We start from the raw sequence: 60,948 nt of genomic DNA, 5'->3' as shown, positions 1-60,948 counted from the left end.
TTTCATATGATTTTGGGGGATGGATTTTTTTTATTTCTGCAAAAAAACATCATTGGGATTTTGATAGGGATTGCACTGACCCTGTAGATTGCTTTCGGTAGTATTAAGACTTCTAATCCATGAACGTGGGATGTCTTTTCATTTATTCGTGTCTTCTTTAATTTCTTTCAGCAATGTTTTGTAGTTTTAAATGCGCAAGTCTTGTGCCTCCTTGGTTAAGTTTACTCCTAAGTATTTTATTCTTTTTATTGCTATTGTAAATGGAATTGTTTCTTAATTTCCTTTTTGAGTTATTCATTGGTAGTATATAGAAATACCACTTGTTTTGTGTGCTGATTTCTTGTCTTACAACTTTGCTGAATTTTTAAATTAGTTCTAACAGGTGCGTGTGTGTGTGTGTGTGTGATCCAAGTTGTTTTTGTTTTTGCTTTTGTTTTTACCCGGAAACCTGAGCAGAGACAAGTTTTCTTGCCGCTTTCCAAAGCCAGAAAGCCAGTGAGTAGGCTTTTTCTAGGTCCCCATTCCCTGAGAGTGCAGGCTTTAAGGATCCCAGCCCAACCCAAGAGTACTGGTTTCCAAATTCCTGCCTCATGAAGGCCAAGACCTTGGTCCCTGCCTTGCATGGTCATTACAGTGTAAGTGCTTGGCCACTGGGCCTGCTTCCTTTCTAATGCCCTCCCCTCAGAACTCCTGCTGCATCAGCTCACTCATCCCTCTGCTTTTCTGCTCTCTCTTGATTTCAAAAACAGACACATTCTATTTTCTAGATGTTCAGAGCAGGAAAGATCCCAGCATCCCACTTCCAAACGAGCACCTCAAGCATATGCATTCATAAAGGGTATGAAGAAGCCAACATTTTATCCGTATCGAAAAGCCCTATTCCAGGATACAACGAGAGTGGGAACCACCTCAGTGTCTTTTCCCGTGGCCAGGAGTCCTGCCCCCCCCCTGGGGCTGGGAGCTGGCCAAGGCCACGCCATGTGGGTAGTTGTTGTCCACTGTTCTGAGTGGCAGGTGCTGTCCTGGGTCCTTACATACATTTGATCTCACTTAATCCTCCTTCCAGCCCTATGAGGTGGGTACTATTACTGCCACTGATCTGATTAAGAAAACTGCCAAAAACACAGCGAGCAAAGGAGCAAAACCAGGATTCAGGTTTTGGTTGGCCCGTCTTTTTTTTTTTTTTTTTTTTTTTTTTTTACCAAATACATCTTGTGTTCCTGCGTCCTTCCATAAGCCAAGTACATCTTCCTCATCTTGCCCAATCCTCAGGGGTAGGGTCCACGTGGTTTCCATCCTCCTACTTGTCCTCAGCACCCAGTGGGTGCGACCTGGGTTACTATATTTTTGCCCCTGAGGACCTGTCCACCACACAGGAGGGGCAGTGGAATGCACACAGCACTTGGCCTGAGCCCCTGTTACCCAGAGAAAGGAGGCTCTTGCCAAGGACTCTGAGGGGAGATCAATGCTGGGAGTGGACTCAACTCTGGTCAGGACCCAAGCACCCAGCCCTCCTGGAGACACTGTGTGAGCTGGGCCAGGCCTGCAGACGGCCCCTCCCGCCGCCCCAGCCAGGGTGGTGCTTGTGTGGGAAGGACTTTAAATCCAGCTGCCAGACCCCTGGCCGGGAGAGGCTGAGAGGACTGGCCACCATGCACGGCCCCTGCAGTCCGCTGTTCCTGCTGCTGCTGGCAGCCACTGGGGGCCCTGCCGGCGCCCTCACTGATGATGAGAAGCGCGTGATGGTGGAGCTTCACAACCTCTACCGGGCCCAGGTGGCTCCCCCTGCCGCGGACATGCTGCAGATGGTGAGTGCGGCCAGGGGCCACTCACCTGCCGGGACTGAAGGGGTGCTGGGCGGGCCCCCCCTTCCCTCCCACCCTCGAGCTGAAGCTACCTCAGAGACTCATCTCTCTGGTCAGTGACAGAGACATTATGTAATTCACAGGTCCCCAGAAGCAGCCCCATTCTACAGATCGGGAAACTGAGGCTCCGAGGGACTTGCCGGTCCCTCAGGGGCTTTCAAGTCACACAGCTGGTAGAGCCAGGCCTGGGAGCCCCAGCTTCCCACTCCAATGGCCCCTTCCCAGCACTTCCTAAAATGCAGGTGCCCCTCATAGGGGGAACGTAGGAAGTTCCCAAACACCTTGGTGAAGACGGTCTTTCAGATGCCTTCCAAGGCAATGAGGAGAGGACAGGGGGACAGGAGGATGGGTCCCAGCACTGGGGGAGGAGGGATGTATGAGGAGGTGGGCGAGAACAGGAGCCAGAAGCAGAGAGGGCTCTGCATCACACAGTTCACATTCTGTCTCGGTCCCACAACAAGACCTGCGATTTGGGGTGGGTCCCTTAACCTAGTAAGGACCATCAGTTTCGCATCTGTAAAATGGGGTCACCATTAGAGCTACATATGGGCTACATCAACATGGGCTGAATCTCCCAGATAGAACACTGGCGGGGGCGGGGGATGAAATCTCAAAAAATATATATACAGGAGGGCATATTTACATGAGGTTTAAAAACATGTAAAAACTACTACACAAGTATACTTGTGGGGAGACATGCAAATGTAGTAAACGTACAGAGACATGCTTATAGATGACGGAAGCCAGATTTGGGGTGGCAATTTACCTCTGTCAAGAGGGAGAGTTACTTGATGGTAGGGTTAGGGGCAGGATGTTTATGCTCAAGATGAAAAGAGGGAAAATCAGGGCTCCTGGCTCAGTCAGTTAAGCGTCTGCCTTCAGCTCAGGTCATGATCCCAGGGTCCTGAGATCGAACCCAGCGTTGGGCTCCCTGCTCAGCGGGAGCCTGCTTCTCCCTCTCCCTCTGCCCCTCACGCCACTCGTGTGCTCTCGCTCTCTCTCAAATAAATAAATAAAATCTTTAAAAAGAGAGAGAGCAAGAGAGAGAAAATCAGTAATTCACCTCGTTCCTACCCCCCCCCCCCCCCGGAAGGCTGATCAGGCCCATCCTCTCTGGCCACCCTCAGGTGCCCTGGGAGGTTCAGGAGCAGCATCCAGGAACCCCATAGCTAGTGCCCGTCACATCTGGGGAACACAGCAGCGAGCCTGAGGGTCCAGGACTGGAGTTCCAGTAGCTCTGCTCAATCTGGCAAAGGGACTCTGGGTACGTCCCTTTACCTTCAAAGGCTTCCATTTCCTGATCTATCACTTGGGACAGGCAATCCCTACCCTGAGGGTCAGACGGGAAGACGTGTGACAAAGATCAAGGAAGGCCTCTAGAAATGCACACAGCACCACCATTCAAGCCCTGTCGGCCTGGCAACCAGGAACTGCAGATGATAGGTCAGGAGCACTGGATGCTGGTTCCAGCTCTGTCAATAGCTCCCTGATTGAGGCCTGGAATGCATTATTGAGCCTCAGTTTCCCCATTTGTAGACCCCTGATGCCCTACAGTCTTGTTGGCTGAAGCTGGGGGCTACCCATCCAGGAGCTGCTTTGTGGACAGAGGTGGACCTTGGGCTGGGGCAACATTCTGGGAAGCAGTTTGGATACTCAGGGGATATGATGCCGTCTGGTGGGAGGTGATGGGAGGAGGGGACGGACTGGGACACCAGGACAAATTTGGAACAAGGCTCAGGCTCAACCTCAGGAGTGGGAAATACAGAAACTGTGGAGCCAGGTGGCCTCATTCAAATCTTGATTCTGCCATTCATTAGCTACATGACCTTGGCTAAGTTACTTAACCTCTCTGTGCCTCAGCTTCCTCATCTGTAAACTGAAGATGATGACAACATAGTAACTCCCTTGTAGGATGGTTGTGAGGGTTAAATGAGTGAACATTTAGAAAGCACTTAGAACAGTGTGTGGCATACAGTAAGTGCTCAATAAGTGTGTGATTAACAAAAGAGGGAATGGGTCCAGGGTGAGGCAGGTGGCAGTTATCACGAGCTCTTTTCTCTCCCTTAGCTTCCACATCTAATCGTTACTACCTTTACCTCCCAGAAGGTTTGATTTTCCTTGAACCCTACTCCCCCATCCTCGTCCCTTGGTACAACCGTGGTCCAGTCTTTCATTACTTCTCCCAAGGACTCCTAGAAGAGCTTCTACCTGCTTCCTCAGCCTCTGGCCTCCGCTGCCAAAATGAATAATCCCACACACGGGCCTGACCTTGCTCAACACCGTTCAATGGCTCTCACTGGCTCCTGACTGCCTCAGGATAAAGCTCCATCTCCCGAGAAGGTTCTTTCTGTGTGTCTGGCCCCTGCTGAGCCTCCAGCTTCCTCTCCTGCTCAGTTTCTCCCTCAGTATCCTCAACAGTTTGTCCTTCCCCAGCCAAAACGCTGTTTCTCACCTCCATGCCTTTGCTCACGCTGTGCCTCCTGTTCTCTCCACCTGACCAATGCCTCGGTTTCAACACTTAGCTTAGTGCCCCTTCTCCACCCTCACCTTGGGCTAAATGGCCCTCCTCGGTGCCTCTACACTGCCTATTGCAAATCTGTCATGTACCACATGGTGGCCCAATCAGCAGTTTATGTACGACAATGTGAACTTGGGCTTCTCGGTCCTTGCTCTCAGCTCCGGGCTGGCACGGTGCCTCGGACTGTTGAACGAGTGAGTGATGAGTGAATGGATGAATGGACTTGTTTGCAGATGGTGACCATGTGGCCAATGTGGGTGGGTGCCGTGACTCTCAAAAAATCCACAGGGGTCTCTGGAAGACTGAGAAGCCTTGAGACCCACAGGACTCTACTGGTGGGACTCCATGCATCCAGTCGGAATAGGAATCCCAGCTGGGCTCTGTAGGGAGCTGACAAATGTCTACTGAGCTGATGAATGTCTATTGAGCACCTGCTCTGTGCCAGACACTGGGGCCACATCACCATCTTACCCTGAAGGAGCTCACAGTCCAGTCTGGAGCCCTGCAGGTCCTCCCAGACCCCCTGCTCCTGGTCCCCCGCACCCTGCCACATTCCCACTCCCAATCTCCCCTTACCTGCCAGAGTCTGAGAGAACCTCAGGGAGCAGTGACAAAACACCCAGGGAGGGAGAGGCTGTCCCAGGCCTGTGTTCCCATGCCCACCCCAGGCAGCCGCTCCTGAGAACTGTGTGTGGGTGAGGAGCCACACAATCCCCTCCTCTCAGGGTCCCCCAAGCTCTTGGCACTTTGTAGGCTGTCTGGCTCCCACAGTTGGCTGGGCCGCCGGAGGGTGGGGCAAGAGTTGCCGCCAGGCCTCCCATTGCTAGGAGAGGCCAAGGACAAAGTTTAATGGGATCCAGGCCTTTCTCGTCAATCCTTCATTAATCCCTCTTCCCACCCACACTGGGCCTGTCCTCCCAGCCAGGGACACAGAGAACCTCAGAGGTCCCTTCACTTCACATGCCCTCACCTGAGGTTCCCCCGGAGAACACTGCCTTTGGGATCTGACAGCCCCTTGAGACACCAAGCCTCTGAAAATAGGCCTCTCGGTGAGGGTCACCCAGAGACACTTAATCTTCTGGGGGAAAGGGGCTGTCAGTTGACAAGAGTTGAGAGCACTTGGGAGGGAAGCCTGGAAATGGTAAAGCCGTGGAGGCTGGGCGACCACAAGGGGAGAGTGGGACCTGAGAGGGGAGTGCTGTCCCCCCCACCCAAGTCATATTTATGGTGTGTGGGGAAAGGGGTGGAGGATGGCAGAATAAACAACGCAGCCCTTGACCATCTCGCAGGAAATTCTGTGGTCTTCAGAGCAGTCAGGTGGCCCCGGGAGGTAGTCAGGGCACATTGGCCCTCCTTTTATTAATATTAATTAATAATAACACCGTCACAAACATCATCTCATTTATTGTTCCCAAAGCCCCATGAGAGTTCAGAAAGGTTAGGCAATCTAAAATCACGCAGCTGGTAAATGGTCCCAAGCTTAGCCAACTCCATGGCCTGGCGTGCAGCCCTCCCACCTCGCCCCAGAAGCCCACCGGGAGCACAGCCCTGTTCCTGAGCATGGCCAAGAGTCACCCCGCAGGAAGGGAGGGTCTCCGGGCTCCAGAGGCCCCCAGGACACCTTCAACCTTCTTCTCTGAGCCCCACCGCCCTCTCCCACCCCCCTCTCCCCGTTTCCACGAGCCCAAGGCGTTCCTCACCTCCCTCCCCGACCTGCCGCGCAGAGGTGGGACGAGGAGCTGGCCGCCTTCGCCAAGGCCTACGCGCGCCAGTGCGTGTGGGGCCACAACAAGGAGCGCGGGCGGCGCGGCGAGAACCTGTTCGCCATCACGGAAGAGGGCTTGGACGTGCCGCTGGCCATGGAGGAGTGGCACCACGAGCGCGAGCACTACAACCTCAGCACCGCCACCTGCGACCAGGGCCAGATGTGCGGCCACTACACGCAGGTGCGAGGCCCCTGGGCGGGCGGATGGGGCGGTGCAAGAGCAGTGGGCGGGGCTACACGGCGAGTGGGCGGGGCCTCGTGCGCAGTGGGCGGGGCAGGGGCCGCCTCTCCCTTTCCAGCCTCGGAGCCCAGGGAGCCCCCACTCTAAGCCCCCGAGACCCTTGGTAGAAGTCGTGTTTCCACCGGAGCTCATGTGTTGTCCAGGCCTCTGACGAAGTCTGCTCCTCAAACTGCCTAAACCATTTTCAGGTGACTTTTTTTTTTTTCCAAAGATTTTATTTATTTATTTGACAGAGATAGAGAGAGAACACAAGTAGGCAGAGTGGCAGGCAGAGGGAGAGGGAGAAGCAGGCTCTCTGCCGAGCAGGGATCCAGACGTGGGGCTCGATCCCAAGACCCCGGGATCATGACCCGAGCCAAAGGCAGCTGCTTAACCGACTGAGCCACCCAGGTGCCCCTTTTTTCAGGTGACTCTTGAAGAAACACAATCGTTTGAAAATCTAGGTGGCCCCTCTCGGCCTCCTCCTACTGAAGGGACCTAAGTTAGGTGTCGCAGAGCCAGTGTCGTGGACGGTAATTGTTGTACTAGGCCGTTCTGACCGACCTCTAAGCGATCCTGTCCTCCGGCCTGTTAGGCAGGGCTGTTTGCCCTGCGGTAACTGCCCCCGACTTCTGGCTTCTCTCGCTGTCCCTCTTTTGTCATTTCTCATGGTGTCTGCTTCTAACCTGCCAGGGACCGATAAAGCAAATAGACAATTGTGTGTGTTTAACTTTTCTTCTACTTTTAAAAGCCATGTGTAAAATAAGAGCAAATTGTCACTGAGTGAATGTTTCAGGGAGCCTTTGAGATCATTTCCTGCCCCAGGCAGTCACTTCTTGCTTGTGTCAGGGTTCTCACTGCATTTTGAAAGTTTGAGTTTCCAGGTAAGAGATGTTGGGTGAGGGTGCTGTAGGGGTGTGTGTATATGGGTGTGTAGGGGAATTAACACTGGTGTTATTGAATTCTTGTTCTTCTCCACCCAATGCTTATTGTTCAAACAGTAACATGACAAATTTTTTAAAAAGAAAAAGGAAGAACAAACTTCTTGCCAGCCATTTCCACCAATTCCACTTTCCAGTGCTCCTTTTGAGTGATATTTTTAGTGCTAATCTTTGGGGAAGGAAATCCTGACATCACCCATCCAGATGAAGAAGTTATGAGGGCCCAGCAGCCCTCCCTGTCTCCTCCCCTCCATACCCTGCCACCTCTCACACTCCCCCCCACCCCCAACACACACACACACACACACACACACACACACACACACACACCCCTCCTGCTAGGATTGCTGTCAGAGCCCAGCAGGAGTGGGCCTGCCCTACCACCACCCCAACGTTCTCCAGGGCTGACTGCACATGCACTCTGGGGTCATTTCTGCCTGGGAGATGCTCAGCAGTGGTATCCTCAGCTAACTTAAGCAGGAAAAAACAGTCCGGGGTGCCTGGGTGGCTCAGTCGTTAGGCGTCTGCCTTCGGCTCAGGTCATGGTCCCAGGGTCCTGGGATCGAGCCCCGCATTGGGCTCCCTGCTCAGGGGGAAGCCTGCTTCTCCCTCTCCCACTCCCCCTGCTTGTGTTCCCTCTCTCGCTGTGTCTCTCTCTGTCAAATAAATAAATAAAATCTTAAAAAAAAAAAAAGAAAAAAAACAGTCCGGGGGAATGTATGCAGAATTAATAGCTGGAGCCAGATCTCACAACAAAAACTGGCCTCCATTTAAGTGACTCCTGAGCAGACAAGGCCTACAAATAGCAAGGAGAGGCTGCTGGTCTCAGTCCATGGTGGTGCGCAAAGGCTGTTTTGACTTTTAAAATGTTATACTTAAGACAGAACTCCTTCTAGCAGCTAGGAGACCCAGACTTAGAAACAGCAGAGCAGATCCCTGCCCACTTGTGATGTGGGGGGAAGTTCTACATTCAAAATGGTTCCTTTTGTTCTCTTCCTTGGATTTTGTTTGTTGTTGATTTCTAAGATTCTCCCATTTGAGATTCATTCCTTTGGATATACCCCTTGTTTAAAATGCACAGGAAGTTGCAAAAACAAAACACAAACAACACGCAGGAGGAATTCATGAGGGTATGTACAAAGGGAAGGTTTTCAGAGAAAGGCCTGGTGAAATAGTGTGTATGGTTCAGGACAAATTCTTCCCAAACCCCCTGTTCAGAGTTTTGTCCTGAAGCTGCGTGTCCTCAGACACTTGGATCTGACAGGTTGTAGGAATCCTCCTCTCCCTAGAAGACTGGTGTAGAGAGACGCTAGCTACTGGTGTCTCACCCCGGCTAAACTCTTGGGTTTCCCCTTCTTCAGGTGGTCTGGGCCAAGACAGAGAGGATTGGCTGTGGCTCCCACTTCTGTGAGAAGCTCCAGGGTGTTGAGGAGATCAATATCCAACTGCTGGTTTGCAACTATGAGCCCCCGTGAGTGCCCAGGGATCCCTGGGGGTAGAGGATGGGCAGAGCCAAGGGGAGGGTTGAGTTAGGCAGTCTAGGAATGTGGGGGGTGGGGGGGCCTGGGTGGCTCAGTTGGTTGGGAGCCTGCCTCCGGCTCAGGTCATGATCCTGGAGTCAGAATCGAGTCCTGCATCTGCTCCCTGCTCCGCGGGGAGTCTGCTTCTGCCACTGACCCTCCCCCCTCTCATGTTCTCTCTCTCTCTCTCTCTCTCTCTTTCAAATAAATAAATAAAATCTTAAAAAAAAAAAAAAAGAATGTGGGAGGGGGCCACTCCGGGGCCTATACCCCATACCGGTGGGGGAGCTGCGAGGGCACCTATGGGAGTCTGCTCTCATTGGCCCAGCAAGCTAGTTGGGAGCAAGTTAAGACCCAGGGGTACTTCCGGCCTAGGTATGTGTATGAGGGATAGGGACAGGGGTCTCTAGGGACCGCCCCCGCCCCCAGCATCGTCCTCGCCTCCCGCAGGGGGAACGTGAAGGGAAAGAGACCCTACCAGGAAGGGACTCCGTGCTCCCTGTGTCCCTCCGGCCACCGCTGCGAGAAGTCCCTCTGTGGTGAGTTGGGGGTGGGGTGGGGAGGAGAAGGAAGGGGCGACAGGGGATGCCGACAGAATGGTCCTTAGAGCCTCCCCGGACTCCCGAGCCGTGCCCGGGCAGGGGGAGGGGTCTGGCGGGACGCGACCTCCCGCGCCCTTGGCGGGCCCACCCTATCCGGGTTCCCAAGCCCACTTCGCTTTCCTTGCGCACTTTGGCGCCCTGTCATTCAAAGTGACCGGATTTTAACCCTCCGAGCGGACGGGAGGGGACAGGGTGTGCCGGCCCCCGAGCGTAGGGCGAGGTGAGCGTGGCCAGAGGAAAGGGCCCCCGGTGGGGCGGGGCCTAGTGGTGGGCGTGGCCAGGCGGACTTGAAAGGGACGGGCCTGCGACGCGGTGACGCGTTAGGCAAGATTCCAGCCAGCACCAGGGGAGGCAGCAGCAGCAGTCCCAGACTCTCGGCTCGAGAGTCCCTGCGATAGTGGTCGTGTGAGTGCGGAGAGGAAGATTTGGACAAGGAGGTGGATAGAGGAGACACTGTTATCATGTTATAATAAAATAACATTTGTTATCAACGAAGGACGTAGTCGCTGGAGGGGATGTGTGTTTCTGTGTCATCATAGGACATTTGGTCGCCTCGCCTTGATTGTGGTGGGCTGAGGGATGTGGGGTCCTGCTCTACACTAACGCCAGGCCTTGTTTCTTGTCAGAACCCGTCACAGGCCCGGAAGAGGCTCAGGATTTGCCCTACCTGCTAACTGAGGCCCCATCTTCCCTGGCAACTGAGGCTTCAGGCTCTAGGAAAAGCAGTAGCCCTTCCTCCCTGGCAACGGAAACTCCATCCTCCTTGGTGACAGAGGTCTCAGGCCCTCTGGCAACCACGGCTCTACCTGCTGTAGAAACCGAGGCCCCATCTTCCTTAGCAACGGAAGATCCCCCCTCCATGGCAACAGAGACTCCACCTTCCTTAACAACTGAGGTCCCTTCCTTTTTGGCAACTCACAGCCGGTTCTCCCTGGATGAGGGGCCAGCTACCTTCTCCAAATCAACCCATGATCTCATCTCCAAATTGGCAGACAAAGAGGCCAGCGGGACAAGCGTGCCCTCCAAGAGTCCAGAGAGTTCTCTGCACCCCAAGATATTCTTGGCAGGGACACGGGAGCCGCTGCCCCACTCCCAGAAGGCGGGCAAGGCTGAGGCCGAGTTGTCTCCTTCCAGTGAGGTCTCGGCCTCAGTTTTTCCAGGCCAGGACCAGACAGGTGAGCTGCCGGCCACACTGGACCACATGGGGCACACCTCCTCCAAGTCCCTGTCCAACTCCCCCAATACCTCTGCCACCGCTAAGGCCGTGGGCGGGCGGACCCTGGCTCTGCAGTCATCTTTAGCAGGTAAGTCCTGTAGCGTTCGTCCCACCTTCCCTCCTTGTCTCCAGAATGTCGGCACCCTGCCCCCAGCATGCACCCTCTGAGTGAGAGCTTCCTCCCTGGCTGCTGGCCCCCCACTTGCATGCCTGGCAGGGAGGGTGGGAGGCCAGGCAGAACTGCATCCACGCTGAGACAAAGCCTCTCCCTCCCCACAGGTGCGGAGGGCCCTGAAAAGCCTAGCGTCAAGTCAGGGCTAAACTCGGGCCCCGGTCACATCCGGGGCCCCCTTCTGGGACTGCTGCTGCTGCCTCCCCTGGTGCTGGCTGGAATCTTCTGAAGGGGCCGCCACTCAAAGGCAAGGCCTGGTGGGGAGACCCTGGCCTCATGCCCACTCTGGACTGCCTTTCTCCAAGGAAGAGGCCACAGTTTCCTGGGCAGGTCCTGCTCTGTGGCCCCAGTAGCCCCCGGTGACCCCAGCTCCTGGCCAGACTGCAGGCCGGTGCCCTCGTGCCCTCAGGAGGCCTCTGTAATGCCAACTGCTGGTACCGCCCCGTGCGTTCCTCTGCCTGGGCGGAGGTCCACCCCTCAGCTAGCTGCAGGTTGTTCTGAGCAGTGTCCCTGTGGCCACTTGGGCTCATTCTCCAGTTGTCCTGTGGCTGTGGTTCTGCTCTTCCAGGGACGGATCTCAGTGCTTCCCAGAAACCCCTGGACCCCTCCTAGTCCCCTGGCTTCTTCCTTAAGCCATCTGAGTCTGACGCTGTTCCCGGGAGGACCTCCTGCCTTCCCAGGCTGAAGAGGTCAGCTGTCCTCCTGCCATCTCCCCCACCCTGCCCCCCACCCCCCAGACAAGATGCTTCTTGGCTGAAGGCCCTCCGGACAGGAAAGGCTAGGAAAGGCTGCAGGAAAGGCTGCGGGGCCGTGCCTCATCCACAGATGCCTTGGGGGCATGAGGCCTGCCACCTGGCCCAGACCCCTCCTGCCCCGCCCATCTCAATCCTGGGGCGGGGGGATTCAGGGGAGATCCCTGCCTACCGGGCTTGGGACTGTCTGCCTTGGCAGGTAGGGGGTTCTCCCTGAGTGCCCCCTCCCCCTACTTGCTGGTATAGCTGGGGAGAGGGGTTGTGAGGAGCAGATGAAGGACAAGCCCCACTTGAATGGGGTTCTACACGGGGAGGCGGGGGGCAGGTAAGGACCAGGGAAGGGAAGCAGCCCCTGACTCCTGAATAAAACCTGTGTAAGAGTACCGAGTCTCTGTGCTTATGAGGGGTGGCGGGCGAAGAAGGGCTCTTTGAGAGGCCCTGAAGAGGCTCCCCTTCCAGCCCCAGCACCTGCTCCCCCTCCTACACACCTCCTCTCCCCACACACTCCACCTAGTCCTTTGGGGCACCTTTCTTTTCCTTCCTATAACTGCCCCCCTCCCCAACTCAAATCTTCAGGCAGCCAGCAGGAAGGAGGAAGGGCCAAGGGCTGACTCCCCCATCTCCAGGGGTCACCCTTGGAGGCTTAGTTGGGTTTTAGACCCAGAATCAAGGAGTGGCATACAGCCTCTTTACAGGGTGCTGCTGCCCGGGCCCATCTGGTACACCAGGCCAGAAGGCTTTGCCAGCCCTGGGTGCTTGGAAGAATCCTGAGAAAGGGTTCTGGAGTCCCAGACACACTCCCCCAGGGGAGCATAGCAGGACTGCGCGGAGCGCTGCGGGGCAGGAAAGTGTGTGTGTGTATGTGTGTGTAGATGGACCACGCCAATAGTTATGAAGGATGTTTAAGAGAGGTCAAGTCTTTGGAAAATAAGCCTTTAACTCTTACTTTAATAGGCCCTGTTCTTCATCATAAAAAATTTTAAAGGGGCGCCTGGGTGGCTCAGTTGGTTAAGCGAATGCCTTCAAGCGCTGCAGGGCGGGAAAGTGTGTGTGTGTGTGTGTGCGCGCGCGCGTGTGTGTCATAATGTATTAAGATATAACCTAATGATATAAATTAAGATATAACTCATTTAAAGTGTACCACTCAATGGTTTTTAGTATATTGAGTGGTGCAACCACCAGCACAGTCAATTTTAGAACATTCTCAACACCCCAAAAAGAAACTCCTTCCCCATTAGCAGCCACTCTTCATTCCCCTTCCACCCCAAGCCCTAAGCAACCACTAATCTATTGTCTCTATGGATTTGTCTATTCTGACATTTTGTATAAATGGGATCATACAATAGGTGGCCTTTTCTGTCTGGCTTCTTTCACTTAGCATAATCTTTTCTAGATTTATCCATGTTGTAGCATGTGACGGTATTTTATTCCTTTTTATTACCAAATAATACTCCCTTGTAGAGAATACATTTTATTCATTTGTCAACTGGGGGACATGTGGGTTGTTTGTGCCTGTTGGCTATTATGAACGATGCTGCTATAAACATTCACGTAAAAGTTTGTGTGGATATGTTTTCATTTCTCTTGGGTCTATACCTAGGAGCAGTATCATAGGGTAATGCAGTCGCTCTATGCTTAACTTTTTTTAGGAACTGCCAGACTGCTGCCCCATTGCACATGCGTACCAGCAATGTACGAAGGTTTCCGTTTCTCCACATCTTCACCAGCACCCATTATCGGTCTTTTCAAAATTATAGCCATCCTAGTGAGTGTGAAGTAGTATCTAATTGTGCTTTTGATTTTCATTTCCCTGCTTTCTATGGAGAGAGTTCTTTTGCCCATTTTTAAACTGGGATACTTGTCTTGAGTTATAGGAATTCTTTATGTAGTCTAGATACAAGTCCCTTACCAGATACATAATTTTAAAACATTTTCTCGCATTCTGTGAGTTGTCTTTTCAATTTTTCTTTAGGATGTCCTCTGAACATAGTCTTTTAATTTTGATGATATCCAATTTATTTCTTTTCTTGTTGTATCTAAGAAACCGTTGCCTAATCCGAAGTCAGAGATTTACGCCTATGCTTTTTTCCAAGAGTTTTATAGTTCAATTCTTATATTTAAGCCTTTAATCCATTCTTAGTTGATTTTCATATGTGGTGTAAGGTGGGAGTCCAACTTCATTCTTACGCATGTGAATATCCAGTTGTCCAAGCACTTTTTTGTTGAACGTGATTCTTCCTCCATTCACATGAAGAGAACCCATCCAAGACCAGAAGCAGGGACCTCTTTGGAAGTTCATTTTTGGGGAAACAAGACATGGTGTCCCACACTAGTCAGAAAAGGCTGTGACAAATGGGCAGAGAGGGGATGTGTCAGCACAAGCCCATGAAGATAGGAGGGCATGTTCAGAGGGGAGGGCGGCCGGCACTCTGAGGCCTCAAGGACCAGAGTGGGGAGCACTCTGCTCCAGCACTCTGCTGCGTGGCTCCCAGGCATGTGGGGGCTGGCAAAGCTATAAGGGCTAGAGTAGGACCCGGCAGAGGCCACCACTGCCAGCTGAGGCTTCGTTCACCACAGGGGGCCCCAAAAGGCCGATGAGAGGCCTTCCCAGCTTTGTCCATCAGAACGGGGTTTTCCAGGAGGAGTGGATGGAGACTTACTCCCCACGAGGACATTCCCACTCCTGTCACCCCTCCTTTTGCTGACAGCTCAGCTCCCCTCCTACCCCACTCCAACCCCATCTCCTTTCTCAACTAAAAACCCTATCACTCTAGTTCCCAGACTGACAGGGAAATACCAGGTGCTCCAAAGGTAGGTGAGACTTTAGCCCTCAAACACAGAAGGGTCCTGCAAAGGGGACATTTAACACACACAATATCCACATATGAATACTGAACTGAAAAACATTAGGGGTACAACCTGTACTTTGCTCAACTAAAAACTGAGACAGTATCAGAGGGATTTTCTGGCCGTTTCTGGCTGTGGGAGACAGCCTGGGAAGTGCAGCCCGGACCCTGAAATTCACAAGTCCCCAGGTCCTACCCGGGGGCAGCACTGGCTCTCCTCGGGGTGACCGCCACGCCCACCCACGGCCCACTCTTCACCAGAGGCGGCCTCTCCACATGTCCGAGGGGATGGCTGTCAGAGGGAGGGTCTCCAACGCCAGCTCAGCTCAGGTTCCAGAGTGCCCTACTTCTGGGGGACCACAGGAAGGAATCAGTGAAAAAACTAGGATTTGAGGGCAGAGCAACAGGAAGAAAAGTCGCCCCCCAACAGTGCTAGGTGGGGGAACCACAGTGCGCTGGAGAAAGGTCACAGGCCGCGAGGCAGCCATGCCTCTGAGGGCCTTCCTTCTCTAAAGAAATGGTGCCAGCCAGGCCAGGCCCGCGCCCCTTCCTCACCTGCGCTCCCCTTCCCGGGCGCTCCGGCAGTCTGAAGTGAGTATGGGACCTCAGAGGCCCCAACCAGCGGCCCCTTACAGGACGCCCACACACGCACGCTCCTGCGCTCTCGGGGATCAAGGATACACAAAGTAAACTGCCCTTAAGTCAACGGCTACTAGACTGCTGGGGAAAATCGGTTCTGCCAAAGCACGCCGGGGGGCCTTCCCTGTGAGAAGCAGGACCAAAGTCACCAGACCCCCAACTCTCCGAAACCACTCCCCTAGAACAAGGGCAGAGAAACACTTGGGGAACTCAGCTGGACCCCAACTGGTACTCAGACCCCATCAGATGGAAACCCGTGGTCCCGAGGGGTTCCGTCTGTAAGTTCTGCTGGTTTTACAAACCCGGTGTTGGGAAGAAGCGAATTAAGGGAGCTCTGCCTTCTCCAGAGAAGGCAGAGCTCGGTGCTTTAGCTGGGCCCACTCTACCCCTTCCGCTGTAACCATGCGACCACTATACCAAATGACTTGGCAAAATCCGGGACTGTCATGGGCAAGCGGTGCTGAGCTGACGGGGTGCGGGTGGAACCTTTGCTGAAGCCGGGAGGGCCCCTCCAGGCGCTGCCTTCCTGTTCGTAGGCCCATGCCCTAGCCGTGGCTTCGTGAGCTGGCATCTTGACCTTGTGTAATTCACAAGATCATCCACCGGCCTCCCCCGCCGCTGGTCTACACCAAGGCCCGGCACTTGTCATCCCCAGGCTGAGCCGCCCCTGACCCCTTCTCACACAAACACGGAGGGCTGAGGAGGACCCTGCGGATAGCTGCTACGTCCATAAAAATAACACGCTCCCCACAAAACTCCAAATCACCACCAATACATTTATTTGAGGGAGACAAGGTCAGATCTTATCGGGAACTTTTAAACCGAACAGTACGAGAGACACTGGCCTGCCTAACTTCCGGGTGTTCACAACCGCGCAGGGAACCAGATCCTGCACGTAAAGCCTCACCACGAAACCCACGAGCATGTGATGAGGGAGACACATTCGGAGCAGTCACGTGATTTCGCGTTCAGAAGGTGCCGCCTTTGTGTCTGAGGAGTAGTGTTGAGGAACACGAGGGCAGCACCAGCAAGAGCTTCCTAGCACAGGCCTGCTCATGCCGGTGGCCTCGGGCGAGGGGACCATGCCCTATTTACAAAGCAGGAGAGCAGGCTCCCAGCTGAGCTGCAGGATGACGGCTGGGGCTGACTGCGGTGGGGGATGGGTGGGGGGGCGATCTGACTCCGTGAGCCTTTTCCCATCCTACCTGGGCCTCCACGAGCCATTCTCTGGCCCTTGCATAGGACAGACTCGGCAAATCTGTGAAGGAAGGCGGTTCTGCCCCAGTTCCCTAGCCCCACCCCACCTTCCCCAGGTCTAACAGGTAACCCATCCACTGGGTGCAGCCTCCCCCCGACCCGACCCCCACTGCTGGACAGACACACGGCAAATATGGAAACTGAAGCCTCGCTGGCCGGGCTGGACTCATCTGACAGGTGCCCGAGGTGATCAGGCCCCACCCGCGGTGGCGAGGCTGAGACACGGTGTTTTTTTCAGGGGATTCAGGTTACTCCAGGGCAAAGCACGATCCTGATGACACCCGGCGGAAAAGCAAGCTGGAGCCGCGGAAAAGCTGGCCCTGGATTGGAAGGAATGGGCAGGTCAGTGACTGGGGAGGCCATCCTTCCCGTCCCGCCCCAGAGCAAGGCCAGCATGAGGCAAAGGAGGGGTCAGCGGCGCAGAGACCCTAGGGTCAGGGGTGGAGGGCGTCGGCTGGCAGTCTTAGAGGGCAAGGTCAGAATATGCCCTGCGCTGAAGCACCAGGGAGCAGTTCGCTTCCCGTCACAGGGTGTCCAGTGTCGCTGGGGCTCCCCAGTAGGGAACCCCCAAAGAGGACACTCGTCGCCCTTCTGGCTTCAGAGACTTCTGGGACTCCCTAACGCCCATGGGATATGAAGCACGCAGACCTGACTGGAGCCACTGGGAAGAACGGGGTCTGCCTCTCGCCCCCCCTTGCTTCCCTCTCATCTGTCCTCTTCTCAGCCCTGAGGCCTGTCTGTGTGCTGGCTCCTCCCTAGACCACTGCCCCGCTCTACTCCGAGGGGAACCACGGCTAGGCAAAGGCAAGGATCTGCCCTGGGCCAGAGGCCTGGATCCTTGACCTCCGCGCCCAAGAGCTCCAGGCCAACAGGAGGGTGCTTGGGCCAAGAACACGAAATCCCGAGACTGGCACCCTTGCCACGTGGCCCAGCTCAAGCCTCAGGTTCTCCTGAGGGCATCGGGATGTCTTGCGGAAGGGAGGGGTCGGCCTTGGACACGGCGGCCACCGTGTTTTCAGCTGTGTTACTCAAGGACTAAGATCTTGGGCTTCACCACCTACTCCGTGGGCTCCCTCAGAGTCCTCCTTCTACGAGTCTTTTAAGAGTTGAAGAAGAAAAGGAGACTGTGTCTACTATAAAATCTGTAAGTAAATTCAGATCTAGCGACCTCACGTCCTTTCTAAAATAAAATGAAAATTTAATGAAAATGCCTTAAACCAGGAGTCTATATTCTCTTTATCCTCCCTACGACAATTGGATCCCATGACAATCTCTCATCTTTCCACTCAATATAAAGCCCACAAAACCATCTGACCTGATTGGTGTGGGGGAAGAATGGGGGGGTGGGGGACCTTCTCTGTTGGGAGCTTGCTTACCTGCACGCTCAGGTATTTCCAGCAGTGGATCCAAGACTTGAACACAGGGGAGTACGGGGGCAGCCCGGCCTGCAGCCTGCCCAGGAAGGAGAGCATGTCAGACCCACTGAACGATGGGAGATGGCTCAGCCAAGGCAAAGGCGATCTCAAAGAATGGCTTGGAGCTGCCACCACCCACATCCCGAATCACGGATGCAGCCCAGAGGGGCGCGGTGAATCCCAGAAGATGCTAGGGTACCTGGCGGTCGGGGGTGGTGAGCCTACACACAGACCAGGCGGGAGAAAGCAGAGCACTGGACAGGCTGAGCTAGACCCCCCCGGCCCCGACAGCCCTGGCAGGGTGCCTGGGGGGAGGGCTGCACACCTACCCGCAGTTGTTCACAGCCATGAGGTCACCAACCAGCAGGAAGGGGTAGGTCAGCATGCTCACTGCAATCTGAAACCCAGGGAGACCTGAGCGGCAGTGACCTCACCACCACCGGTCCCGACGGGGAGCGAGGGCATGCCGTGCCAACACCCAACACCCAGGCGTGCCTCCAGCCACCGCGAGAGCTGGCCGCCCAGGCCCCACCCAGGCCCACAGGGCCGCAGAAAGGGCAGCTAGCTGAGCCAGCGTGACTTACCCCCATCACAAATTTGGTGTAGCTCCGGATGGCCAGGGCCTGGCTGAACTGGAGACAGAAAGGAAGACTAGTTTGCTACAGATACCTCGGGCTGCCCTTCAGATAAGCACCCTTGCCCCCATGCTGCCCGGTCTGCGGGCCCCCAGCCTCACCCCGTACACTGGCCTCACACCCCCTCTGGGCTCAGGTCCCCTCACATTGCTGCGTATACTGCGTTCCCTCCTAGGGCCTGCCAGCGGCTTCTGTGGCCTTGAGCCAGAGCCAAGAGAAGCCCTGGGAGGCGGAAGTGGGGGGAGAGGCCTAACGGGACTTCCGAGACTCAGCCAGGGACGGTGAGGAGCTGCCGGCCTGTGTGCCCCACCGAGCTGTGAGTTCCAAGAGTCTGGCCCGTGTCTGCCTTGATCAGTGTCCAGGGCTTGGCACACGGTGCTCAGTAAGTGCTTGCTTAACGGGAAGACGGACACCCACCGCAACTCCCCAGACACAGAATCCTGGTCCTGCAGCCAAAGGTGAGGGGAAACTCTAAGCTTACTGCCACCCCGCTACCTTACCAAGCTCTCATCCCCCTTGGACTCCCAAGATCTGGACTCTACGTTGCCCAGAAGAGAGCCCCTCGCCAGGAAGGGGGAACTCCCTGTCCCTCAGCTTCCAGCGGCATGGCCATCCTAACAGGTGGCTACCCTGTCACCTTGGATGGAGGCTTGCCCAGCCCTCTGCGTGAATGGCAGCCTCGTCTTAGCCTTTAAGCCACACACAGAAGAGCACTTGAAAACCCCTTTCCATAAAGCTGGAAAAAGCCAATCAGCTGTGGGACACCCCACCGCCAGCGTCACAGGCTTGCTGTGCGTGCGACAGCAGCAGCTCCCCCATCCACGAGGCCCCAAGAAAGGGCAGGGCCCGGGATACGTGGGAGAGCTGGTCTCTAAGGAACCACCTGAATTTGCTTACACTGAAAGGCCAATAGGACTCACCTACCCAAGTCAAATGGCCAGACCCGATCTCCCTCTGAGCAGAGGCTCTTAGCTGGGGTGGGACATTCTTCACCACGCAGACACATGCCCAGACACAGACGGAGGCAGACTATGAGCCCCCACCCCACCCCCCGAGGTGATTCTGACAGGCAGGTCCCCGCCCCCCTATCCTCCTGGGCCTGCAATCCCACTGTTAGAATGTCTGGCTACCAGGAATCCCCTGCCCATCACTGCTCCCCAACTCATCCTGTTTCAGGCTGAACCAGTCAACCCATCAGGTCCCTAGACACCTTTCTTAAACAAGGACCTTTTAGAAGGACCAACGCCTCCTCGTGCCTGACCCAGCCTGCTGAGGTCTGTGCAGACCACTGCTAACAAAAATAGTGGGGTGCGCCTGCATTGGACCCTTGCCAGGCGACCTAAAAAGCCTCAAGGCGGGGGAAGCGCCCTCGGCCCAATACAGGGGAAGACCTAGTCCTAGCCCTGTTGATTCCTAGCCCAGTCCCTCGGGAGAGCCTTCGATCTCTGGGTCTCAACTTCTTTACCAGTAAAATTACACCTACACCGTTCCCTTCACAATTGGGGTGCTGTTGGGATCAAATGTCATAATGTTCACATAAGGGTTCTAAAAAGCTTAAAACATTAAGCAAAAGTAAAAGGGTTATTAGCTAGTCTGTGTCCTGGTTTCCTGATTCATCGTTGGGTCATTGCCTCGGATAAGCTGGGGTCTGTTTTATTTCTGAAGCTGCCCGAGGACGGGCATTCCATGAACTCCTCCAGGTCTGGTTACGGATCTTGAATCTCCTCTCTCTTGAGCCCACTCTCCCCAGAGGCAAAGCTAACCCCAGGACAAAAGGTCCTTTAAGGGGGTGCTGGGTGGCTCAGTCAGCTAAGCCTCCGACTCTTGACTTCAGCTCAGGCCATGATCTCAGTGTCCTGGGAACTGAGCCCCGTGTCGGGCTCCAAGCTCAGCAGGGAGTCTGCTTGGGACTCTTTCTCCCTCTGCCCCTCCCCCAGCTCATGCTCTCTAAAATAAATAAATCTTAAAAAAAGGGGGGTCCTCTTAGACCACTCCCCAGAGACCCTCTCTAGCCCTCAGGGCCTGGTGCTAAGGATCCCAGGGTCCTGAGTCTGCCCCAGACCCTGCATAGCAGCAGTACACGGAAAGATTGACAAGTCCTTGTTCCAACCAACCTGGGAACCTGGATTCTGGTCGTTTCCCAGCCCCCCTGGGGTGTCACTCACGCTGTCATCCACCAGGTAGGCATTGATGAAGTGGGCCAGCAGGTTACAGCCCCACAAGAAAACCACATCTCCCAGGAGGTGAGGGATTAAGCCGCTAAAAAACAAGGTGAGCAAAGATGAGCAGGGGGAGGGAGGGGACCATTTCTTGGGGGCTCCATGCCCAGGAAGGAGGCAGGGATGTTCCAAGCTCAAAACGTCAGCATATCCAAGGTACAGCCTCAGGACAAAAGCCTGCGAGGGGCCACGTGGACCTGCAGCTATCCACACCAGGAAGGCCGTGTCCTCTTCTCCGTGGGGGGTTGTCACAGGCCACATCTGATGCCACAAATTAGTTTCTGGTTTCACAAGTGGTTTTCAAACCAGACGCCAGACCTCAAAACGTGAATGTCGCTAAATCTGGGATTTTCACATGCAGATTATGAAACAGGGTCTACACAGTTACAGTTTTCTCCTGGCCTCTTCACCTGATCCACTCTCACAAAACACTTCGCTTGACGCATCTGTCGTCTTCATCCTTAGAATGTTCCACTGAAGACATTCCATACAAGCTTTTGCAAGGAAGGCTGACTGTTAAAGTGATGGCCTTCAGAAGAAACAGCCCTCCACACTGCTATGGAAGGTCCCGAAAATACAGGCAAAAAGCCAGCCTGAGATCAGTGGGTCCCATGTGCTACTGGTGTTTCTTTTAATGTGTTTATTTGCTTGTTTAGATATGGAGCGACTTAGAAAACTCTCCAGGAGAAGAGTGGCTATCTCTTGGGAGGGGTGGCAGAGATTTCTGAAATCTGTGAAACTCTTATTTGAAAATACCTGAAGAGCTCAAAAGAATATATGCAACCCATCTAGGTGATAAGGGATATGAAGAAATTGAAACTTCACGAATGCAATCTCCAATCTTGATGCGTCCACCTGTGCTCAGATTAACCCCTCACACACACTCTGGTGCCCTCTCGGTGTTGTAACCCATACAGGTGTCACCCAGGCCGCAAATATGTGACGAACAGAACCCGACGGGTAGGCATGTGCTGTGTCAGAATCTCTTCACACCCGGGAAGAGGACTCTACACAATGAGCATGAAAACTGCGAGATGTGGTGACTCGTCATTTTATGGTCTGAAGTACCCGTCACACGAGCAAATACTTATCCCTGTATATTTATACATATGTGTATGTACGCATATATATGCATGAATACATTGAGTGTGAGTTCGTGTGTGTGTGCGTGTATTAATCAAGGTTTGGAATCCCGGCACTCCCGACACGGAGGACCGGTCAGTGCCTCGCTGCGGGGGGCTGACCCCTGCACTGCAGGATCCTTAGCAGCCCCCCTGGCCTCTCCCCACTAGCTGCCAACCGTGACAACCAAAAGATGTCTCCAGACATTTCGAGTGTTCCCTGGGGGCAAAAATCCCCTCCCGGTGAGAACCATCTAGTAGATATGTCCATACACACACGTGCACCTACATGGTCATTTCTTGGTTAAGTGAGATCCTAAATAAACACCCCTGACCAACTACAAAACCACAGGGAATGAACAGAGAACGCCATTATCCAGTATGTAATGTACCTATCAGCGTGTCTGTCACTGCCCAGACCTTAACAAGGCAAAAACAACAGCAAGCTGTCGGGAGTGGCTTTGGGGTCTGCTTGTATCCGGACGCAGTCTTTTCAGTATAAGCTTTCTGTGTTCCAGGTGACGTAAGGTGGGTGGGAGACACCCAGGAGGGCAGGGGTCTGTGAGTCTCGGGAGGTGATGGGCCCCTGCCACGGACCGCTCTGCACAAACACAGGCCCAGCAGAACGGTGTCTTGACCTTTTAGGAGAAGCCAGAGATCCAGATTGTTCTGTGCAACACCCGCCATGTTAAACAGAGTGCCCTGGCTTAGGAAGATCAGCCCACTCCCAACCCCAGGGCCAAGGGAGTGTCAGGCGAAGGGGCCAGTCAGGCCGTCTCCCCCATGTGCTGAACAAATGGGACCATGTCTGTGTGAGCCGTGATCTGCAAAGGGCCGAGCAGCTTTGGTCCCGGTCATCCGCGGCTCACACGTGCCACGGAGCTCCACGGAGCCGGATGCAGCTACGTGGGAGGGGCAGACCCCGGGGTTAGTGTGAGCCCGCAGCTACGGCCTGAGAGGTCGAGAACGTGTCTGTTAGTAGAGCTGTGCCACGTGGCCAGCTACGGGGTATAGAAACTCACGTACACAAAGAATCCCAGCAGCCCCTCCTCTTTGAAAATCTTCCCAATGGAGCTCAGCACACCACTGTGAAGAGGGAAGACAGGGAAATGAGGTCCCCCGGTCACCTTGGAGAAGCCCAGCCCCCGGTGTGGAGGAGAGCCCACCATCCTTGCTCTGAGCCGTCTAGTCCTGGCGGGGATGGGGAGGGGATATTCTCCGTTACCAGGGAGAACCCAAGTACAGAAGATGAGAGAGGGCGCCTGGTGGCTCAGTTGGTTAAGCAACTGCCTTCGGCTCAGGTCATGATCCTGGAGTCCCTGGATCGAGTCCCGCATCGGGCTCCCTGCTCGGCAGGGAGTCTGCTTCTCCCTCTGACCCTCCCCCCGTCTCATGTGCTCTCTCTCTCATTCTCTCTCTCTCATAAATAAATAAAATCTTAAAAAAAAAAAAAAAAAAAAGATGAGAGAGCTCTTATTTGGGGGTGAGGGGTGTTTACACAGTTCATGGAGACAGGAAACCCACTCACCCCCAGGACAGAAGCCCAGCAGTTCCCTACTGCTGCTTTCTGGGGATCTGGAATTTGGGCATTAGCCTTCCAGTGTGGGCTACTCCAAAGACAACAGGGCTCTCTCCTGCCTGGCCCTAGTGCTTCTCTCTGGAGTAACCTTCCAGCAGAGTAGCCTGCATGCCCGACAGCGGGAGAGCAGGAGGGGTGGTAGTGGGGGGGGAACCCACCTGCCCAGAGGGCAGAGAAGGAAAACGGAGCCCTGCAGGAGACCCTGGCACCAGACAGCCCGATGCAGCCTGGGCAAAAGCACCCGGCCCTCCCCAGCAGCTCAGAGATCAAAGGACAGGCTGGTGCCTTAGGTATGAAATGCAAAGGAGGCTCAAGAGCAATCTCTGGGACTTGTGGCTCGTGATGCCAAGTGGCCCGTCCTACATGGAGTTCCTCCAAAGCCTAGGTGGCAGAGGAAACCTAAAAGAAAGATGGAGACGGTGGGAGCCAAAGCCCTGGCTAGCGCCGCTCCTAAGGCACCCAGCCCTGCCAGGCCCCACAGCCCTTCTTCTTTAACAGTGGCGTGGCCCACTGGGGCTCTGAGCCAGATCATCCCCTCCCGGTCCTGTCGACCAACATCACGTTTCAGTTTAGGAGAATGGGCCAACTTCCCATTAGTGAACCCAAAATGAGGCCATGGCACTGGAGCTCCCTGGGGCAGTGGTCCCACAGGACAGCTGCAGAAAATGGAAGCCAGGAACTGAGTCTTAGGAAGGGTCCCAGAGACTGTCCTCCTGCCACATGCCGCCTGCTGTCCTGCACTGAGCTTCGTAGGGGCAGGGAGGGCGTAACTGCCACGGGGGAGGGTTGTAGCCCCACAGCTATGTCCCCACAGCTCCCAGCTCAGGGCCGGGCACGGCAGAGGCTGGGGAAGTATGTGGTGAACAACCGAGGGGACAGGCCCACACCCGCAGAGGGGACAGCCTCGTAACAGAAAATGGAACGAGCTAAATGGTTAGGGCATAACTAGGGGGTCCAGGATGGAACCCTAGCTCAGTCCCAAGGGGCACAATCCGAGCCAACTCTGCTCTCACTCACCCCCACGGCAGGGCCGCCGGGATCAGCCAGGGCAGCCCTGGATGGGCGACGGAGAGGAGCAAATGCCCCTGCCATGTTCCTCGGACACTAGCACATCAGAACGAGGGCAGAAGAGGGACAGCACCTGACCCCAGCGTGGCCTGTCCTGGCAGACTCTTGAGTGGTGACAGGGCCACTCCTGCCAGTTCTGGAAGAATTACCCACCTGTACTTGGCCTCCCGTCCCACAAATTGGACCATGCAGCGCATTGAGATGACTGAGGAAAAAGAAACACACAAGGGTGACACGGTGGCCAAAGCCCTTGGCAACCCAGCGGTGGGGTCCCCACTGCCGTGGAAACCGCACGTGGCCTGTGTCAGCGCAGGAGGGGGAGGAGGGCCTCAGGGATTCTCTGTCACACCCCGTGACCACGGCATCCTGTTTCTTCTGCCTGGGAAGGGCCCCGGTTCCCTCCAGACAGGACTCCCCACCAACTTCTCCTCAGCGCAGTTCCAGCGGAGGACCCCCACCCGACTATACTTCCCGGTGATCTAGCACCGCCCGGCTTCGGTCCGCGAGGGGTTACCCCACAGCTGAGAAGCCGTGTCCAGTGGGGTGGCTCACCATGCAGGGGGTGGGCCAGCATGCGGGACACACACTGCATCATCATCTCGTAGGAGGTCTGGAAGAGAGCAGAGGGTGGGGACTCGGCCTGCCCTCTCTCGGGACTGGCACTCAAGGGGAACCACAAGCTCTTACAGGGGAAAAACTGGGATCCCACAGCCCCCAGAGGGGTCAGTCGACCTGGGATCACCCCACTTGTCAGCCACCCCCCCATCCCCTCCACCCAGGAGTGCTGCTGAGTCTTGCACTAGGCCCCACAATGGCCGAGAGGCTTTGTGGTATTCCTTACAGCGTCCTTACAGGACTCCTTCCGTGTCCCACCCTAGCCACGCACACACGAGGAGCCAAACCTGTGTCTCTTCAATGGCCCGGCCGACTCGGCCGTGAGAAATAATCAGACTCCCCTCCCAGGGCCTCTCCCTCTCCCAACTCCAGATACCCACCTCCTTCACTACTTTCCTCAGAGAAGTCTTCATGTCATCCTTGTTGGAAACCTGTTCGATCTCATCCGGAGGGAAAACCTGAGGTACAAAAAACAAAGGAGTGAGGCACCTGGCTGGCTCTGTCCTACGGCATGCGACTCTCGACCTCAGGGTTTTGAGTTCGAGCTCGAGCCCATACTGGCGTCAAGCTTAATTAAAAAAACAAAAGCAAAAAACAAAAAAGGGCCAAAAGCAAAGTACAGCTATGCCTCTTAAATGTCACACTGAAGGGACAGGGACGGCAGGAACCAGCTCCTACTATTTTCCCTATAGCTGGGTCCACCTCGGTAACCTCAGGCCTGGAGCTCGGGGGTTGGCGGGGAGCCCCTGCCTGCCTGGTGTCACAGTTGTGGGCAAGCGGGAGGACTATGGGGCAGGACCGTTCCCAATCAAGGAGATGCGGTGTGCGGCCACCAGGGTTTAGAGCCCGGCTACGGTGCGAGGTGTAGCCGGGGAAAGGAGAAATGGACCAGCGCCCACGGCTGTCTCTGGGGCTGGCAGGGAGCTTGGGGGAACTTCAGAGAACGGCTCCTGGCTTCGCCCCAGGCTCACCTTCTTCATACTGCCCCGAGTCACCGTGGAGAGGGCGTTGGACATCAGTCGGGGGCTCAGGCCTCGGAAGAGCCCTATCTTCCCATCCACCTGCACGATGTACTTGGCTATAAGAAAGCAGAGGTGGCCGTGTCACGCCCGGCCCAGACATACCCATCCCGGGTCACACTCACTCCCAGACCAGATGCGGCCTGTCCCTCAGTCACGGAAGGGGCGGCTATCTATCCAAAACCCCAGAAGCGATCGGGTCCCAACGCCAAAGTCTTCTCTAGCCCATTTCTTTGTGTAAAACCTTCAAAATGTATTTTCGACCAACAAATTCACGAATTTTAACTTTGCAGAAATATTTGGCAAGCTCAGCTACAGTTTTTCAACTCAGCAACTTCAGTGCTACAACCCCGAAACCAATTCTGCCGCTTATAAAAAATGCTTTTCTTGGGGCGCCTGGCTGGCTCGGTCAGAGGAGCATTCAACGCTTGATCTTGGGGTTGTGTGTTCCAGCCCCACGTTGGAAAAATAATTTTTTAAAAAATGTTTTCCTTGGGGGCAAGAAAAAAAGGAAAAAGGAAGAGAGTGCTCACAGGCAACGATAAAGTTTGGAACCTAAGGGAGGAAAAAAGGGAAAAAGGAAGAAAGGCTCAAGGGCATCCCCTAAGCACACCACGGAGAGGGCCACCCTCATACTGTCACTGTGCTGCACCCAGGCTCCCACCTGGTACCCATTAGCATTTATGAATCACAGCAGGGGGTGGGGGTTGGGAGGGGGCGACATAACTAGTGGAGAAGTAACCAAAACGGGCACCGGTGAACTATTCTAGAGAAAAAACATAAGCAGCCAGGGAAGCTAGACCCTACCTGAATGAGTGTTTTTTTCTTTCTTTTTCTTTTCAAGATTTCTTTCTTTCTTGGAGAGAAAGAGAAAGAGAGAGAGTGCGCGCCAGCATTCTAACATGTGTGCATGTGAGCAGGAGGGGGGCAGAGAAGGAGGGAGAGAGAGAATCTCAAGTGGACTCCACACTCCGCGCAGAGCCTGAAGTGGGGCTCCATCTCATGGCCCTGAGACCAGGACCTGAGCCAAAATCAAGAGTCTGAGGCTCAACTGACTGAGCCACCCAGGTGCCCCAGTATTTTTTCATTAGGGCCTCTAAAAGGATACTTCTCTTAATGTTTCATTATTTTTTTAAAAGATTTTTATTTATTTTTTTATTTGAGAGAGCGAGAGAGAGACAGAGCGCTTGCACGTGGGGGGATCGGGAGCAGAAGAAGAGGGACAAGCACACTCTATGCCGAGCACGGAGCCCAGTGTGGGGCTGGATCCTAGACCCTGAGATCAGGACCTGAGCCAAAACCAAAAGTCGGAAGCTTAACCAACTGAGCCACCCAGGCACCCCTGAAGATTTTATTAAGTACCCACTACACCCAATGTGGGGCTCGAACTTAGAACCCCAAGATCAAGAGTCACATGCTTTACCAACTGAGCCAGCCAGGTGCTCAAATGAAACCTTTTAACCTATGTTCAAGAAGGTGATGTGTTCTCATGAGAGAGACGGACTCTGAAAAACAAACTGAGGGTTCTAGAGGGGAGGGGGGTGGGAGGATGGGTTAGCCTGGCAACGGGTACTAAAGAGGGCACGTTCTGCATGGAGCACTGGGCGTTATATGCAAACAATGAATCATGGAACACTACATCAAAAACTAACGATGTAATGTATGGTGATTAACGTAACATAGTAATAAAAAAAAAGAAGCTGATGTGTTCTTATAAACCCGCATAACTAGAAGCTAGCAGAACTTTCTCTCGGCCCCTGAGCGCCCCTTCCAGACCCGACTTCAGCTCCTTAGCACCACCCAGTGGCAGGAACCAGCAAAAGAGCCTTTCTCTCCAAAGCAACCTGTCTGCCAACCCAGCAAATTCAATGTCACTGCTGGAACAGGCTCGCCTTGGGGCCCGAGAGCACCTGTTCCCTGCATATTTGGCTTTCTGAGATGGGGGTGGGGCTGGAAAGAGAGGAATAGGAGGGGACCGGACACTGGATGCCGTGGCAGGGTGCCCCGCTTCACAGAGTGAACAGGCAGGAGGAAGGTTTATTTTGGGGGAGGGGGGCTCCAGGCAACAAAGAGATGCAGGCGGGGTAAAGCCTCAGTGCGAACGCCGCTGAGTCACTTAGCCTCTTTCTACCCGATTTGCCCACCAGTAAAAAAAAGGAGTAAGCACCCCTATTTCTCCTCATCTCAGAGGTGATTTATGAATAAGTGAGAGCAGAGAAAGGTATGCAAAAATCCCTACGGGGGCCTCTGTGGGCCCAAAGGGTCCCACAGCCAGCCAGGGGCTCTGTCATTCCATGGTTTCTCTGCAGTCCCTGCAAAACTCTCTGTTACACCAAAGAATGTCACGACAGCTGTGGCACTTTTCATCATGACCTGGAGAGGAGTGGATGTTGTCTAGACAGGAGACAGACAGCTGAGTCCCCTCGCTCACGCCCAACAGCCATCTGTTTATAATATCTGGACTGAAACAACATTTATATACACGGGGTGAGCAGGAGCACCTCAGAACTCGGCTCATCTTTGCAAGAAGCAAGATGTGGGTCAAGACCCCTCTACCCTGAGTTCTTTTGGGAAGGACTGTGTGACACGAGGAGAGAGTCCGGCTTCTAACCTGGGGCCCCTCACGTGGCTAGAGCACGCAGAGAAGCCACAAGGGAGGGGCTGACAGCCCGCCACCCCAGCTTCACCTTTATACACTGGCTTCCCTGTTCAATGGTCTGGGTGCCTGCCTACCTCTGTGACCTCCCCCTCCCCTTCACGGACTTTTTCTAAATAAAACCAAATACAAACACATTTCCCCACAAAATGACATGTTTGGCCTGGCCCCGGGCTACTCAACATCATGGTGGCAAAAATGGAAGAGAAACACAACGTCAGATTCTGCCAAGAGTGTGTGGAATTAAAAAAAAAAAAAGAAAAAAAGGTGACAGGAGGCAAAGCCCCAGGTTATTTGGCAGATTTTCAGAGAGTATTTTGGACTGACCAAACAGGTATGAAGAGAAGAAGTGGGGGCGCCTGGGTGGCTCAGTCGTTAAGCGTCTGCTTTTGGCTCAGGTCATGATCCCAGGGTCCTGGGATCGAGCCCCACATTGGGCTCCCTGCTCGGCGGGAAGCCTGCTTCTCCCTCTCCAACTCCCCCTGCTTGTGTTCCCTCTCTCGCTGTCTCTCTCTGTCAAATAAATAAATAAAATCTTTAAAAAAAAAAAAAGAAAGAGAAGAAGTGGACGAAGCCTGAGGGGGATCAGCCCAGCTGTGAACGTGGACAGCAAGGGTACATTTGGAGAAGTCCAGGGAGGGTGGGCACTGGGAGAGAGACAGCGATGGTGGACTGGAACGGCCTGAGCCAGCCGGGGGCCTGGGGACGAGCAGTAAGACACAGCCAGGTCGGCTCAGGTGGCATGGGGCGAGCTCCCCCGGGGCAGTGGGCTTCTGGGGAGAGACCTCCATCCAGCAGACCACGGCAGGGGCTGCGGGGTGCTTGCACGAACGGCCTGGGTGAAGAAGCTGCCACGACTTCGCCGACCAGGAGCGCAGGGCAGTGAGGCGGTCTGCCGAGCCCGAGCGGCGGGTCAGGGCAGGCCGGAGGTAGAGCACGACGCCCCGGGGGCTGGCTGCTCGTGCCCAGTGTGGGGAGATGCTCAGTGGGGCCCACCGCCTGGGGAACACAGGGGAAAGAGGAGGAAGGAGAGGAACCCAGGAAGCCGCCAGGTTAACAGGAAAGCAGAAAAACTGGCAACAGGGCCGGACTGCTCGAAAAGCACAGGGAAACCTCCTCGGACCCCCACTTCCAGGCACAACTTGGGGCGGCAGAGATGACAGGGGCCGGTGTCCGGGAGACCGCAGGCGGCAGAGCTGGACCAAAGCCATCTTGTCCACCTGCTCCCACCCCAGCAACCTGCTGCTTCTGGTGACACTTCGATCCCCTCCTCCTGGCCGGCACGACACAGGTGCCACGCTGCCCTGCCCTGTGTGTTCCCCGGGGCCAGCTGGGCCTGCTCCCCGGATGACGCTTCTTTTTTGTCCATGGGGGCCTTCCTGCCTGGGAAGCAGACTCACCATAGGTGAAGAAGCTCGGCAGATAGAGGACCTTCCTCCCCAGCACATTGGTCCCAATGGTGGGGGGCATCGGCTCATGACCCACCTTCAGAATCAACAAATACAAAAGGAAGGTCAGATTCTACTGCTGATCCAGCTCACGGCTGCTCATGCCCCCAGGCCTTTGCCTCTTCGGCCCACAAATTCCAACGCTGCTCCTGCTGGGTGTTTTCCTTGGAAAAACATACCAGAAATGTCATCGGCAGTCTAGAACCACCAGCATCATGCAAGCTCCCAACCAATGGAAACGTCTAGTCCCAGATCCGACCCCTACCACAATCCAAGTCACCCTGTCCCCCAACATTCTCACCTTCAAATTCCAGACATTTCCAGTGCGGGAAACCACCCCCCCCTTTTATGTACTTCGAACCCTGCACTCACCTCAGAATAAATCTCAGGTAATTCCCATCTCTGGGCTAAAATTTCAGTCCACTCTCAATCCCAAATGTGCCAACACCCAAACACATCACACCCACATCTCAGTCCCGAACTTCAGACAGCTCGGCTCCAAGTAACCCACCCCAGAGTGCACCCTACACTCAAGTTCCTTACTGCACCCACTGCAGAGGCCGACAAATCTGTCCCTCTCGCTCCCAGGCAGCGCAAACCAGTTGCTCCTCAAACAATTCCTCATCTGTGTTCTAATCTTGATCACTTCGTATCCCTGTGACAGAATGACCCCCTCGTTTCTGTAGGGCTATTGTAATTCTTGCTGTGTAGACGCTCGTTATAATTATAGTATCCGTTAAACTCATGGGGGAGGAGAGAAGACACAGCCACCCACACCCCTTTGGGGGGGGGGGTCTCTCCTGAGGGGTGAGGCCATTTATTATGCTGCCAACTGATGAGGAGAGAGACTCTGCTGCCAGCCAGGAGGCAAGGTATCTCCTAAGTGGGGTGCGAGAAGTCCCCTTCCCGGGCAGGGGGCCAGGACACAAGCCCTGTCCCTCAAAGGAAGCCAGCCAAGCCCCTGGACCAGAGCAGCTCCTTTGGGATGTAGCAGGGAGCAGAAATGGCAGGGCTGGGAAGCTCTGCCTTAACAACTGGACTAGGTATGCTTCTGGCGTTTTCCTGGTCCAATTTCTTCTCTTCTTCGCCTTAGTCAAGTGTTTTTGAAAGCTCTGGTTGTCTCTTGTGGATGTGATGAGCTACACGACTGATCACTGACTGTCAATGAAGAAACCCCCTCCATGACGGCCACCTTCTATTAAAAAAAAAAAAAAATTCTAGCCCAGGGGAGTTGAGGGAAAGGGATGAGCCAGCTGACCCAAGCTGTTAGCCCTTCCCCTCTAGACCTTTCCCTTTCTCGGATAAATGCTCGAAGGTTCTGACTTAAGTTTTAATTTCTCACTTCTATAGGCGGTATTCTCTTTACAGCCTCAACTCCAAGTCTGAGCTACTACTGTTCTGTTGCTGTCTCACTCAGTCTAGTCACAATTTGGGAGTCCTAGCCATTCCACCCGCACCTCTAAATCTGCTGTGTCCCTTCACCCCAGAGTCCCCAAATCTGTTGAGTCTATTTTTTTTAACTTCCACCTGGGGTTATAAAAGGCACACATCTCAGCCCCATCCCCCTCATCCTCAAGTTTCCCTGATTTGTGCCCAAGTCACATGCACCTTATTTCACCCCCAAATCTGTTGTTAACCCAGTCCCCCCACAGCCAGAGCTGCGGCCCTGCATCCGACACTGGCAGAGCCAGTTCACCACCCTCAAATCTCCAACTCCTGAAACTTGACTCGGACGAACCCCAATCGGAGGCCCCACATTCTTGTTCATTTGGTCTAGCCAACCCCCAAATCTGCCACTCCAATCCTGCCACCTGCCCCCCCAAACTGGGAGCTGCCTTTTTGCAAACTATGGCTGATACCCAAGCTGTACACATTAAGATTTCACCCTAAAACACGTTACACTCAGCACCAGTTGGGTTCAGATCAGACAGACTACCTCTGTCACCCGGACTGGGCTCACTCATCCTTACCTACCCAGTTCTTTTCACCCTTTGGTCTCCATCATGCCCAATTCCCTCTTCAAATCACTCGTATTTCAATTCTCTTCTCAAACCTGTACACCAAATCCACCATGAAGCCGCTTCTCACTTTGTTCACATGAAACGCCCCCCTGCTCCCACCAATTCCTTATGTACTCCAGCATCCTCTACCCCACAGACCCTCCTATCTGCCACCCTAAAAACCCAGGCCCTGACCCAATCTCACTCCGTCAGATGAAAAACTCAGCTCCTGATACCCTTACTTCTCAGGTAACATCAGTTCCAAAGCGCCCACCTTCTCTCCCAAACCTGTAATCTCTACTGCTAAAAATACAATCCTAATTCCCTAAGTAAAGCAGCCCTTGCTCCCAAATCACAACCAAATGCCAGTCTCAATCTTCCCCCACCAGCCGTTTCCAAATCTCAGTCACCATTAGATGCTAGTCAGGCATCCTCATGTCCCCGACTGAATCTCTTCATTCCTTGTCATATTCCCAGTCACACCTAAAAATCTACTGCCCCATTCCTCAGACCCCAGATTTCAACTGCTCCCATGCCAACTTTATCTCCCACTCTCTCGGTCCAGTTATAAAGACAGTAAATCTGGCGTCCATTCGCTTCAATTCAAACCTTAAATCTTGGTTGGCCTCCGTGTCAATTTTCACCCCCCATCCTCCCCCCAAACTGGAAAATTCTAGGCGAAATCTTCAGTTATCAGTCCAGGCTGGAACCACCCCCATCTAAACAGTGCCCTTCTCAGTCTCATCCACCTAATTCTGCCAAATGCACTCCTTCTACCTGGCCTCCTTCCAGCTCAGTGTCTCCCTTTCTCAAGCAGCCCACTTCATCTGCAAGGCCTTGCTGGCCACCACCATATGCCAAGTGCCCCTGCATGGCTCCATTCCAGAGTCACCCCTACCTTGGCCTCAGTTTCTGCCAGCCTCTACCTATCCCGCCACTGTATGTCCCAACTGCCCCTTCTGCCCAATTCCAACACTCCATAACCCATCCCCCGCCCCCATACAAGGACTACGAGTCCCATCTCCCGACCCCAACTATGACTTTCATTTTCTTTTCCAAATGCGTCATCCCTTTCCCCCTAAAAGTCTCCTCCTTCTCGGTCCCCTCTCCAGACAAATCGCCATCACACCTCTCCCCCACTGCGTCGCCCTATCTGTTCCCCTCCCTCAAAACGCGTCACCCTGCCACCTCCTCCCATCAAATCTGTCGTCGCCATCAAATCTAGAGCCCCCTTCTCCTGCAAACGCATAGCTCTCCCCTGCTAAATCCTTTGCCTTCGCCCTCTCCCACCAAATTCCCTCACCATTAAATCCACCGTCTCCTTCCCACCCCCACTCCCCCCGAGTCTGATGCCCTTTCTTCTCTCCTAAATATTTGGCCCTGGCCTCCAGTCCTTTGTCCCCTCAAACAGCTTTAAATCCATCTCTATCAAATCCAGAGCTCTTGCTACCCCCCCCCCCACCCGCGTTTAAATATGTGCTCTTCATCTAAATACTCCGCCTTGGCCCCCAATCCTCCTCCCCGCCCATTCGCCAAAACTTCCCCGCCCCTCCCCCATTCTGTTACTTCTTTACTCGCCCTAAAATGCTGCCCCTTCCCTCCTATTCCAAGTTCATCGCCTTCATCCTCCAAACCCCTCTCTCCATTCCTTCGACCCCTTCCCTGCACCCACCAAATTCCTTGTTCCTTCCATCCTCTCCCAAATCTGTCGCTTCTACCCCTTCCCCCCCTTTCCTTCACCCCCAAGCCCCTCAACGCTTCCTTTCTCCCCGACTCCTTCAGCCCACCAAACCTGCCGTCCTCGCCCCTATCCCCAAATCCGTCGCCACAGACTCCCCGCCCCCATCCTCCTCCAGATCTCGGCCTGTCACCTTCACATCAGCCCCCACCTCCCTGCGGCGCCCTGGCCCCCGACCTGGATAAGCAGCTTCACGTAGAGCAGCGGGTGGCTGAGCGCCGTCACGCCCGCGCCCAGCGCCACGAAAAGAGCCTCGGTGGTCGGGGCGTTGTCCCCGGAGCCCAGGCCCCCGGACCCGCCGTCCATCCTGCGGGCGGAGGGCTGTGCCGCAGGCCGAGGGTGGCGCGGGTGTGCACGGTGCGCGGGCGGCGGATCGCGAGCCCGAGCCTCGACCCCCGCCGCCGCTCCGCCGCGAGCTCCCGCTCCCGCTCCGGCTCCCGCCATCCCCGCGGCACCGCCGCGAGCCCAGGGCGCCACTTCCGGGTCCGAAGCCCCCATGGCGCCGGGCGGCGAGGTCACTCCCCGTCACGTGACGGGAGGGCGCCCCGCCCCTAGCAGGCGTCAGGGGGCGGGGCCGGGCCGCACCACTCGCGGCTGCGGGGGAGCGCGGGTGTGTGGCGCGGAGGGTGGTACGAGCCGGGTGCGGCCCGCGGGCCGGATTGGGGCCTGACCCAAGGCTGGGTTGCAACCCGGGCGTCAGTGGTCGCGGGCGGCCCGGGCCGGGAGTTCCGGGAGTGTGAAGGCTGCCGCCGGCCCGGGCGCTCCCCCGGGAACCCCCCCCCGAAGGCGGCGGGGGCGGGGCTCGACGGCTGTGCCAGCCAGACGCCCCCAATATGGCCTGAGGCGCTTCCAAGCCCCCCTCGCCGGCTTGGTGAGTTTTCTCCGCAGTTCTGGGCCCGCCCCTTTGCGGCCCGGAGCCCAGGCCCTGCGGCCTGCAAGGCCTCTTCCCGCAGCCGGAGCTCCTCCGCGCTGTCCAGTCGTGTCTTACGCCTTTATCCTCCCCGCTAAACCAAATCTAGGAGCCCCTTAGCGACTGTGGTCACCCTCCTTTGTAGTTGAGCCTTCGCGAACGTTCCTTAGAGCCCACGGTTAGGAAAGTGTTTTGTCCTAAAGTATTTGCGTATCTCCCTCACTACATGGTGAGGGTTTTAATCAGTCTTTAAATGGGAGGATACACAGGCACTGTGCTAGGCATCGAAAGTCTAATATTTAAATGAGCAATGATAACTGGCCCTCAAATCACGCTCACTATATGCCAGGCATGTTAAAGTGCTTTTCAACAGGTTAACTCAAGAATGATCCTGGAGGGGCCCCTGGGTGCCTCAGTTGGTTAAGCCTCCTACTCTTGACTCTTGATCTCCGCTGAGGTCTGAATCTCAGGGACTCTTGACTCTTGATCTGATCTCCGCTGAGGTCTGAATCTCAGGGTCGTGAGTTCCAGCCCCACTGGGTTCCGTGCTGGGTGTGGAGGCTACCTAAAAAAAAAAAAAAAAAAAGATCCTCGTAACAACCCTGCGAGGAGAAGGTATTTGTTACAGCAAGTACCCTGTCCCTGCTTGTAACCGTGCCCACCCTCACCCCCAACAACACCTGGAACAGTGCCCTGCTGGCAGAGGAGGTGCTCAATAAACGTTTATACAGAACAAATTGAGTATCCCAGAGTCTGCAAGGATACAGCAGTGGGGCACCCGCTCCCTTTGCCGGTACTTATCCTGTGTTCTTTGGGAAAAAGGGCTTTAGAATAGACGTCTACCTTCTGACCACCTGGTCCAGGTTTCCTGCAGTCTACCCTGACTCCCTCCCTTTCCCCCTAAAAAGCCCCTTCCTCCCCCATGCCACTCCTGACAATAAATACTCCATACACTGCCCACATCCAAATCCTGCCCACCTTTTTTTTTTTTTTTTTTAAAGATTTTATTTATTTGTCAGAGAGAGAGCGAGAGCAGGAACACAAGCAGGGGGAGTGGGAGAGGGAGAAGCAGGCTCCAGCTGACCAGGGAGCCCGATGTGAGGCTTGATCCCAGGACCCTGGGATCATGACCTGAGCTGAAGGCAGATGGTTAACGACTGAGCCACCCAGGCACCCCAAATCCTGCCCATCTTCCCCCTTCCCTTCCTTGGGCTCTCTAACCCAGGCTTGTTCTGGTCTCAATCACTCCAAAGCTTTCTAGTCCTTTCAAGTTACATGTTTTCCTCTTCAAACACAACCTTCATCAAACCTACCGCTAACCCCCAGGAGCACTTTAAATGACTTCCTTTTGCCTGGATTCTGATTTAGCTTTCTTAAAGAAACCTTAAAGTCAAGTTCATTCACAGCCTCAAGTAACATTGCAACAGCACACTCACTCTCCACCCAGAAGTCAGGCTTCTGGATGGGGCGTGGTAGGGGCAGGGTGGGCTGGGAGGCGAGCTTGCTTCACCTTAAACCTCCTTTTCTGGGCTTTTCCTCACCATCTTTCTCCACCTGTTTTTCCTTCTGGACTTGACTGGTGTTCACTGCTAGGCCTTTTACTCTGTCTTACTTACATGGTCACCTAACTTTTTGTGTGTATTTGTTCCTTGGAGTCTGAGGCTCCATGGAAGGCAGCTACCTTGTGTTGTGTGGTCTACAATGTAGCTGCCTTGCATTGTTTTGTATCTTCCTCCACACGGAATATGGGATTATGGGGACATACATAGAGTAAATGTTCAGTAAATTGGTTTTAAGTGATTGAACAATTTCCCTAAGCAAAGAAATTAAAGTAAAAGTAGATCAGCTAAAGCAATTATATCTCTAGGAATCTGAGCAGAAGCAAATGCAAACTGCACCATAACTGTATTTCCACAACCCAGGGCTCACAGGGACACCAGTAGGAAGGAAAAATCCTCACAGTAAAAAAACTACAAACCACTCAAAACACATCCCATCATGAAAGTGAATGGGCAAAACAGGAGGATTAATACTCCTGGGAACTTGACGTAATAAGGCAATCTGGAAGAGACTTTAAGGGGGGAAATGTATTTTCAAGTGAAGGCAAAAATAAAGACTAAGAAGTACTGGAGAAAAGGACAGTGTGAAAAAAGAACAGGAATATTTGAAAAGAAATCAAACAGATCATTTAGAAATGAGAAGTATACTTATTGAAATGACTGAATGAAAGAAAATCTTGCTCAGGATTCCCTCTGCTGAGCAACCTAGAAATAGTACTTAGAGCTATACTTAAGTACTTAATAGTACTTAGAACTATAAAGCAGTTAGCTCTGGGCTGGATTAGTGGCCCCCTGTGGTCCCATTACCATCTGCAATTACTTACCACAGTATTGTGGCTGCCTGCTTTCTTGTCTGTCTCCCTTGTTAGATTGTAAATTCCTTGAGAGCAGGACTGTCCTATTCATGCTGGCACAGTGCCTGGCACATGGTAGAAACCCACTAAATGTTTTCTAGAAAACGAATGAATAAGCAAAAATACTTTTAAAAATTGCACAAAGGGGCGCCTGGGTGGCTCAGTCGTTAAGCGTCTGCCTTCGGCTCAGGTCATGATCCCAGGGTCCTGGAATCGAGCCCCGCATCGGGCTCCCTGCTCTGCAGGAAGCCTGCTTCTCCCTCTCCCACTGCCCCTGCTTGTGTTCCCTCTCTCGCTGTCTCTGTCAAAAAATAAATAAAATCTTTAAAAAAAAAAAATTGCACAAAGTTATTATGGTAGCACCACTTACAGAATGAAAACTTTAGGAAGACCCATATTCCCCAAAGTAGGATAAACAGCAGAAAAATTAACAAGGAATAAGACTGTTGTAGACCTTGAGAATTGCCAAGTATATAAACCACCAATCCCTGGAGTCTTGTGGGGAACTATTGTTACAATGAAAAGAGAATACAAAATACTAAGTACCCATTATTGCAACTAGGTTGACATCACACTAACCAGGTTAGGAGTGCACTTGAGATGATGCTAAGGGTCGGCATGAGATTTCAGGCCTCACATGGGGAGGGGTAAGGCAGATACTGGAGAATTGGAGATATTGGAGAATTTACTCTGCTTTAAAGAAGATGGGCTCATTCTAGATGTAGGCTCCCTGTTTACTAGTTCTGGGTGAGAACATTCTGGCTGCTGTCTCTGTTCACTCTGTTCACTCTGGGTGGGGGTGGGGAACACTGGCCTTCCTTCTGTCATGGAGCCCTGGGGTTCTGTGCAAAGCAGGTTGGTTACCTTGTGGTGTAGAACTGCTTCCACCCAAGGAGTAAGGAGCCTCTCACTAGCTGGTAACCGCCCAGCAGTTCCTGTCCAAGGGGACTCTCTGAATTAGGGGAGCAGAGAAGCATGCTAAGAGAGAGCCACCCAATTCAGGAAACACCTCTTGTTCTAATTATGCCAAAAGAAGGTACATTATAACTGATCATCTCAGGAATCCTGGCATATTGTGCAGGTCACCAGGAATGTATTGGCATGGGGAATCACTAAGCCTTCTGAGAGAAACATGGGAGACAGGCTGGGCTGAAATGTGCAGGAGTGGAGGGGTGCCTGGGGGGCTTAGTCGCTGAAGCGTCTGCCTTCGGCTCAGGTCAGGATCCCAGGGTCCTGGGATCAAGCCCCACATCAGGCTCCCTGCTCCACAGGGAGCCTGCTTCTCCCTCTACCCTTACCCCCTGCTCATGATCTCTCTTTCTCACTCTCTCTCTCTCTCAGATAAATAAATAAAATCTTTAAAAAAAGAAAAAAAAAGAAAGAAATGTGCAGGTGTGGAGAGGGGAGTTAGGGCCTCTGCACCATGGGGAGATGTGGCATCTTGCTGAGCATCGTGCTCACCCTGGTGTCAAAGGATCAAATGCCTGCTTGCTTTGTGTTCTGCCCTACCATTCTCCCCTCGGTAGAGAAAGGTGCGTCTATCTGAATCTCTCATGGCCAACATCTATTTGTCCTAAGAGATGGGGAGAAGTTTCTTCTGCTGCAATCCATAAAAGTCAAACATGAATGGGCCCTTGTCCAGAGCTTTGGGTGAATCTGGGGATTAAGATGGTATCATTCAGGGGCGCCTGGGTGGCTCAGTCAGTTAAGTGGCTGCCTTCAGCTCAGGTCATGATCCCAGGGTCCTGTTGGCTCCCTGCTCAGCAGGGAGTCTGCTTCTCCCTCTCCCTCTGTCCCTCCTCCCTGGAGCTCATGCTCTCTCTCGCTCTCACTCTCTCTCTCTCAAATAAATAAAATCTTTAAAAAGAGAGAGAGAGAGAGAGAGAGATGGTATCATTCAATGGGAGACTATCCAGCCCTGCAAAGGAAAGAGCTATTGATACCAGGCAAAGGCACAGATGAGCCTCAAAAACATTATTCTGAGTGAAATAATCCAGACACGAAAGAACACCTGCTGTATGGTTCCATTTATATAACGTTCTTAAACAGGCAAAATTAATCGGCGGAGATAAAAATCAGAACAGTGGCTGCCTATGGGGAAGGAACGGCTGGAAAGAGGCATGAGGAACTTTCTGGGGGGTAGAGACGCGTTCATCTTCATTGGGGTGGTGATTACACACGTGGATGCCCTTGGGAAATCTCACCAAGCTGTACTCTTAAAACCTGGGCATTTTATTGTATGACCATGATTCCTTGAGGAAAAACTATTTCAGGACTAAGATTCTTGTTTCCTCTTAGCGGGTATCTAGGGGAAGATGCTGTCAAAATGTCAACTGTACACATTCATGTGAGTCCTTACGTCACTAGAAAAACAACACGACTCCCTTCTCTCCTGCTTCCCTACCAGCCCTTGGCAGAGTCTGAATCTTTGTATGTAGTAGCATGCTGGTCCGTTCGATAACGGGTCCTCTAGGAAGAAAAAAATTCCGATTTGTAGCACTTGCCAATTCACGAGGTGGAAGTACTCTCACCGTGACTGATTTCAGGCTGCTAATGTGACACGTCCCTGGGCGGGGAGTTGGGAAGAGATAGGCACGACTGACTTGCTCAAGCCAGTGGGAACGGGCTCCAGCTTTCTTGTGAAGCTTCAGGGGAGTCCTGACAGAGCTGAGCGAGCAGCTGTTAAGCATTGTGTGGTTCGGGAACCAGCAATTTCCTACTATCCTGAATGTGAAGGGTGGTGGACGCTGCCCCAAAGCGATCGTGTGAAATCCTGACCATCGTAACGGGGTCAGCCTTGTGAGATACAGCAGGGTAGCGACTTTATCACGGGGATTAGCAACATGTTGGCAGCATCAGGATTTTTAAGTGAAAGGATGGGGTTGTTTCATTTAAAATTCCCCAATTTAGGGGCGCCTGGGTGGCTCAGTCGTTAAGCGTCTGCCTTCCGCTCAGGTCATGATTACAGGTCCTGGGATCGAGCCCCGCATCGGGCTCCCTGCTCAGTGGGGAGCCTGCTTCTCCCTCTCCCACTCCCCCTGCTTGTGTTCCCTCTCTCGCTGTGTCTCTCTGTCAAATAAATAAATAAAACCTTTTAAAACACACACACACACACACACACACAAATAAATAAAAAATACAATGTTTTAAGAAAGCCGTACTGGTAACTCCAGTGTGCACCTTTTTTTTCAGGAAGCACTATTTAGGGTGTCTTACCCTTGGACTAGGGGAAAAGTCATGGGCAGTGGCCAGTGTTCTTCCCTTCTCAGGTTGTAACTCCCATTCCTGCCTGTAATAAAGGGGCAGGGCAGTGAAGGAGGTGTGGCTTACCCCAACCCTACTGCTGGGGATGGAGTGGAAGAGGCGTCTTGTCCAGAAGACTGGGCCTGGGGTTCCAGCAGGGACCAGAGGCAGAATGAGCTTTGGCTCACAGGGCAGGCAGCTGGATGCCCTGGAGCTTCTGCCCTGTGAGAGCTCAAGAGGGACAGAAAGTAAAAATTCCTCTTGATTCTTTCAACCAATATTTATTGAGTACCTACTATGTGGCCAGGCATCGTTATAGATGCTGGCGATATAGCAGTAAGCAAAATAGACAAAAACGCCTGCCTTCCTGCACTGACATTCTAGTGAGGGAGACAGACACTACACATAACCCAAAAATCAGTATATGAGAAAGTGAGAAGCGAGGAAAATAAAGCAGGGAAGGGGGACTGGGAATGTGTGATGGGGTTACAATCTGGGGAGTATGTGGGAAAGAGGAAAGGCCTTGGTGAGAAGATGACATTAAAGCAGAGATTTGAAGGAGGTGAGGGGGTGAGCCATGCAGATATCTATCTGGCAGAAGAGAGTTCTAGGAAGGAGGAATGGCAAGTGCAAAGGCCCTGAAGTGAGCATTTGGCAGGTTGGAAGGCAGAGAGGAGGCCAAGTGCTTAAGCAGAGTGAGAAAGGGAAGAGTGGTAGAAATGAGGTCAGGGAGTAGGTAGGGCCTGCAGGCTGCTGGCTGTGGCCTTGGCTATGACTCCCAGTGAGATGTAAACTAGACATATCCCTAATGCAGACCAGTGGAAGGCAGCTTTTGAAAATAGTGGGGGAAACTAAGACTAGAGTAGTGGACATTCAGCCAGACTTTCTTTCAGATTTGCCCTGTGGGGACCTGGGGACGGTGGTGGCTCATTCACATTGGAGCACTCAGGAGAGAGCTGGGGGAGACCGAAAGCCAAACTCAGAGAGGGCAGAAGATTGAGGAAAGAGAACCCTGCACTCTCCCACGACCCCTTCCGACGTGCTCAGAATGTCCTGTTGCCAACTCAGGAGAGATCTGGGGAGGGCCTACTACGTGGCAGGCACTGTGCTCACTTCCGGGGACCCAGAGATAAATAAGCCGAGGTCCTGCCCTCTCAGGCTTTTGTAAGGACTAAGGCCTCAGGCAAGCTTTGGGCATATCCTTTGTTGTCTTTTCCCAAGTTCCTAGGACAGGGGCTGTCTGTTGGAAAGGAGGAAGGGAGAAAGCTGGTAGGAAGAAAGGAAGGAATCGTGCCGCTCTTTGATGGGAGAACTGGATTTGAGTGGGCTCGTGCGTGGGGGGTTATGGAATAGCACTCCCAGAACCGTGTAAGAGGGAGCTTAGTAACAGAGCAGGTGCATTAGTGGGGGGCTCACAGGCAGAGAAGAAGTCCCGCTGTTGTGTGGGAAGATGGGAAGAGGTAGCTCAGGTTGGGAAGTGGGTCGTGGAAGAAAGGTCGCCGTGGGCAGGGCAGCGGGCTGTGCAGGAACAATTTGTTCTCTTGTTTCCTCTCGGAAGCCTGTCAGTCCTCTCCAAACTGCTCGTGTTTCCCCGTGAGCTGCTGTGGAGGCCCCAGCAGTCCTCGAGAAAAAGCCCACAGCTGTGTGGAGAGAAAAGGAGTGACCCCGGGTGTGAGGCCCCACACGCTCGCCGTGTGCTCACGCCCTGGGCGTCCACTCGGGTGCGGCCTGGCACCGTTCCTGGGCTCTGGCCTTGCCCGGCTGGCTCCCTTCTGGCGCCCGGGCCCTGGCTCTGCGGAGGGGCCCCCCTCTCCTCCCCCAGAAACACAATCCCTCCCTCTGCCCCTTCGCAGCCTCCCAGGGGCCTATCTCCTGTCTCCTGCACAACCGCGCCTCCCTCTTCATTCCAGGTTTCCCAGGCCGCCTCCCGCGGCCCCACCTGATGTCCGCCTCTGGTGACCTTGAGTCCTTCCTGAATAGTGGGGTGGGTGCCAGCGCTGGCACAAACCTTGCCCAATCCGCGAGAATGCCGACTGGGAAACCTGATCGTTTGCACGCTGAAGAAGAAAGAGCTGTTCTGTTCTTCACTGACGTCCCCACAGCCACCCACGTCAGGGCTGACACATTTGCTGTCTTGTCCTTCAGCCAACCCCGTGGCCCGAGAGCAGCCCCTCCGCCCCGGCGGCCAGCCCTCGGCTAGCACACGCTGACGGAGTTTGCTTTGGCCTCCCCGTGTTCCCCTCGGGGCGGACTGGCTCTGCATAATGACACCCCCAAAACACGGAGGACCACCCAGACCACAAAGGGCAGGGGTATACGGCAGCCGCATCGGGGAGGCTTTCTGGGAAAGGTGACGGGCAGGAAGGCAGACGGCCACCTGAGGCCTGGCACCCACGCCCGCTGAAGGGGGCCGGCGGCAGCACCGAGTCCTCCAAGAAGGCTTTGGTGGTATTTCCGCCCAAGGGACAAGGGGGACAATCAATTCTGGCTGTTTGGGGGAGGACAGGGGTCTATGAGGGACGCTAGCTTTTTCCGCTTCCTCCCCCTAAGTCAGGGACTGGCAAGGCAGGCCATTGACACGGGTGGTGTGGCCTCTTCCCCCCTTTCCCCCCCCCACCGCCCCCACACGGGGCCTCCCAAAGCCCGGTAGTGGGGTAGAGGACAAATGGGGGGGAGGGGCGCTGGAGGTGGCAGGCACGGGGTGGGGCGGCAGGGCCGCACAGCGTCAAGAGCAGGTTTCAGCTGGCTGCCAGCATCTTCCCTGGAGCCACATTATCCCATGCCCGCCAGCCTGTCTGTCACAGGCCATTAAGCTCTCAGCAGGTGCTGTGCTTGCCTGAGGCTGGGGGCGGGGTTGGGGGCAGATGCTTGGGAACACACCGGTCTGTCCCCTCCTGGCCTTGGCTCGCTAAAGAGAAATGCTCCCCTCGGGAGTCTTCATCCCCCGTGTAAAAGCTATGCCCTCGTGAACCCCTGGAGACTTCCTGTGTGTGCACACACGTATACACACACCACATCCACACACACATACCACCCTCACACCACACACCCCAGACACAAACATATCACACACACACACACAGCATCCAGGGCCTAAATTCTGACACTTCTTCCCTGGCAGCCCCCTCTCCCCGAATGCCCCCTGCTGCTCCAGGGCTGCCAGTAAGAGACCCTTTGGATGCCTCTAGTCTGCACACAAAGTCCTCTGCCTCTCAGGGCAGAGCGGTCTTGACAGCCAGCCGTGACTGCCCAGCCGTGCATTTCCTGCTTGGGCATCCCTCCCTGCCTCTGTCCCTCCAGCTTTCCCCCTGTCTGGGCTGCAGGGGACTGAGCTCTTCCAGCCTCCTTAGGGCTTGAAAGCAGAGGAGTGAAAACATGAGACTTACCCATGCCAAGGACTCCAAGGGCCCTGGAGATGTTGCCCCCACTCAGAGGGAGACGTGTTCCTGCCCAGAGGATCAGGGACTCCTCTGCTTAAAACTCTGTACCCACCCCCCTTGGCTCACAATCACCTCAGCTCAGCAGACAAAGCCCCGCCAGGGCCAGACCCCTGGGCTCCCCTCAGCCTGTGTCCCTCCATTCCCCAGTGCCAGGACACCCAGATGTGCTAGACTGTCTGCTCTTCTTCCCGGTCTAGCCTTGGTCTCTCAAGTCGACACCCCTTTGTACATGGTGTTCCTTCTGTTTGTTTTTAAGATTTTACTTATTTATTTTGAGAGAGAGAGAAAGAGCACAAGCAGGGGGGGGGATGGGGAAAAGGGAGAGGGACAAGCAGACTCCCTGCTGAATGGGGAGCCTGATAGGGGCTCCATCCCAGGACCCCAAGATCATGACCTGAGCCGAAGTCAGATGCTTAACTGACTGAGCCACCCAGGTGCTTCTATTCCTTGTTTTGAATGCCTTTTCCTACCTTGTCCACCTGGAGAGTTAATTCATCCTTCCCTTCAGGTTGCCTCTGCCAGGAAGGCTTCCTTAATAGCACCCACTATTGTCTGCAGACTTTGATGCCCTTTCTTTGGTCCCTTGTTCAAAGCATTTCCACATTATATTTTAGTGGTTAACAGGCCCATCTTCCTCATTAAACTATGAGCTAAGGGACAAGGGACTGAGTTTCATCTATAACTTCTATCCTAAGTCTGACACATGAGTAGGTGCTCAAGAAATATTTGGTAACTGCATGCATGAATTAATAATGTGGGGCAGAAGAGATCAAAATAAATAAAGAGGAACACCGGGTCTCTCAGGAGGGAAAGGAATGCCAGTGGTAGGTAACAAGGAAGGCTTCCTGGAGGAAGCGAACAGGCTGTTGACAGAGTAGAGACATTCCAGGGAAAAGGAACTGATTGGTCAAGACGGGGTAACCATAGCAAAGGTCTTCGGTCAGGAGCAAGAATGTTTGTAGGCACCATTCCCTGAGTATCTACTCTGTACCAGGCCTTACTCTGAGCCCTTACATGTTACTATCCCATTTAATCAGCACAACCACCGCGGGAGGTTGGCCCTCTAATGATCCGCGTTTCACACATGAGGAAAAGTGAAGCTCAGTTACTGGCCCAAAGCAAATAGGTTGGATTTGACGAAAGAATCAGAGCAACCAGGAGTGATAGATATGGGATTTGACCTTCTATGACAGGGAAGCTACTTAAAGAGAATCTTTTATTTTTATTTTTTGACAGAGAAAGCAGGGTGGGAGAAGGGCAGTGGGCGAGGGAGAGAGAAAATCCCAGGCAGGCTCCACGTCCAGCACGAGTCCGACCTGGGGCTCAGTCCCACAACCCTGAGATCAGGACCCGAGAGGAAATCAAGAGTTAGATGCTTAACCAACTGAGCCACCCGGGCGCCCCAGGGAAGCTACTAAAAGAATCGATGCCTCTGAGTCTAAGCTCCTCACGCGAGCAGTGGGGAAAGGAAGACGGGTGTGAAATGGGGGAAGCAAGAATGGACTGAAACAGTGAAGAAGAGCTGGGGGTCTGCAGGATGGACGGGCCGCCACCTCCAAGCCACCAACCTCGATGACCCAGGTGACCTGCAGAAGCAGCCAGTACCGTTTGTCCTGGAGCTAACCACCCAGCTGTCCCGGGAGCTAGATAGGCTGAGGGAGCTGGGTGGAGAACCCACAGACCCGCTTCAACAAGCGTGAGCTACACTGGCATGGCCTCCGGAGCCAGCGTGGCGGCGGCAGCCCCTCCTGAATCCACGGTCAGTTTGCCGGGGAGAACATTCTGGAACTGGGTTCCGCTCAGTTCAGGTGACACAGCATAGAACCACCGCTCAAGGTCACAATCCAGACCTGGAAGAAGTGGCTGGGAAGGTTAATCAGAGCCAGACTGGGAGGGTCTTGAGAGCATACCAAGGAATTTGGGATTTTTCTGGCTTTGAGTTGGCGGCGAAGGTGGGACGTGCCCCTGGTGATGTCCTGAAGGTGTTGGGCATACTCGGGCTGAGGGGGGAGGGCAGGAAGAGGGGCCTGTGGAGCCCGGGGCTAGGTTCCGAGTTCGTGGTGCAGGCTGTGGGTCAGTGAGGCCACAGGGCCTGCGTGGAGCCTCGGGTGCTGCCGGCAGGTGAGAGGCAAGTCAGGCAGGAAGGCCGGCAGTGAGGGGCTGAGGTCAGGGAAGTGGGGGCACCAGGGAGCCCGAGCCCTGCGAGACTGTTCGGGCATCATGGCTCTCCTTCCTGGGCCGATGCAGGTCTGATGGTGCCCGTGCCACGTTCAGAGCTGGGCTATTGGGTGGCCTCCTGCCGGTGCCCCTGTGCACCCTCCCAGCTCCACGTGAGGGGCAGGTCGTGCCTAGATTGCGCTCTAGAAGCCCAAGGCACTGAGGGCTGAGACAAGCCTCTGGGCTCAGGGTGTAACATTTGTCCGTTCCACGTGCCTCCTGAGGGCCCACTATGTTCTAGACACTGGGCCGGGCTGGGGATCCGGGCCTGAGGACATGCCCTGCCCACAGGGAGCTGGTGTATAGTCTGGCGGGAGGCAGAGGAAGCAACTGGGTCCTGCAGTCGAGGGAAGAGGAGCACCAAGGAGAGAGGCCTCCCCAGACCTGGAAGGACGTCCAGGAAAAGTGGGGCTTAAAGATTAGATCTAAGCAAGCCCCTGGACCGCACCACCATGGATAGGAAATCCAGGGGTCAGCCCTGCAATCGGCAAAGTCCTGACCACGGGACTTGTAGGGCCAGCAACCAGTGTCCCCTTAGCTGTATTGTGTGGGAAAACAAAAAGAATGAAGGAAACCTGTGAATGGAAAGAGAGTTCATAGATGGGACGTTGTAACATGGGGACTTTATTTGAATCCTGATTTTTATTTTTATTTTTTTTAAGTTATTTACCCCCAACGTGGGTCTCGAACTCACAACCCCCGAGATCAAGAGTCACATGTTCTACCGACTGAGTCAGCCGGGTGCCCCTCGCTCCTAATTAAAAAAAAAAAATGATGATGGATGGGTCTGCTCAGGCTGCCGTAACAAAATACCACAGCCTTCGAGGCTTAAAAAGAACACGAATTTATTTCTCACAATCTGGAGGCTTGAAGTTCCAGATCAAGGCACTGGGGTTCTATTTCAGGTGAGGTCTCTCTTCCAGGTTAGCCTCACGTCGCCTCCCCTCAGAGAGTGTGCAGGCTGTGGGGAGAGGCGGGTGTGAAGAGATTGCTCTTCTTAGAAGGCCACCAGTCCTTAAAAGGACCTTACTCATATGACCTCATTTAAGCTTAATTACTTCCTGAAAGTCCTATTTCCCGATATAGACACCTTGTGGGCCAGGGCTTAGTAGATGAATTTTAGGGGAGGACTCAGTCCATAGCAGATGACATTTATGAGGAAATTGGCACTTTGAATGCTGACTCAGTATTTGATTATATTGAGGAATTATTGGTAACTATCTCTTGGGGTATGGTAATATTGTTTTATGTATATACATATACATGTATATAACATATGTATGTATGTATGCATAAATAGAAAAATATTACCATATATGGATGTGTGCGTGTGAGTATATATATGTCTCCTTATCTTTTAGATACACACCAAAATATTTATGGGTGCAATCGTCTGACATCTAGGATTTGCTTCAAGATGATAAGGGGGAGTGAATGTGGCTGCAGATGAGGCAGGGCTGGCCATGAGTTGAGGGTTGTTGGGTCTGGGTTCTGGGTTCATGGGAGTGCATTATATTATTCTGTCTACTTTTGCATGTGTTCTAAATCCTCCATAATAAAAAGTGAAAACAAAAAGTGAAGAGGATTGGGGTGCCTGGGTGGCTCCGTCGGTTGAGCGTCCGACTCCTGATTTCGGCTCAGGTGGTGGGATCGAGCCCCCTCCCCCCACCTTGGGCTCCATGCTCAGTGGGGAGTCTGCTTGGATCCTCTCCCTCTGCCCCTCCCCCCACATGCTCTCTCTCCCTTTCTCTCTCTCAAATAAATAAATCTTTAGAAAAATGAATAAATAAATAAAATCTTAAAAAAAAAAAGTGAAGAAGATTAGTGAAGTTTAGGGTTGGGGGGAGGAGCCAGGCATCTGCTTAGAAGAAATTGCTCAGGCGAAGCTCTGAGCTGGTGGGGCAGGTGGGTGTGTAAGGCCCCAGGGGTTTACAGGTGCTGGGGCATGAAGCTGTGCCAGGCGCGTCGGGTATCAAGATGACTAAGGCTCAGTCCCTACGCTCCAGGACAAAGACGAGTCTCAATGGGGGGGCCTGCTTCAGGACCAGTGAGACTAGAACCCAGTGGGAGAGCCCTGAAGGCCAGTAAGGCTGGAATCAGGGGAATACAGGCGATGGGCATTTGTTGTGGAAGGGCTGGGAGAACGGGTGGTAGAGGAAGCTTCCAGCAGAGACAACCCAGCATGCTAAGAGCCGGGAAGTCTGAGGATGTTGCAGCAAGAACGTGGTCATTCCGATTCTCAACCAAATCTCTGCTGGAATTGTAGGCCGCTCACCTTTGCTTTGGAAATCTGACTTCTTTTGTGTCCTTACTGGGTGACTTTGGTCAAGTTACTTGATCTCTCTGATCCTCAGTTTTTTCTTCTGTAAGATGGGGGCAGTAATAGGGCCCGCCTCATAAGGCTCTTGTGGGAGTAAATGAGAAAATGCTTCTCAAGCACTAAAAAGAGTATGCGTTAGCTGTTACTATCAGAGTTTCAGGGAGGAAGCTGCTCTCCCCTGGGGCAAGGAGGTGGAGACGGGTCAGCCATTAAAATGAGAGCCCCAGTGGGGAGGCGAAAACAGCTCTGTACTCCTCCCTGCTAGCCCTTAACAGGTTTGTGATCTATTTTTAATTTAAAAAAAAGTGGTTTTCTCACAGCAGTGAGCAGCTGGTCAGATGCAGAAAAGAAGTTGCTGAGAAAGCCTCAAGTAAAATCCATGGGGCCTTATGCGAAAGCATGGTTGGCCAAGATCAGCCATGGGCTGGCTCCAGAAACTACCTCTGGGCCCCGTTGCCCGCTTAGGGTGGCATTTGGAATGAGGTGTGCAGGAGTGAAAGGTCAGACCCTGTGAGGGAGGGGTGGGGCCCGAGTGGGCTCCTCCCTCTGTGAGGAAGCACGGGCCTTTCCCCTTCGGGGCTGTGGCTCTGGGACCACTTCCTCCTTCCTTCCTCTGAAGCCGGGAGCAGGCCTACTGAGCCCTCTGGAAAGACCAGAGCACATTCCAGGATGCCTTAGCCCCTCCGTGACCCCAGGTGGGGGTGGCTGAGGGTGCTGATTGGAGGCCTCCCTCCCTGCTTCAGGGGTGGCTGGGGACCACTGTGGAGGCCTGCAGAATGGAGGGAGAAAGTAAGAAGCTGGCATCTGTGTCCAATCTGGTGACTGTGTTTGAGAACAGCAGGTATGGGGTGGTGGGGGTGGCAAGGGTTGCCAGGGCCAACTGGTGGCCTCCCGTAGCTCCTCTGTCTGGCCGGGGCCCCCCTCTGCCCACCGCCAGACCCTGGAGCACAGACCCTCCCAGTCTCCAGGCTGAGGATCAGTGCCCCGGCTGCCTTGGGCCCTCACAGTGAGCAGTTCTCTCTCTGGGCCCATCCTGGACACCTCCTCCTGTCTGGGCAGGGCTGGGTTCCTTGCCGCATAGAGGAGTGTGGTCAGGCCCCAGGAGCTGGGCAGCGGGGAAGGTGTGTGCATGGATATGTTGGGGAGCGTCCAAATGTGTGTAGTTATGAGTGAGCGTGGGTGGGCCCAACACAGCGTTTGGGCTGCAGGACTCCACCCATTGCCTCTCCCTCAGAAATAATAGTAATACTTACCGAGCACGCACTCTTTATAAGTAGGACAGCCATATAATTTATCATTCAAATCAGGGCACAGTTAAAACTGGAAGTGGATGCCATTAAATTTTTTTGGCAGAGGGGAGGGGGCAATAGGAAAAGCTGAGACTATCAGGCAAACCCGGATGTATCAGCAGCCTACTTTGGGGTACTGTTCTAACTGACTTGTGTGACTTTTTTTCATTTAATTATCTACCAGCCTCCTGGGGCGCCTGGGTGGCTCAGCTGTTAAGCGTCTGCCTTCAGCTCAGGTCATGATCCCAGGGTCCTGGGATCGAGCCCTGCATCAGGCTCCCGGCTCCACGGGGGGGGTCTGCCTCTCCCTCTCCCACTCCCCCTGCTTTTGTTCCCTCTCTCGCTGTGTCTCTCTCTGTCAAATGAATAAAATCTTTAAAAAAAAATTATCTAACAGCCCCCTGAGGGTAGGTCTATGTCTATTCCCAACTCTTGATGAGACAGTGGGTGTACAGAGAGGCAGAGAGGCTTAGAAGGCTTTAGGTTCGTGGGTAGGGGCTTCCATCTGAAGGGAAAAAAACTGGGTCAGATGTATGGCGGTCATTGGTGGCCCTGGCAGGGGTGGTGTGTGTATGTGTGTGTGTGTGTGTGTGTGTGTATCTATCTGTCTGTCTGTCTGTATCTGCATGACATTAATCTACTCTGCAGGCATTTCTTTTCTTTTTCTTTTTTTGAAGATTTTATTTATTTATTTGTCAGAGACAGGGAGAGAGAGAGAGCACAAGCAGGGGGAGCTGCAGGCAGAGGGAGAAGCAGGCTCCCCACTGAGCAGAGAGCCCGATGTGGGACTCGTCCAAAGGATCCTGGGATCATGACCTGAGCTGAAGGAAGACACTTAACTGACTGAGCCACTCAGGCGTCCCTCTGCAGGCATTTCTTAAACCCAGGACTGTGTTAGGGACTGCCTGGAAATAGACTCTAAGGTAGAAATTTGCTTCAGTAGATTTACTGGGGATAGTTTTGGGAATGACACCTGTCAGGTGCGAGATGCAGCACTGGGAGAAGTTGAACTGTGCGTACTTGCAACAGAGGCCCCATCCTGTCCCAAGGAGCTCTGAAGCTGAGATGTCCCTCAGGTTGTTCTAACTGAGGCAAAAGCAAGTCCACATGGACTAGTCATTGGATGTGGACTTGACTTGGGTTGAGGCAGCTGTCTTCTAGGGAGGGCAATTCCCAGAGAGCGGCCCAGTCCACAGCTGTCAGCCACCATACCGCCAGCAGCTGGGGGAAGGGAGCCTCAGTCCTGGACGGGGTGTGGGTGGCACAGCACAGCATCACCCAGGAACCGTAGCGGACACAGGAGCTGTAAGAATGATCCCTGCCGGGAGGATTTCTGTCTTTGGACGTGAAGCTCATGGAATTACTGTGATGCCAGGTCACAGACAATAGATATCCTGAGAGGAGTCTAGATCCTGTGCTGAGGGCCCTCAGAGCAGACAAAGACTTCTGTGGGCTTCACGGCGGATGTGGCATAGATGTGGGCCTAGAAGGGCAGCTCAGCTTCTTGAGCTGCTGACCTTACCCCACCTCTCCCAGGGTTCTTTGCCAAGCACGGTCTAGTTCAGCACCGAGGACAGCTCTAGGCACCGCCATCCTGGCCCACCACCCGCCCCTTGGGGTGTGGGGAGAGAGCACCACCCAACTCGACAGGCCAGGCATGCCCGGTGGAGACCCTCGGCATGTGTGCTGTGCCCATGCAACACTGGGCAGGAGGAGGCAGCCCGCAGACCAGAATGGGGTCAGAGGAGGCCTTGTCCGCAGGGTGAGAGCCACCCCTTACCATGTGAGGGGCCCCGTGCCAGCAGCCTTGGTTTTGCCTTTCTTGTGAGGTCTCCTAGCACCTTAGCTGATCTGAAACTGCGAGGTGAAAAGGAAACAGAAGCTGGCCTGGGGCACTTGGAGGGAAATGCAGAAGCTGAAACCAAATGTAGAACAGAAAGCCTGAGGCCCAGCTATTTCCGCAGGCTGAGGAACCGGGCACCGGGGTGCCAGACAGGGGTGGAAGAGCCCATGAGGAGCCACTGGGGACTGGCTTCCAATCCTCTCTCTACCGCCAACCAGTTGTGTGACTTGGGGCGGATATGTTGACCTTCTGGACCTGTTTCTCCTTGACTCAAATGGGGAGGGGCAGTTTAGGGCGATGGCTCAGGAGCCAGCATGCCTGATCTGAATCCCACCTGTGCCACCCCCTAGCTGCAGGTTACTTAGGCTCTCTGTACCTCGGTTTTCTTAGCTGCAAAACAAGAGTAATGAAAACCTTTCTCAGAGTTTTGGAGACTTTGTACCTGTCTGTGTCCTCCACCAACCAGCCCGTCTGTCTCATTGCAAGCCTTTCCATACCAAAGGGAATGGGCACAGCCCAAATCATGGGATATATTCAGTAAGCGTGGCCTCTTTTATCTAAAGAATTTAACTAGCCTATAGACCCTGTAGGTAGGATAAACACACACAAAGTTACACTTCAAAGGCCCATTCCTGGAGGAACAAGGAAACTGCTTCCAGACTGGCTTTTCCCCCCACTAGAGGTATAGAGAGGGCACAATTCCCATTGGAAAGCCCCAGCTTTAGCAACTCTGCCCTCCCTGTAGTGTTCCATGGCTCCCATCTTCTCTCCATATATAAGTTACTAAGATTTTAGGGCCTTTCCTGCTGCAGAGACTAAAACCAGATGTGAGGCGTACAGCTGAGGGTGATCTGGGGCCACTTAGAAAGCACTGTATGCAGAGGGTTCCTCATTGCATTTTAAAGAGGGAAGTATGTAGTTGCACAGAAAACAAAAGTCTATGCTGACTCATTTTGAAGACTGGAGTTCCCTCCAAGAAGCTGATGGGGAAGGAAGTGGATGTTTTACTTAGCAAATTCCTCCTGAGTGCCAGGCACTCCGGGGCCACTTCAGACCTGTGATTTGCATTAATCACCCCTCGATCCCCACCAGGTAATTGCTATCCTTCTTCCTATTCTATAGCCAGGAAACCCTCAGATCTGTTTTGTTCACCTCAGGACTCCAGGAGCAGCATCCAGAGTCTGCAAGCTGGAGATTGAACACTGCCACCCTGGGTGCAGGTGTCCCCCACCTGCAGAGCCGTGGAAGGAGCCCAACCTTGGGGAGACCTTTGAGGGGTCCGAGCCCAGGACGGTCAGCAGGAGGTACCTGAGCTCCCTGAAGAACAAGCTGTCCAGTGGGGCCTGGAGGAAATCTTGCCAGCCTGGGACCCACCCTGGGCCAGGGACGCAGGTGCCTGAGGGCTAGAGCAGAAGTGGGGAGCTGGGGGGACCCCTTCACTGACCTCCTCCCAGCAAATTCTCTCCCAGCCAAAGCCAGCACTTCCCCAAGTGGGGGTCTTGTGTCACCAGAGATCAGTTGAAAGCTAGATTCTCCCCTCTTAATGGCCTTAGATTAAATGCCTACAATGCACTCCACTGTTGGCATGATTTCAGTCTCCCTCACTGTGGGAGTCTTTTAGGCAAGGACATTAAAACTCAGCTTTAAGGGCGCCTAGGTGGCTCAGTTGGTTAAGCGACTGCCTTCAGCTCAGGTCATGATCCTGGAGTCCCTGGATCGAGTCCCGCATCGGGCTCCCTGCTCGGCAGGGAGCCTGCTTCTCCCTCTGACCCTCCCCCCTCTCATGTGCTCTCTCTCTCTCTCTCATTCTCTCTGTCTCAAATAAATAAATAAAATCTTTAAACAAAACAAAACAAAAAAAACTCAGCTTTAAGAATTTGTCCAAGGCCACACAATTTAGAATGGTCTCCATTTTGTGAACCTGGTACCCTTCCCAGGTGTGTCCTCAGTTTACCCACCGAAGGAGGCAAATAATCCTCCTTTGAGGGGGTTATTAATCCAAGTCCAGGAATATTAGTGCTAATCCTGCCCTTAGACTGATCCTGGACAGGTCACCTCCCCGGTCAGGGTGTCGGTTTGGTCATCTGTGGAGTTTAAGGGCTAGGCTGTATGATCCCGGGTACTCTGGAGCCAGACTGCCAGGGATCGTGCCCCAACTCTTCTGCTTCCTAACTGTGTGACCTCGGGCAAAGCACTTTAACATCTTTGTGCCTGTTCCCTCATTTATAAAATGGGGAGGGTGATCATAGTAGTATGTTCTGGTTACCAGTCACTGCATAACAAAGCATTCCAAAATGTGGTGGCTGAATATAGTTTATTATTTCTCACAATTCTGTGGGTTGACTGGAATGCTCCAGGATGGTTCTTCTATTGGTCTCACTTGGGGCTTGTGGTAGTCAGCTTGGGGCTGCCATGACAAAATACCACAGACTGGGTGACTTACCGGAACTAGATTTCCTTTCAATTCTGGACTGGAAGTCCAAGATCAAGGTGCTGGCAGGGTCGATTTCTGGTGAAGCCTCTTGTCCTGGCTTATCGATGGCTGTCTTGTAACTGTGTCCTCATGAACATACTCTCCTGGTGTCTGTCCCTCCTCTTCTAAGGACACCAGTCCTATTGGATTAGGACCTCACACTTATGACTTCTAAATTTAACGGTAATTATCAACTCAAAGGCCCTATCTCCAAATACAGTCATATTGGGGGTTTAGGGCTTCAACCTATGGATTTGGGGAGGGGGGCACAATTCAGTCCATAATAGGGTCTCTCCCATGACTGCAGTCAGATGGTGGCCGGTGCTGGAGTGCCCAAGGTATCTCAATTCTCAAGCCTGGTGCCTGGGCAGGGACAGTAGAAGCTGGGTTCAGCTGGGGTGCTGGCACGGCTGGGCCCTTGGCTCTCTGTCTATGAGTGAGGTCTTTGGGCCTCTCCTCTCAACGTGGCCTCTCCATCAGGGCAGCCAGACCTCCAGATGTGGTGGTTCATGAGTCCCAAGACACCATAAGCTTCCAAGAAGTTTCCAGGCCTCTTAGGCCTTAGGCCCAGAACTGGCACAGCCTCACTCCTGCTCCGTTCTTTGTTAAAGCGATCCCAGCACCAGCCCAGATGCATTGTGGGAGGGCATGAGCGCCAGGTGGTGGGCATTCACAGGGACATCTTTGGAGACTCACCCGAGGTCCCCATCAGAGGAGACCAAAGCTGTCTCTCTCCTTCTCCTTCTCCCCCTCGACCCACCTGCAGGAGCCTGAGGAAAAGAAGATCGTCCAGGAGCTCCTGGAGACAGAGAAGGCCTATGTGGCACGCCTCCATCTACTAGACCAGGTCAGTGGTCAGAACACCACCCTATCCTGCCCCGAGCCCCAGCACCCAGGTCTCCTCACCCCACCTCTGTTGTCCCTTCTGTATGCCTCACCGGCGCTGAGAGTTAGGACCTGGGATGTGATCCGAGGAAGCTTCAGTCCTTTACCCCTGTTGGCTGGAGTTGGGGCAGAAATCAGGATTTAGGGCATTCATGCCACTTACCATTCCAGCCCCGGCACTTGGGCTGGCCTTGCGTATAGCAGAGCACACATGGCCTTCCCGGCCCCACACAGCATCTTCATCTCTCACCCCCACGCCCAACATCCTCACCGTTATTACCCCTTCACACGTTCTTAAGAAAGCCCCAAGCCAGAAGGTTAAATATTTGTGCATCTGGAACAGGATCTTTAGCTTGGGGAAGTCCAAGACCTTGGAAATGGGCAAGATGGGCCCATTTCTGACATTCACCAGCTGCCAGCCCCTGGCCAAGTCCCTGAGCCTCTAGGCCTTCGTTTGCCCATCTGTAAAGTGGCCAGAATACAGCCCTTTCTATCCCTTCCTGAGGCTGTTTTGAGGATGATGGGAGACTGAAAAAGCAAAAACATCCAGTAGACCGCGGAGTGGCCCCAAAAGCCCCCAGGCTGTGCCCGTCTCCCCCTGGGCGGTTGTGCGGGTGGCTCTTCTCTGCCACGGGTCTAGTGACTGGCCGTGGCGGCTGCAGGTGTTCTTCCAGGAGCTGCTGAGGGAGGCCCGCAGCAGCAAGGCCTTCCCCGAGGATATGGTCAGGCTCATCTTCTCCAACATCTCCTCCATCTACCAGTTCCACGCACAGTTCTTCCTCCCAGAGCTGCAGCGGCGGCTGGACGACTGGTGAGAGGGCCTCCACGAACCCCTGAGCCCCGCAGCCCTGGCCGGGTCAGGGTGCTGCCCCCCGGGGCACAGGGGTTGGCCTGTTTGGCCCCCTACCCTTGCTGTGTGGCCATGACAGTCTCCTCCTCTGGGCTCAGTCTGTCCTCACAGTAAGGGGCTTGGACACATGAGTGCTGAGGGGCTGTGTGTGTGTGTGTATGTGTGTCCTGGGGGAGGGGAGGGGTCAAGTCCCCACTAGGCTGAGGGACTTCGGAGCCAGTGGAAAGAGCCAGTGCTAACTGAGGGCTTCCTACACTCCCGGCCTTGGGCTTCACACCTATGAACTCACTGAATCTTCAAACCCACCCGCTCTGCAATGATGCAAGAAACTCTTCATTTTCAGAGACGACCATTGAAGCATTTGGTGATGGAATTACTTGCTTTATGTATTTTGCTAAAGAAATGCTGTGAGGACTGAGGTGTCCTTTAAAATTCTTCAACCAAACAGAAATGTCTGTAATTGTTAAATCCAGTGTTGGATATATAGGGTTTCATTATTATTTATTTTATGAAGATTTATTTATTTATTTATTTGACAGAGAGAGACACAGCGAGAGAGGGAACACAAGCAGGGGGAGTGGGAGAGGGAGAAGCAGGCTTCCTGTGGAGCAGGGAGCCCGATGCGGGGCTCCATCCCAGGACCCTGGGATCATGACCCGAGCCAAAGGCAGACGCTTAACCGACTGAGCCACCCAGGCGCCCCTAGGGTTTCATTATTATATTCTTTTTCCTTTACCTTGGCTTAAAGTTTTTCACAATAAAATGGTTGGTTTGTTTTTGTTATTTTTATTTTTTTATTTTAAAGATTTTTTTAAAAATATTTTATTTATTTATTTGAGAGAGAAAGTGAGCAGGAGGGTGAGGCAGAGAGAATCTGAAGCAGACTCCGCTCTGAGCTCAGAGCTGGACGAAGGGCTTGATCCCATGGCCCTGAGATCATGACCTGAGCCAAAACCAAGAGTCGGACGCTTAACCAACTGACCACCTAGGCACCCCTGGGTTTTGTTGTTGTTGTTTTTAAAGATGACCCTATGCCTACCATCATTCCCATTTTTTCCCAGTGGGAAAGTGGAGGTACAGAGAGGTTAGGTGACTTGTCCAAGAACACACAGCTAGAGTAAGTGGAATAGCTGGGAATCAAACTCGGCAGGCCAGCTTCAGTGATCGTGGGGCCCCTCATCGCTCTGCTGTCACAGCCCCTGGCCTGACCTTCCGGCCCTACCACAGTATGACCCTGGATATGTTCTTACCCCTCTGAGGCTGCTCGCTCATCTCTAAGATGGGCCGATGACCACCCCCCACAGAGCTGTGAGGATTAAGTGGGATCCAACCTGCCGCGTGTCTTGGACAGTGCTTGGCTTGTGGTCTCTGCTGCCATTATGTCAGAAGCCTCGAGTGGTCACAGGATATGTGTTGTGGGCCCACTATGCTGGGTCTTTGGGTGGAAGAGAACAGCATCTGCCCTCAGGGGCCCAGAGTCTGAGGGGGTCGGACCACACACGTGTGGGTGAGGATGACGTGCCCCCATGCCTGCACCCAGAAGGGCAGCGGAAGGACTGTTTGGAGGGGTGGGTTTAGAGAGCCTGGCCTAAGCTGACCCTGTCAAGTCAACAGAGGAGGTCCTCAGGCTGAAGGCAGTACCTGGGTGGCCTTGTTGCAGGACCGCCACCCCCCGCATCGGGGACGTGATCCAGAAACTGGCTCCATTCCTAAAGATGTACAGTGAGTATGTCAAGAACTTTGAGCGAGCGGTTGAGCTGCTGGCCACCTGGACTGACAAGTCTGCACCCTTCCAGGAGGTGATCACCCGCATTCAGGTGAGGCTGGGTGAGGGCTGGGGCCGAGCCCGCATCGCCACCCCCAGTGTGTACTGGCTCAGTTTCCCCGAGGGATTTGGGGCACCTCCGGCTCAGCTGCTTGCACGGGCTCCCGCGCCAGCCTGCCCCGCCCATTCCCCCAACCCTCTTGGCAGCCCAACCCGCCCTTCCCCACTCTCACCCCACCCTCTTCCTCCTCCCATCCCTCCCCAAGAGCAGCGAGGCCTCCAGCAGCCTGACTCTGCAACACCACATGCTGGAACCTGTGCAGAGAATCCCACGCTACGAGCTACTGCTCAAGGAGTACGTCCAGAAGCTGCCAGCCCAGGCCCCAGACCGGGCTGATGCTCAGAGTGAGGACAGCCCCCGGGAATGCACGTGGTTGGGGAGGCCTGAGCCACTCCCCTTTATTGATTGAGCACCTGCTAAAATGGTCGGAATAACTATCAGCTATCAACATTGATTGCTGACACTTCATAGACATTATCTATACTATTAGCCATTTTTTATAGACACTAAGGCCCAGAGAGATCAAGTGACTTGCCCAAGGTCACACAGCCAGAAAGGGGCAGAGCTGGGATTTGAAGCTATGCCTGTATTATGCCAAAGCCCGTGCTCTTTCCACAGCACCCCCTGGGTCTGGCTTGGTTTGGGGAGCAATGAGATGGTCACAGAAGCCCAATGCCTAAGCCTTGTCTTTCAGTGGCTTCCAGTCTCTCCACTCTGGGTGGGAAATGGCCCCCATCATCCAGTCATTTCATGTGCCGGGCCAGGTTGGTCCTATGGTCACTCATAGCAGGCCCTGAGGCCACTTTGTTAAGCCTCAAGGACTTCCTGCCTCAGCCCCCAGCCCCACATTTTCAGGAGGTAATTCTGGCCCTGCACCTCCCTTCAGAAGCGCTCGACATGATCTTCTCAGCCGCTCAGCACTCCAACGCAGCCATCACAGAGATGGTGAGCAGCCGGCCCTCAGGGTGGGAGCGGCAGGCGTCCCCAGGGGCCCTGTACCTCCTCCCTGCAGCTCTCGGCCTCCCCCAGCCCAGCCTGGTCTCTCTCCCCTCATCCCCTGATCCTACCCCGTGATACCTGGCCCACTGCTGTCCTCCCCCTCGCCTCCCGTCCCTGTCCACACAAGGCAAACCTTCCAGAAGCAGGTGGGTCCTGCCTGGCCGTGGCTGAGGGTGCACTCCCTGTCCCAGGAGCGGCTGCAGGACCTGTGGGACGTGTACCAGCGCCTGGGTCTCGAGGACGACATAGTGGACCCCTCCAACACCCTGCTCCGCGAAGGCCCGGTCCTCAAAATCTCCTTTCGCCGCAGTGACCCCATGGAGCGCTACCTTTTCTTGGTACGGGGATGCTAAGTGGCCCCCTTGCATTGGAGAAGGCAGTCCAGGGACCACCCCGCCCCAGGTCCTGCCTGCCTGGTGTCTACCTGGCACCGAAGGAGAAACAGGGAAGAGCCTGCTTCTCTGTCCTTCTCTGCTTTGGCACCCAAGTGACTTTAGACAAGTCACATGCTGCCTCTAGGCCTCAGGGATTTCCCGAGGGGTTTCTCAGATAGGCCCTAGGAAGCAACAGAGTCAGAACTGGAACCCAGTCTGTTTGGCTCCAAACCTTGAGTATTAAACTGTGCTCTAGGGAGTTCAAAGCAGGAGAGAATCACGTTAGCTGCTAAGAAGAACTACCCAGATTTGCACTAGAGAAGCCAGGGGGTCTCCTGGAAATCTGGAAACTGGTCCTGCCTGGAGGTCTGGGGGAGGGAGCTGCAATGTCCCATAAGCCCCTGCGGCCCTGAGCCCCCGTGAGTAAGGCCTTATAAGTCTGATGCCCACAGACGAGGCGACCCTTCAGTGACCATCCTCGTTGGATTGGAGGCTAGATAGGCAACCCCTTCCTCATCACACCTGTGACTCCTGTGAGCTGGCCCGGGACGTGGCGAGAGGACAGGGAGACGCAGGGGTGCTCCCCCCACTCGCAGGGAAGCCCTGCCCCCCTTATCTTTCTTGCCCCGCCACTACACCCCCACTCACTGTTCTGTGTCCTCCGGCAGTTCAACAATATGCTGCTCTACTGTATACCCAAGGTCATCCAGGTGGGCGCCCAGTTCCAGGTGAGGACCCGCATCGACGTGGCCGGAATGAAGGTGAGAGGCACCCCGCCCACTGTCAGGCTTCATCCGGAGGGTGGGCTCGAGTATGGGGAATAGAAGCAGGGTCCGCGCTGGGTTCTCAATCCAGGAACCTAAATCTGGCAGATCCTGGGCCAACATGGAGGTGGAAACCTTTGGGATTGGAGCTCTCCCATGGGGGCACCCACAGGCCTGGCCCACTCTTTGGGGCAGCGCCCACCCCGGCCTGGCCTCTCTCTGCTTTCCCTCTCCACTACCCCAGTGCTTTGACAACTTTAACATGTGCATGAGGCCCCTGGGAGTCTTGTTAAAATGCAGGTCCTGATTCAGTAGGTCTGGGGCGGGGCCTGAGACTCTGCATTGCTAACCAGCTCCCAGGGCACACTTGGAGTAGTAAGGGGCTACCCTGTCAGTTCCACCGCAGGACCCTGTGTGTCGCCAGCCAGAAATGGCTACAAATGAGTGGGGACAGCAGCCCATAATAGTGCCCACTGACTGGCTGGTCCCTGTGGATCGGGCCCTGCATCACCTCATCAGACTCTCATGTATCCCTATAGTGGAGGGGCTATTTTCCTTTGCATTTTGGTTTTTTTTTTTTCTTTTAAAAACAACACTTTTGTTACTTAAGAACATAGATGATACACATCCCCAAATCAAATATAAAAAGTGTATACAATGAGAAGTCTCCTCCCCACTCTAACCCCTAGTCCCCTTCCTGGAGACAGACTTTGCTTCTTCAGAGGCCTTCCGGGGGCAGTCTTTACAGACACCAACTAATAATATGTTTATTATTGCTTCCTTCCTTACGTTCCACATACAGTGAAACCGTTTTCCATGAACACTGTTCTGCACTCTGCTTTTTTTCACTAAGTGCTACCTTTGGTGATCGGTGCACGTCAGTATCACTAGGAGCCCCCTCCCCCTTCTGCAGGTAGCTGCGGGGCATCCCCGTGTGTGCAGAGTACCGTGATTCATTCAGCCCACCCGCTACTGGGGGACGACTAGATCGTTTTCAGTGAATAACTACAAATGAATAACTAGGTATATGCCTGTGTGTGAGGATATCTGTAGTTAGTCCCATAAAAAAAAATAAGGAAATAAACTGTGGCACATCTAGACAATGGAATATTATTCAGTGATAAAAAGAAATGAGCTCTCAAGCCATGGAAAGGCAGGCAGGAAGCTTCAGTGCATTTTGCTAAGTGAAAGAAGTCAATTTGAAAAGGCTACACACAGTGTGGTTCCAGCCATCTGACACTCTGGAAAAGGCAAAACTGTGGAGACAGTAAAAAGC

General features: G+C 53.9%; 3 protein-coding genes across 5 annotated transcripts in view; 2 read left to right on the top strand and 1 right to left on the bottom strand.

Annotated features, from left to right (window-relative positions):
* Positions 1-1,634: 1,634 nt before the first annotated feature.
* PI16 (peptidase inhibitor 16) lies at positions 1,635-12,902 on the top strand. The gene is made up of 6 exons (XM_032409911.1): positions 1,635-1,808; positions 6,108-6,329; positions 8,671-8,780; positions 9,280-9,368; positions 10,058-10,735; positions 10,927-12,902. Exons 1-6 carry the CDS (start codon positions 1,653-1,655, stop codon positions 11,046-11,048), a joined length of 1,377 nt encoding a protein of 458 aa, XP_032265802.1. The 5' UTR covers positions 1,635-1,652; the 3' UTR covers positions 11,049-12,902.
* Positions 12,903-15,812: 2,910 nt separating this feature from the next.
* On the bottom strand, positions 15,813-34,339 carry MTCH1 (mitochondrial carrier 1). The gene is made up of 12 exons (XM_032409910.1): positions 34,004-34,339; positions 30,041-30,125; positions 25,937-26,043; positions 25,346-25,423; positions 24,903-24,960; positions 24,504-24,555; positions 22,730-22,789; positions 20,478-20,622; positions 18,313-18,360; positions 18,058-18,125; positions 17,690-17,765; positions 15,813-16,633 (listed from the first exon to the last, which is right to left on the bottom strand). Exons 1-12 carry the CDS (start codon positions 34,322-34,324, stop codon positions 16,562-16,564), a joined length of 1,170 nt encoding a protein of 389 aa, XP_032265801.1. The 5' UTR covers positions 34,325-34,339; the 3' UTR covers positions 15,813-16,561.
* A 14,636-nt stretch (positions 34,340-48,975) lies between these two features.
* The window catches only part of FGD2 (FYVE, RhoGEF and PH domain containing 2), a 23,040-nt gene continuing 11,067 nt past the window's right edge, over positions 48,976-60,948 (top strand). The window contains exons 1-9 of one of the 3 annotated variants that reach the window (XM_032409906.1): positions 48,976-49,210; positions 52,659-52,893; positions 54,741-54,821; positions 55,522-55,670; positions 57,370-57,526; positions 57,741-57,879; positions 58,422-58,480; positions 58,726-58,872; positions 59,577-59,669. In XM_032409906.1, the coding sequence (XP_032265797.1) occupies positions 49,146-49,210; positions 52,659-52,893; positions 54,741-54,821; positions 55,522-55,670; positions 57,370-57,526; positions 57,741-57,879; positions 58,422-58,480; positions 58,726-58,872; positions 59,577-59,669 (1,125 nt within the window). In that variant the 5' untranslated portion in view covers positions 48,976-49,145. Of the gene's footprint in view, positions 49,211-52,658; positions 52,894-54,740; positions 54,822-55,521; positions 55,671-57,369; positions 57,527-57,740; positions 57,880-58,421; positions 58,481-58,725; positions 58,873-59,576; positions 59,670-60,948 lie in introns of those variants that run through there. The other 2 variants (XM_032409907.1, XM_032409909.1) reach the window with 2 other exon arrangements.

The sequence above is a fragment of the Phoca vitulina genome, unplaced genomic scaffold (genome assembly GCF_004348235.1).
Source record: "Phoca vitulina isolate PV1807 unplaced genomic scaffold, GSC_HSeal_1.0 scaffold11, whole genome shotgun sequence".
In the NCBI taxonomy this organism is placed as follows: Eukaryota; Metazoa; Chordata; class Mammalia; order Carnivora; family Phocidae; genus Phoca; species Phoca vitulina.
Note: the sequence above shows the minus strand (reverse complement) of the source record. Positions and strands in the feature narration are given on the sequence as shown.

Excerpts from the sequence above, each read along its gene's own strand:
- PI16 (XM_032409911.1), top strand. The coding sequence starts at position 1,653 with ATGCACGGCCCCTGCAGTCCGCTGTTCCTGCTGCTGCTGGCAGCCACT. Across the intron at positions 1,809-6,107 it reads CCGCGGACATGCTGCAGATG|AGGTGGGACGAGGAGCTGGC; the intron begins GTGAGTGCGGCC and ends CCTGCCGCGCAG. Across the intron at positions 6,330-8,670 it reads TGTGCGGCCACTACACGCAG|GTGGTCTGGGCCAAGACAGA; the intron begins GTGCGAGGCCCC and ends CCCCTTCTTCAG.
- MTCH1 (XM_032409910.1), bottom strand. The coding sequence starts at position 34,324 with ATGGGGGCTTCGGACCCGGAAGTGGCGCCCTGGGCTCGCGGCGGTGCC. Across the intron at positions 30,126-34,003 it reads ACGTGAAGCTGCTTATCCAG|GTGGGTCATGAGCCGATGCC; the intron begins GTCGGGGGCCAG and ends TTGATTCTGAAG. Across the intron at positions 25,424-25,936 it reads CTCGGGGCAGTATGAAGAAG|GTTTTCCCTCCGGATGAGAT; the intron begins GTGAGCCTGGGG and ends TTTGTACCTCAG.